General features: G+C 46.0%; 3 protein-coding genes across 3 annotated transcripts in view; all 3 read right to left on the bottom strand.

Annotated features, from left to right (window-relative positions):
* The window catches only part of LOC138752648 (uncharacterized), a 74,071-nt gene extending 67,402 nt beyond the window's left edge, over positions 1-6,669 (bottom strand). The window contains exon 1 of the mRNA XM_069915409.1: positions 6,391-6,669. Within this exon, the coding sequence (XP_069771510.1) occupies positions 6,391-6,669 (279 nt within the window). The remainder of the gene's footprint in view (positions 1-6,390) is intronic.
* Positions 6,670-12,512: 5,843 nt separating this feature from the next.
* Positions 12,513-40,787, bottom strand: LOC138752553 (mucin-6-like). Its single transcript, XM_069915369.1, has 8 exons — positions 40,649-40,787; positions 38,948-39,163; positions 36,798-36,978; positions 35,158-35,244; positions 25,015-25,067; positions 17,392-17,533; positions 12,763-12,873; positions 12,513-12,582 (listed from the first exon to the last, which is right to left on the bottom strand). The coding sequence occupies exons 1-8, from the start codon at positions 40,785-40,787 to the stop codon at positions 12,513-12,515; spliced, it is 999 nt and encodes a 332-aa protein (XP_069771470.1).
* A 14,163-nt stretch (positions 40,788-54,950) lies between these two features.
* The window catches only part of LOC138735769 (otogelin-like protein), a 190,645-nt gene continuing 173,506 nt past the window's right edge, over positions 54,951-72,089 (bottom strand). The window contains exons 15-17 of the mRNA XM_069884151.1: positions 64,414-64,546; positions 63,086-63,266; positions 54,951-57,211 (exon numbers count right to left, since the gene is read on the bottom strand). Of these exons, the coding sequence (XP_069740252.1) occupies positions 57,061-57,211; positions 63,086-63,266; positions 64,414-64,546 (465 nt within the window). The 3' untranslated portion in view covers positions 54,951-57,060. The remainder of the gene's footprint in view (positions 57,212-63,085; positions 63,267-64,413; positions 64,547-72,089) is intronic.

Here is a 72,089-nt window from a genome sequence, read left to right as displayed (position 1 = left end):
CAGAGGTGCACCAAAGAAAAGGTACAAGGACTGCCTAAAGAAATCTCTTGGTGCCTGCCACATTGACCACCGCCAGTGGGCTGATATTGCCTCAAACCGTGCATCTTGGCGCCTCACAGTTTGGCGGGCAGCAACCTCCTTTGAAGAAGACCGCAGAGCCCACCTCACTGACAAAAGGCAAATGAGGAAAAACCCAACACCCAACCCCAACCAACCAATTTTCCCCTGCAACCGCGTCTGCCTGTCCCGCATCGGACTTGTCAGCCACAAACGAGCCTGCAGCTGACGTGAACATTTACCCCCTCCATAAATCTTCGTCCGCGAAGCCAAGCCAAAGAAGAAGATATGTAGGCAGGCACTTGAATGGTGGGGAAAGGGGCATGGGGAGGAGCACAGACCCACTGACACAAGATCATAGGTGGTTATGGGAGGTAGGGTTCTTCTGGGAACCTCACTTGCCGCGGCCCGCCATGGACATTTCCTGCAACCTGGTCTATAATTCCCAGGATTCTCCCTGTACCTTTTCTTGGTCACCAGGACGAGAACCAGAGAACACGACAGCATGGAAAATGGCCCTTCTAATCTGTACCAAACCAATTTTTTTTTTGCCTCGCCCCACTGACCTCCACCCAGTCTATGCCCCTCCCATGCATGTAGCTGTCCAAATTCTTCTTAAATGTTAAAATTGAGCCCACATTCTCCACTTCAGCTGGCAGCTCGTTCCACACCCCCACCACTCTCTGTGTGAAGAAGTTCCCCCTAAAAGTTTCCAAGTCCTCTGGTTTGTATCTCACCTACCCTCAGTGGAAAAACCCTACCTACATTTACTCTGTCGATCCCCTTCATCATTTTAAATATCTTGATCAAATCTCCCCTCATTCTTCTGTGCTCCAGGGAATAAAGTCCTAACCTGTTTAGCCTTTCCCTGTAACTCAGTTCCATCCTCTATTTACCATCCTCCAATCCTCTGCCATCTCTTCTGTGGCCAGGAGGGATATAAAGATGATCGCCAATGCCTCAACAATCTCCCTGCTTCTTGGGGTATATCCCATCTGGTCCTGGAATCTTATCTGTCCTAATGTGTTTAGGCAGCTCCAATGGTCAGCACAAGATCATGGACCAAAGGTCCTGTCCTGTGCTGTAATGTGCTACCAGGTACAATAGGGACATTTAATTGACTTTTAGACGAGCTCCAACACTTCCTCTTTCTTAACTGAGAGGAAATAGGTTTACAGTGTGAACAGAAAGATTCAAAAGTAACCTGAGGGACAAATTCTTCACACACGGAGGATGGTTGGGGCATGGAATGGTTCATGGATTAAGCATTAAAGGTGGTAATGTTGAAGGGGAATGCTGGGGATGTGTGGAACAAGCTGCCAGCGGTAGTGGTGGAATGGGATTCGATTTCAACATTTGAAAGATAGGAGAAATACATGGATGTGAGGTGCACGTCATTGGGACCAGGCCCTGTTTCTGTTATGCAGTGCTCGGTAGATTTATGAATAAGGAAGATTTAGAGCAGGGGTCTCCAAAGTGGTCAATGGGACTATCCAAGGGGTCGTTAAATTCTGGGGGGGGGACTATCCAAGGGGTCGTTAAATTCTGGGGGGGGGGGAATATCAATGAACTTGCTGATACACATTTCTGATTTATATACAATTAGTTTTTATTGTTGATTTTGTATTCTGTTTTCTGAAACATAATGATAATAACATAGTTATAATATTTACTAGTCTAGAAGAATTTTGGAAAGATATTGTAGAAAAATCCCCAAATTAGTTGTAATGTCCTACTCACTGCTGCATGTACTGTGTGGAACTCCAGTCTATAGCACCATATTCCTAGACTGCTGAGTTGAAGTGAATTAATACCACCTTGTGTCACATGTTCCCTGCATCACCTGATCTCAGTTTCCTGCTGATCTGCGCTTTTTCAAATCCAACTGCCTGAGTCACCTGACTCCAATTGCCAGGGGCAGCCTTCAGACAAAATCCCTGTTGAAGTCGACGACAATGTTTTTCAAACATTATCAGTGATTCCTAAGTTCAAACTGGAACCTTGCCCTTTAATGGATCTATTCAGATCATTTCAAGATGATAACATTTTACTGACTCCAGCCCGAATTTTATCTTTTACTTCACTGACAACCAGATGTGCAATTTTGATTAAATGGAAAGACAATACTCCACCTACACATACACAATGGCGAAGGGATATTATGTCTTGTTTAACACTAGAAAAAATTAGATATGCGATCAAGGATTCAAATGTTAAGGTTCCAAAAGACATGGGGCCCATTTATACACCATTATCATAATGTTGAGATTTCGTGTTGTTCTGGCATCTTGGCGCAGTCCTGTCCTGCTCCAAGCTGGTGTCTTGGGATTCATATATGTCCACCTTCAACCTTGCTGAGAGGAAGGGATTCTGGAATTTTTATTTTCTTTCTCTTTCCTGTCTTTGGGGCAATTTTTGTTGTTAAATTTTACTTTGTGGTCACGAGTGTGCTCTGCATTTTCTTATCATGAGAATTATTTCTAATTTGAAAATAAATCTTGTATCATATTGTATTATTGGTTATACTGTAAAATATCAATACAAATATTTTATAGAGAAAAATATTTTACAAAATTAAAATAGTTGTAGTGTCTGCTATAACAGCACTGCGGAATCAAGAGACATCCACACGGTGCAAGGGTGAACTAGCAACTGACTTTGTTTTCTGAATTCCTTGTGCTGCATGCAGGGGACCACCCGCTTCTGGTGATGTGAGCGCTGGTTTCCAGAAGTGGCGTCAGTGCGTTGCGGCATCACTCCCTGACTAGCGGTGCGTCACCCGGAAGCCATTAGCCATGGGATTCTCCTCGGGAATGGAGGGGGACCTGCCCCACTTTGAGTTGGACGACTGGGGCAGTGATTCGGCCCATCTAACCGCCCAGTCACCTGGCCCGCTACACTGTTATAATAATTTATTATTAGTTGGAATCTCAAGAAAATGGGGCCTTGTCATGCCTGTTTCCACATGGATGAATTGCCTTGGATTTGCTTTATTCCTGGATCTGTCTTTGTTCATCATTAACCATGTGGACGTAACATTTTAAAACATTTTAGCTTAGCTTTATTTTCAAGTACATAACGAAAGTTTGGGTTGTGACAGCGCTAGTATCCTGGCCATCTCCCTTCCTGTGTAACAGCGCTTACTAGACCAGAGACAACCAGCGCATACTCAACACCCACAGCTATCGGAGCGGTGTCAGTGAACTGATCACTGTGTATCCACTTATTTTGGTAAGTTTGAACAATTCCAGTATTACAGTCAATATGTCGTACATTTTGCATGATTTCCACAGTAAACAATTTTTCCTTTATGTGTCTCTATATTTCATGAGAAACTATTCACGGTGGGGGGGGGGGAATGGACAGACCCGCAGAACAATGGGTCTCGCAGGACCTGGTATGCAGTCTCCCTCCCGAGTGCATATGGAAACTGCATGCCTACTTACTTATTTATTTGGAGTATGCCTGGGGGGTCCATGAGAAATCAAGAATTCCATGAAGTTGGGGGGGATCGAAGGTCTAAAAAGTTTGGGCACTCCTGGTTTAAAGGGATACAACCCATATGTGGGGAAATGGGATTAGTTTGGTCAGCATACACAAAGGGCTTAGGAACATGCATAGGAAGTAGGAAGAGGAGTCGGCCAAAAATGGCCTATCGAGCCTGCTCCACCATTCAATACGATCATGGCTGATTTAATTTATGACCTAACTCCACCTACCTGTCTTCTCCCCATATCCCCTAATTCCTCTATCATGTAAAAATTTATCTAACCAAATTTTAAATATGTTTAATGAGGCAGCCTCAACCACTTCCCTGGTTGGAGAATTCCAAACATTCACTACTCTCTGGGAAAAACGATTTTTCCTCATCTCTGTCCTAAATCTACTCCCCCGAATCTTGAGACTGTGTCCTCTCGTTTTAGTTTCCCCGGCCAGCTCAAAAAACCTTCCTACATCTATCCTATCCATACCCTTCATAATCCTATCTGTTTCTATAAGATCTCCTCTCATTCTTCTGAACTCGAGCGAATACAATCCTAGACGATTTAATCTTTCATCATAAGTCAACTCCTTCATCCCAGGGATCAACCTAGTAAACCTCCTCTGGACCGTCTCCAAAGCCAGTATATTTTACAAAATTAAAATAGTTCCACTTCCTCAAATATGGAGACCAGAACTGGACTCAGTACTCCAGGTGCGGTCTCACCAGTACCTTATACAGTTGCAACATGAACTCCCTACTCCTGAATTCAATTCCTCCAGAGATGAAGGCCAACATTCCATTTGCCTTCTTAATAACCTGCTGCACCTGCAACCTAACTTTCTGCGATTCATGCACAAGCCCTCCCAAGTCCCTCTGCACAACCGCATGTTGTAGTTTTTCACCCTTTAAATCATATTCAGCTCTTTTATTTTTCTTGCCAAAGTGGATCACCTCACACTGACTAACATTGTACTCCATCTGCCAGACCTTGGCCCACTCATCCAGCTTAACTAGATCCCTCTGCAGACTCTCCACATCCTCATTTCAATTTGCTCTTCCACTCAATTTGGTGTCATCCGCAAACTTGGCGACACCACATTTTGTCCCCTCCTCCAAGTCATCAATGTAAATGATGAACAGTTGTGGGCCTAACACTGACCCCTGCGGCACCCCACTTACCACTCTCTGCCAACCTGAAAAACTCCCATTTATCCTGACTCTCTGCCTCCTGTCAGACAACCAATTTTCAATCCAGGCCAATAGACTTCCCCAGACTCCACTTTCCTGTAACTTACTGAGAAGTCTCTTGTGCGGCACCTCATCAAACACTTTCTGGAAATCCAAATATATAACATCAACCTGTTCCCCTCTATCCACCATTATATCCTCAAAGAATCCTAACAAGTTTGTCAAACAAGATCTTCCTTTTCTAAAACCATGCTGCATCTGCCTGATTGAACCCTTACGTTCCAAAAGTTTCACTATTTCATCTTTAATGATGGCTTCAAGCATTTTACCAGACGTCAAGCTAATGGGCCGATAATTTCCAGTCTTCTGCCTACATCCCTTCTTAAAAAGTGGCGTGACATTTGCTGTCTTCCAGTCTGCCGGGACCTGCCCAGAATCCAAGGAATTTTGGTCTATGACCACCAATGCATCAACTATAACTTCTGCCATTTCCTTCAGAACCTGTTTCTGAAAGGCTGTTTCCTTTGTGTCAAACTTTGAATCTGTGAATTATCAGAGAGATCAAGAACATTACAGCACAGAAAAGGCCCTTCAGCCCTCAATGTTGTGCCGGCCTATATATTCCTACCCAAAATACTAACCCCTCCCTACCCCGTAACCCTCTATTTTCTACCATCCATGTGCTTGTCTAAGAGTCTCTTAAATGTCCCTAATGTTTCAGCCTCCACCATCATCACTGGCAAGGCATTCCAGGCCCCCACCACTTCCTGTGTAAAAAACTTACCCCTGATGTCTCCCCTAAACCTCCCTCCCTTCACTTTGTTCAAAATACTTTGTGCATCTCACAGGCCCCACACAAAGCCCCAGAACATCTGGACAGGAAGGTGTTGGATGGTCTTTATCGACTAAAGTTCAGTATTTAGCTTCAAATGTATCAGCAACTCCAAGATTTGGAACTCAACACCCTACTGTGAAACTCTGCCATCGGAGAGCAGCCGCCATCATCAAGGACCCTCACCACCCAGCACACGCTCTGTTCTTGCTGCTGTCACAAGACTCGCCCCACCAGGTTCAGGAACAGCTGCTCCCCATCCACTATCAGACCCCTCGACCACAAACTCAATCAGGGATTCTTACTTGTGCACTTTATGGATTTTCTTCTGTTCTCTCTGAATTGCACAGTTTGTTTAAATTTCTTTATTTGTTTACATGTGTATGTTGTGTAGAGTTTTTTTTGGACTGCCAGTAAGTGGTAATTCTGCCTGGCCTGAAGGACAAAGAATCTCAGGGCTGTATGTAATGTCAAGCATGTTCTCTGACATTAAATCTGAAATGACCTCTGTTGTTTGCTACTACCGTCCTAGAAAACAGGCACATCCACCATATATATACGTCTCAGAATCTTGTATTCCTCTATTAAATCTCCTTTCTTCCTTCTTCACTCCAAAGAGAAAAGTCCCAGCTCTGCTAACCTTGCCTCATAGTTTCAAATCCAGGGAAGGTCCTGGTAAATCTCCTCTGCCCCCTCTCCAACACTTCCACGTCCTTTCTGTCACAGACCAATGCTGGCCCAAGTTAACTCTGGCCTCTTGGTGTAACGCTCTGGGAAATTAACCAGTAAATATCGAAGAGAGTGTGGGAAGGCACCAGGAGATACTCACTTCAGCCAGCAGGATTTTGCAATCGTTGCTTTCGTACTCCAACCAAAGTTTATCAAACAGGATGTACTGGGACTGTCCATAGGCAACACAAGTCTTGCTGCAGTCCCCTTCCGTACAGCTCATTATCCCAGCCTGGCAAGTGCTGGAATTCAAGGAAGAGCGTGCATCAGTGGGAGAGGGGTGGCGATCATTCACATCATCACACTCAAGGACAAGTTTGAAGTGCTGACTTGCTCCTGGGCCAGTCAGTACATGTGGCCAACACGATGAACCCACCATTCAGGGTCAGTCACTCCAGCATTCCCACACTGCTGGGGGTTCACCAGTAAATGGGGAAGATCACATGGGTAGTCACATAGGTGGTTACACGGGGATTACTTGGTGGTCATTGGGATCACGTGGGATGATGTGGGGGGTCACATGGGGATTACATGGGAGGTTATGTGGGATCACATGGGGGACATGTCTAATGTTAAATGGCTGGTCAACTGAGTGGTCACATGAGGTCACGTGGGGTTATGTGACGTCATGTGTGAGGTTGCGTGGGCAGTCATGTGGGAGATCACAAGGGAGGGCATGTGGGTGGGCATGAAGGTGAGCATGTGAGTGGTCACACGGGAGGTCACTTGGGTGGACACGTATGAGGTTACATGCTGGTCACGTGGAGTTATGTGGTGTGACATAGTTGGTCATGTGGGTGGTAACATGGGCGGTCAAAGGGGATGTCCTATGGGAGGTCACATGAATGGCTCTCCTACCAACTGACCACAAAACCATACTGTGGGGTCCAGCTCGTTCTTCCCTCTCCAAGCTCTGTAGACCCTGCTACAAGATTCAAGATTCAATGTATTGTCATGTCATATGACACAAAACTGCCTTTTACCTGCTGTAAGGCAGACAGATTCACCATCGGCAGAAATTGCCTAAAGCGCCTCTTATAGTCAGAGAAAGTAAAGCAAAAGAGAGTTGTTCTCCCACCCCGAGTCACTGTGTCTGTGGATTCACCTTCGGTGCTCCCGCAGCCTTCACAGCCACACAGGGTCCTGTCCAAACCATCGGCAACCGAAGCTCCAAATCCGATCCTCCAGCACAGTCAGGAACCCTTCAGCGCTTTCGCCGCCCCATCTCATCCTGTATCTGATAACTGGTACCCCTTCAGCCAGTTTCAAGCCAGTCTCCAGCAGCCTGCAGCCCGGTGTGAGTGACCCCCCAACAGCAGTGTCCAGCAGCCCTCAGCCTCCGTGGGTCCCTCGCCTCGAGTCGCCAGCAGCCCTCCACATGCATGGGTCTTTCAGCCACAGAGTTACTGGTCCGCCGCCGTGGTCACCATCCTGTGGGTTGTCGCCTCAGCTTCTCCTTCTCAGACAGGGGATGGTCTCCACGTTTTTCTGGTGCTCTGTATTAGTCCTCTCCTTCCCCAGAATCTGCAACCCCTTGTGGCCGCTGCCAATCATAGACTCCGCCATCTTGGGTGCAGGTCCCACGGTCGCAGGATTCTAAATAAAATTACTCCATCTCTTTTCACCCATGACCTATAGTCCATGACCCTGAGACCACAACCTCTGGTCATGACCTCTGGCTGTTCATCCTCTCCCCTCGGAACATTCTGTAGTTGGTCCCTCACATCCTGGAAGCCACATTCTGTCCCAGTACCTTGCCCACAGCCTTGTAAATATCTGCCTTCCCCTCACTATTGAATCCTCACCCATGGATCTTCTTGCTGCCCTGCACTAGTCACTCATTATGCCACATTCTTGGCTATGAACTCACTCCACTAATGCATCATCATTCTCAGGATCTCCAAGGGAATCTGTGTCAGAGGACCTTTGCATGATTGGCGTGTACACCAGATACAAACCTCCCCTCATTCTTCTACGCTCCAGGGAATAAAGTCCTAACCTGTTGAACCTTTCCCTGTAACTCAGTTCCTGAAGTCCGGGCAACATCCTAGTAAATCTTCTCTGCCCTCTTTCTATCTTATCGATATTTTTCCTGTCGTTCGGTGACTAAAATTGCACACAATCCTCCAAATGTGGTCTCTCCAAATGTCTTGTACAACTTTGCCATAACACCCCAACTCCTGTACTCAATACTTTGATTTATGAAGGCCAATATGCCAAAAGCTCTCTTTACAACCCTATCCACCTGTGACACCACTTTCAGGGAATTATGTACTTGTATTTCCAGATCCCTCTGTTCTACCCCACTCCTCAGCGCCCGACCATTCACCGTGTACGTCCTTTCTTGTTTGTCCTTCCATAAATGCAACGCCTCACACTTTTCTGCATTAAATTCCATCGGCCATTTTCCAGCCCATTTTTCCAGCTGGTCCAGATCCCTCTGCAAACTTTGAAAATCTTCCTCACTGTCCACAACGTCTCCAAACTTGCTGATCCAATTTCTCGCATTATCATCCAGATCATTGATATAGATGACAAACAACAATGGTCCCAGCTCCGATCCCTGAGGCACCTCTAGTCATAGGCCTCCAGTCTGAGAAGCATTATCCACCACTACTCTCTGGCTTCTCCTGTCTAGCCACTGTTGAATCCAGTTCACTTCTTCACCATGAATACCTAGTGTCTGAACCTTCCTGACTAACCTTCCATGTAGGACCTTGTCAAAAGCCCATGTAGACAACATTCACAGCATTTCCTTCGTCAACTTTCTTGGTAACTTTCTTGAAAACTCGATAAGATTGGTTAAACATGACCTACCACACACAAAGCCACGTTGACTATCCCTAATCAGTTTCTGGTTATCCGATCTCTTATAACATCTTTCACTGACATCAGGCTCACTGGCCTGTAATTTCCAGGGTTACTTGTGGAGCCTTTTATAAACAATGGAACAATGTGAACTAATCTCCAATCCTCCAGCATCTCACTCATAGATAAGGGCATTTTAAATATTTCTGCCTGACACCCTGTAATTTCTACACTCATCTCCCTCAATGTCAGAGGAAATATCTTGTCAGGCCCTGGGGATTTATCCACCCTTATTTGCTTTAAGACAGCAAGTACTTCATCCTCTTTAATCTGCATGGGTTCCATGACCTCACTGCTTGTTTTCCTTACTTCCCATGACTCTGTCCTGTTTCCTGAGTGAATACTGATGGAAAATATACACTTAAGATCTTCCCCATCTCTTCTGGCTCCATACAAAGCCGACCACTCTGATCTTCAAGGGGACCCATTTTGTCCCTTACTATCCTTTTGCTCTTAATATACCTGTAGAAGCTCAAGATTTTCCTTCACGTCTTCATTTAATCGTCTTGATTTCTTTCTAGAGGTTTTAAAAACATTTTTAAATACTCCTCAAGTACCTCATTTGCTCCATGTTGCCTATACCTGTTATACATCTCTCTTCTCCAAGCCGTCCAGCCCTTTTTGAGGATGGGAGTCCCAGTCAATATGTGGAAAGTTCAAGTCCCTGACGGTCACACCCTTATGTTTCCTGCAACTGTCTGCTATCTCTCCACAGATTTGCTCCTCCAATTCTCGCTGATTATTGGACGGTCTATAATACAACCCCATGAGTGAGGTCATACCTTTCCCGTTCCTCAGCTCCACCCATGTAGCCTCAGTAGACGAGTCCTCTGGTCTATCCTGCCTGAGCACAACTGGGATACTTTCCCTGATGAGCAATGCTACTCCTCCCTCTTTCATTCCCCCCACTCTCCCATTCTATCATGTCTAAAGCAACAGAGCCTGGAACATTGAGCTGCCAGTTCCTGCAACCAAGTTTCACTAATGGCCACAATGTCATAATTCCTCGAGCCAATCCATGCTCTAAGTTCATCTTCCATTCCTACAATATTCCTTGCATTGAAATTGATACACCTGAGAATATTTTCACCACCCATTGAATTCTTACGGTGCATGCAATTTTCACATTAACTTTTCCCTCCTCCACTCCTCTATCTGCTATTTAAATTTAATTAAAAAAATTAAAATAACAGTTACAGCCATTTCTCCTGCCCCCTAGGTGTGATGGTGTCCCTGTAGCTCCTGTCTATCGCCCCCTCTGCCTCCCGAATGATCCAGAATTCATTCAACTCCACTCCGATTTCTAACTCAGTTTGTCAGGAGCTGCAGTTGGATGCATGTCTCTCAAATGAAGTTGTCAGGAATACTGCCAGCTTCCCTAATGACCCACATTTTGGAAGAGGAGCCTTCCCCTGCCTTGGCTGCCATTCCCACTGTTTACATCTAGAGCACACATGTCAAACTCTGGCCCGCGGGCCAAATTTGGCCCGTGATATAATTATATTTGGCCCTCAAGATCATTTAAAAAATGTATTAGAGGTGGCCCACTGGCCGTCGCGCCAGTATAGCGCATGCACAGTAATACAACAAATCCCAGAATGCATTGGCGTCAGCCTGCTAATCGCCCCCACCTCCTCTGTTTACGTTGCAAGGTCTCACCGTGGACTCTGGTTTTGGGGCCTGGCCGGTGTCAGGGGAAGCCAAGGCCGCTTCCCAGCACCCGGAACTGGAGGCCTCGGGCCTGACCTCGCCAGGACCGTTGCCCACTCCCCCTCCCTGCCGCAGGCCGACCCGCGACTCACGGTGACGGGGCCGCTGATCCGCCGAGATGCCGCCCTGCAGCGAGAGCCGATGCCCCCGCACTGTCGTTGTCCAACCAGATCGCCCGCGAACCCCGCCCTCCCGCACACAGGCCTATGAACTTTAATCTCAGGATAAAATGATCTTCCAATAGTTTCATGTCACAGTGATCAATATATTCCTGGTTAAAAATGGTCCTGCACCTGGATACAAGCTCATTAGGCATAAAACTTGAAAAGTGTGTAAGTCAAAGGATATCTGTACCAATGGAAAAAGGGCATGGCAAATAACCCTGCTAGAGTTCATGCCCACAATCAGTCACCCATTTGATTGTTTCAGGAATCATGTTATTCTCCCACATTCTTAATAGCCCTCAGATTTTACTATTCGACAGCACACTAGCAACATTTGACAAATCCTCTATAGAGAAATATTTTATCCAAAACTATTATTAAACATTTATTTTAATAAGAAAAAGTTTAACATTACATATGTTGAAAGAAGAGAAAACATGCAGATGTGTTGAAAATTTTCAATAAATATTTAGTTCGGCCCTCGACTTAGTCCAAGTTTTTAATTTTGGCCCTCCGTGAATTTGAGTTTGACACTCCTGATCAAGAGGAAGAAAATAGATGATGCCCTGACCTGGGCCTACCTGCTGAAACCATTTTGTTCCTTGAACAGGGTAGCCCTTTCTCATTTCAACCCCTTCTCTCTCTCGCCTCTTACCTGTTCTCGCTGAAGCCTGTTGAGCCGAAGCCTTACCACTCTGACTTAGTCCACTCCGATGATGACCTCTACCTCGATGTTACCTTCAATGCCCCCCCAGATACTATACCCAGCTACATATCAGGACCACTGCCCTCTAAGGTCCCTCTTTATTCCCATCCCTTAGCCCTCAAAACCTCCTTATTTCCCCCCATTTCCCCCTTTCTTCCCATCCCCCAAGCCCTCAGACCCCATCTTTCCCCAACTCCCCTCTGAGCCCTTCTTCCCATGCCCCAGCTCTTAATCCCCAACTTCTCCCCCACAACTCCTCTTTCTCTTTTTTCTTCCTACCCCATCCCTCAGACCCCTCATCTCTTCCCAACTCCCCTCTGAGCTCACTCTTTCTTCCCATGCTCCGAGACCTCACACCCCTCATCTCCCCCCACAACTCCTCTCTGACTCCTCTTCCCTTCATCTCCCCCGCCATCATGGCCTCCCATTAGGGTTAGAGTCAGTAGTAGCTGCTACCTCCACCCCACCCAACCTCCCCACCTCCCTCTCTGACTACCTCAACCCTCTATTTCCTCCCCAAAACCCCGATCCCCCCTCTTCCCTCTCCCCTTCCCTGATCACTTTTCAGCTGTTCTCTTGTGCCCTCCCACCCATGTCCACTTGCCTGTGATCCTGTGCTTCTCTCCCCACCCCTTCCCTCACACTCACCATTTTATTTAGGTGTCTGCCTGCTTTTTTTCATACCTTAATGGAAGGGCCTAGGCCTAAACATTGGTTATATATCTTTGTGACATAAAAAGTGCTGTGTGACCTGCTGAGTTTCTCTGGCGTTTTTCAGTCACGGTGTCTGCGGACTTGCGTGTTCAACTCACACGTCAGAAGCAATAACCTGTCGACCTGCAGGCTTTTAGGATGGATGAGGGACCCAGTGGAACCCCCACACAGTCGCAGGGAGAACATCCACGTGGACAGCCCTGGGCCTCTGAAAACAGCTTCTCTCCATTTACGCTTCAAAATCACTCACAATGTTTGCCCAGACCTTGTCCTATCACATCATTTTAAGCCCCGTTAAATTCGAACTCACCACACATCACAGCCGCGTAGAAATATCTCCCTCGGGAAGTATAGCTGACCACCATATTTACATGGGCACTCAGTCTTGTTGATGCACATTCCTTCTGGGCTACGAACCAAACTGAGCGAGAGAAAGGCCACACAATTCATAACAGTTAAAATCGCTGATATTCACGGATGGTCACTGAAATTACCATTTTTAAATTTAGAAGTACAACACAGTAACAGGCCCTTCTGGTCCATGCCACCCAATACAGCAATTAACTTACAACCCCCGGTATGTTTTGAACGGTGGGAGCTGTTATGGGTCCAGAGGCAGGCTCGATGGGCTGAATGGCCTATTTCTGCTCCTATGTCTTCTGGACAGAATTCTGTTGGTTTCAAGATAGTTGCAAAGGAAAGTGCGGGACCTTGAGTGAAATTGGGAGGCTAAAGTACAACAGCGGTGGAAATAGATTGAGCGATAGCTTGATGGCTACGACTGTCCATTCATCCCTTACAGCTAATACCCTCTGTTCCAGGCAACATCATGGTGAACCTCTTCTGCACTGCCTCCAAGGCTTCCACATCCTTCCTGTGGTGCGGTGACCAGGACTGTAGACAATGCTTCACATGTGGCCAAAATATAGTTGCAAAATAACTTCCTAACTTTCACTCCCTGACCAAAGCATGTCTTCTTTACCACCCGATCTACATGCTGCCACCTTCAGGGAAATTTGGCGCAGCCCGAATTCCCCAGTGCTCCAACAAATTACTGTATATATTCCTCTTACATCTGTCCTCTCATAGAACATGACATTACAGCACAGGCCCTTCGGCCCTCAATGTTGTGCCGACCCATATATTCCTTAAAAAATACTATATCCTCCCTACCCTCTAACCCTCTATTTTCCTTCCATCCATGTGTCTGTCTAAGAGACTCTTAAATGCCCCTAATGTTTCAGCCTCCACCATCACCCCTGGCACCCACAACTCTCTGTGTAAAACATCCTTCCTATAATGTGGTGACCAGAACTGAACACTATACTCCATGTGGTCGCCCCTAAACTTCCCTCCCTTCATTTTGTACTCATGTCCTCTGGTATTTGCTATTCCTGTCCCAAGAAACAGGCACTGGACGTCCACCCTATCTATGCCTCTCATAATCTATTAAGTCTCCTCTCATCCATCTTCGCTCCAAAGAGAAAAGTCCCAGTGTGGTAGGTAATATGAATATGTGACTGCCGAAGGGGAGCTGGCCCATCCCCCACTGCTGACTCGCTCCCTGGTAACTCCTCCCCTTGTGACCCTGGAATGAAGGTCGACCTCCCTCTCCCTGTCCTCAGTCAGGAATACCAAATTGTGGGGTAAGATCAAAAATGACAAAATCCTGAGGTGGAGAATCGAGATCTCCATCTACAACTATGACATCCTATATGGGCTGGGCAAGCTCAATAACTCCCCAGATGCCCTATCCCGGGGGACATGTGCCATCGTGCATCTCGGCCGCCTCAAATCCCTCCACGATGACCTTTGCCACCTCAGAGTTACGCGATTGTTCCAGTTCGTGTAAGCCCGAAACCTTCCCTACTCAATTGTGGATGTCAGCTCATTGACCAGACACTGTCGGGTCTGTGCGGAATGCAAATCACATTCTTCTGGCCCAACAAGAGTCACACCTCATAAAGGCCACATGCCTCTTTGAATGACTCAGCATCAATTTCAAGGGCCCCCTGCGCTCGTCCAACAGGAACGTATACTTCCTGAACATCATTGACGAGTACTCCAGGTTCCCTTTAGCCATCCCCTGACCTGACTTGACCTCAGCTACCATCATAAAGGGGCTTCGCAGCACCTTCACCCTCTTCGGGTACCCAAATTACATCCACAGTGATTGGGTCCTCTTTTATAAATGACGAACTGCAGCAGTACCTGTGGCTAGAGGCAATGCCACTAATAGGATGACCTGTTACAACCCCTGGGGGAATGGCCAGGTAGAGAGAGAAAATGCCTCAGTTTGGAAAGCTGTTCTCCTGTCCATTAAATCCAAAGGCCTGTTGGTGTCCCATTGGCAGGAAGTCCTGCCAGAGGCTCTCCATGCCATCCGATCCCTGCTATGCACAGCTACCAACGCAACCCCACCTGAACACATTTTCCTTCCCCAGGAAGTTGGCGACCAGAACCACACCTGCCTCCCTGGCGTTCGTCCCCGGGACCCCCCGTCCTGCTGAAACATGCGAGGGGTCACAAGTCAGACCTGTTGGTCGAAGAGGTGCAACTCCTGCACACCAACTCTCAGGATGCCTACATGGTGTACCCCGATGTCCATAAGGACACAGTCCTCATCCAGAACCTAGCACCAGAGACCCCTGCCCACTCCCCACTCCCTTCAACCCTGGTCCAACCTACATCCATACTGGCCACGTCAAGGACTTGGTCAGCGACCCACCCCTACCCACCATGCCATACACCCCGGATCCTGCTCCAGCTGCTCCGACCACCACAACTGCCCACACATACAACCAAGCCCCACCTTTTATGGAGCCAGCCATCTCCCCCCAGCTTCAAACTGGCAATGGAGCCGACTGTTGTACCACTAGCAGAACTGCGCCAGTTGCAGAGAAAAATGAGACCACCTCTAAGACTTTTAACCCAGCGGAGTTTTATTTTAAAAGAAGGGGTGAATGTAGTGATAAAAATATGTAACTCGATGGGGAGCTGGCCCGTCCCCCACTGGTGACTCGCTCCCTGGTAACACCTCCCCTTGTGACTCTGGAATAAAGGTTGACCTCCCTCTCCCTGACCTCAGTCAGGAATCGGGCCAACTAGTCTAAAGTATAAGAAAGCCTATCGTCACTCACTCCATGGCTTTGGAGTTATTGATAGAGCCTATCACCCAGCTCTGCTCACCTTGCCTCATTAGACTTATTTCCCAATCCAGGCAACATCCTGATGAATCTCCTCTGCAGCCTCTCCGTAGCTTCCACATCCTTCCTGTAATGAGGTGACCAGAACTGAACACAATTCTCCAAGTGTGGTCTCACCAGAGATTTGTAGAGTTGCAACATGAACTCTTGACTCCTGAACTCAATCCCCCTATTAATGAAGCCCAGCATCCCATAGGCCTTCTTAACTATCCTATCAACCTGTGCGGTGACCTTAAGGATGGATTTGGACCTCAAGGTCCCTCTGTTCATCCACACTCCTAAGTAACTGACCATTAACTATTCTGATTTGTCCTTCCAAAATGCATCATCTCACACTTATCTGGATTGAACTCCATTTGCCACTTTTCCACCCAACTCTGCAGCCTGTCTATTCTCGTCATCCTTCTGTTCTTCACATATGCATAGAACGCCTTGGGGGTTCTCCTTAATCCTACATGCCAAGGCCTTCTCATGCCCCCTTCCAGCTGTCCTACATCCTTTCTAAGCTCCTTCCTGGCTACCATACACTTCTCACGAGCCCTTCCTGTTTCCTATATCTAATGTACGTTTCCTTCGTCCACTTGATGAGTTGCCTCACCTGCTTCATCAGCCATGGTTCCCTTTTCCTCCCATCATTTCCCTGTCCCAGTGGGACAAACCCATCCTGAACCCAGCACAAGTGGCCCCTAAATTTCCTCCACGTTAATTCTGGGCTTTCACCCTTGAGCATTTGTTTCCAATTTACTGTCCTGCCTTATCCCCTCATAATGAGCCCTTCCCCAGTTAAACACTTTCCCATTTTGTCTACTCTTATCCTTTTCCATGGCTCTTCTAAAGCTCAGAGAGTTGTGGGCACTTTACATTTGCCCAGATTATATCCCTTTTCTCTGTCCACACAGGAAACATAGAGAAGGGAGATAGATCAGCTGGTTGATCTGTGTCACCACAACAATCTTTCACTTAACGTTAGCAAAACTAAGGAGCAGACTGTGGACTCCAGGACAGGGAAATCAGGAGAACACGAGCCAACTCTCATTAAGGGCAGTAAGCGGTGAAAAGGGTTAAGAGCTTCAAGTTCCCAGGTGTCAACATCTCTGAGAATCTATCCTGGGGCTTTCATGTTGAAGCAATCATGAAGAAGGTCCGCCAGCTGAGTTGGAGGAGATTTGGTACATCACCAAAGACTCTTGCAAGTTTCTCCAGATGTACCATGGAGAGCATTCTGGTTGGTCGCAACAGGAGCCGAAGACGAACACCCAGCAGCATGAAAACAGCTTCTTCCCCTCCGCCATCAGATCTCTGAATGGACGATGAACCAGACGCTCCCTCACTTCCTCTTCTTTTTGCGCTTATTCCCACTCAAAGGAATTCCCAAGAACATTTACCCCACTGGAATTTGAATTTTATCCCCATCCAAATGGTCGTCTCCCCTTTTACTCCTTCGACCAAGGTGCATGACCGTCCACTTTCCAGCACTGGATTTCATTTGTCACCTCTTTGCCCGTTCTCCAAATCCATCTTTGGGCTCCCTGCAGCCTCTCCGTCCCCTCCTCACTCCCTGCCCCTCCACCTGTCTCTGTATCATCTGCAAACTCGGCCACAAAACCATTTAATCCTCAATCCAAATTTTTAACATGCAACATGAAAGGGAGTGTCACAAAGTACTTTCTGCCAAAGGTAATATTAAAAATAATCATCTCCTTGTTGGTCTGGCCCCGATCATGTCCACGTACCCTGGTTTGCACATGCAGCCTTCCTGGCAGGTGAACGGACAGGGGCGGTGCCTAGAGTTCAGGTGTTCACAGCTCAGCTCACACCTCTTCCTGACGTCACTCTTCATGCAGTTTATGTACACTTCGTTCTTCGTGCACTTTTCTAGAATGTACAAAAATTCACAAGTCAGAAGCATATCACTGCATATTCTGTCAGCCCAATTGCAACTCAGCTAGTGAGGACCTTAGCACATAATTCATGTGGATAGGCGGTAAAGAAGGCCTTTGGTCTGGTGGCCTTTATAAATCAAAGCATAGAATATAGGAGCTGGGAGGTGATGTTGAGACTGTTCAAGGCATTGGTGAGGCCAAGTTTGGAATATTGTGTGCAGTTCTGGTCCACAAATTATAGGAAGGATGTCAATAAGGTAGAGAGGGTGCAGAGAAGATTTACTAAAATGTTGCCGGGATTGCAGTATCTAGAATAGAAAGAAAGATTGAGTAGACTGGATCTTTATTCATTGGAGCGTAGAAGGTGAAGGGGGGGATTTGATAGAGGTATTTAAAATTATGAGGGGGATAGACCGAGTAGATGTGAATAGGCTCTTCCCCTTGAGGGTAGGAGAGATTGGAACAAGGGGTCATAAGTTAAGGGTTCGGGGGCAAAAGTTTAGAAGTAACATAAGAGGAAGCTTCACTCAGAGAGTGGTGGCTGAGTGGAATGACCTTCCGGAAGAGGTGGTTGCAGCAGGGTCAATTTTGTCATTTAAGAGGACGTTGGATGAGTGCATGGATGTGAGGGGGGTTGGAGGGTTATGGGCAGGGAGCGGGTAGGTGGGGAGAGTGGAGTTTCACTTAAATCGGTGCGGACTAGAGGGGCTGAGATGGCCTGTTTTCATACTGTAATTGTTGTATGGTTATATGGTTATAATTGTCTTCTCTCTTCTGACTGTCCATCCTGTAGGACGATGATGGTTCCTTTCATTCAGTTTGTGGGGTTTGATATGAGGAGTCCCCACTCCTCAGAAAGGAACAATGTGTGTGTGAATGGGTTTAGGTGAGTAAGGAGTTGTATAGGTCCGGACCCACCCTCTCGACACCCCCCTCTCGGATCCAGCAGCATGGTGAGGTTCAAGAAGGCTGGGGGAAGTTCTGTTGCAGTGAGTGGCCAGAAAGTTTCAATGCAAGAGATGCCCTTTTCGTGCCTTAAGGCACGCGTCTGCTTAATGGCCGTTGACCCTCTGAGAGGGTTCGTTCACCCTTTGGCAGGTCTTGTTTTTCATCCTGCAGGGTGTCTATCCCCCTCCACCCCAGGCAAGTCTGGTGGGGGAGCCGGTTGAGTCACTGACCACCTAACCATGCAACAGGTAGTACTGGTTACATGGTACCACTAGCCCTCAGATGAGTGACCTGACCCATAATTGTATGCCTCTGGTTGCATTGAAGTGAGTTTTGGGTCTGACATCATGCCAAGCTCTCCTTCCGCCAACATATCCTCCGGCGAGGAATTGTCACTACTTGCCCCTTCCCAATGATGACTCCCCTCCAGGGCTCCAGAACTCCTTTCCCCTGGACACACTCTTCCAGCCTCTCACCCTCTCAATCAGTTCCAAATGCCGACATGACATCAATATGTGGTGATATGTAATTACAGCACTAGGTCACCAGGGGTCATCCCGGTGACCTTGTATATAAAGCAGTCCAGAGCTACAGTCTAGCCTTCCAGGTTGTTCTTGCAGAGAGACAAGACCTCTTAGTGTACATATTAGTTTATTAAATTGTACTGACAATAACTAGACCAGCAGTGTGAGTACAAGACAACTTTAATAAACTAATATGTACACTAAGAGGTCTTGTCTCTCTGCAAGACCAACCTGGAAGGCTTGACTGTAGCTCTGGACTGCTTTATATACAAGATCACCGCGATGACCCCTGGTGGCCTAGAGCTGTAATTACATATCACCACACAATGAACAACTGGCTGATAGAGAAAGTATCTTCCCTCGATTAGTTTGACACATGTTACAGTCAACGTGCAGGAAACAGGGAAGGAACTCTGTTCAGGATCACACAGTGCTGGGATGCTCACAGGCAACATTACACTGCATACAAATGCTTTTTAACCATAACCATATAACCACTTACAGCACAGAACAGGCCAGTTCGGCCCTACTAGTCCATGCCATAGCAAATCCCCGCCCTCCTAGTCCCACTGACCAGCACCCGGTCCATACCCCTCTAGTCCCCTCCTATCCATGTAACGATTCAGTCTTTCCTTAAATGTAACCAATGATCCCGCCTCGACCACGTCTGCCGGAAGCTCATTCCACATCCCCACCACCCTCTGCGTAAAGAAATTTCCCCTCATGTTCCCCTTATAATTTTCCCCCTTCAATCTTAAACCATGCCCTCTAGTTTGAATCTCCCCCTTTCTTAATTGAAAAAGCCTATCCACATTTACTCTGTCTGTCCCTTTTAAAATCTTAAACACCTCTATCAAGTCCCCCCTCAATCTTCTACACTCCAGAGAAAAAAGCCCCAGTCTGCACAACCTTTCCCTGTAACTCAGACCCTGAAATCCTGTCAACATTCTCGTGAACCTTCTCTGCACTCTCTCTATTTTGTTTATATCCTTCCTATAATTCGGTGACTAAAACTGCACACAGTACTCCAAATTTGGCCTCGCCAATGCTTTGTACAATTTCATCATAACATTCCAACTCTTGAATTCAATACTCCGATTTATGAAGGCCAACATTCCAAATGCCTTCTTCACCACACCATCTACCTGAGTATCAGCCTTGAGGGTACTATTTACCACAACTCCTAAATCCCTTTGTTGCTCTGCACTCCCCAATTGTCTACCATTCAATGTATATGACCTATTTAAATTTGCCTTTCCAAAATGCAGCACCTCACATTTATCTGTATTAAATTCCATCAGCCATTTCTCAGCCCACACCTCCAGCCTTCCTAAATCACCTTTTAATCTACGGTAATCTACCTCACTGTCCACAACACCACCAATCTTTGTGTCATCCGCAAACTTGCTTATCCAATTCTCCACCCCTACATCCAGATCGTTAATATATATAACAAATAATAGTGGACCGAGGACCGAACCCTGAGGAACTCCAATTGGATAAACAATTTTCTACCACTACTCTCTGATACCTTCCATCCAACCACTGCTGAATCCATTTCACTACCTCCTTATTTATACCTAATGCCTCCACCTTTTTTCCTAACCTCCTGTGGGGAACTTTGTCAAAAGCTTTACTAAAGTCTAAATAGTCAACATCCACAGCTTTCCCTTCATCATCCTTTTTTGTAACCCCCTCGAAGAACTCAATCAGGTTTGTCAAGCATGATCTACCCCTGACAAAACCATGCTGATTACTCCCTATCAATCCTTGTACCTCCAAAAATTTGTAAATAGCATCCCTCAGAACATTTTCCATCAACTTGCCCACCACAGACGTCAGACTTACAGGCCTATAATTCACAGGTTTGCATTTGGACCCTTTCTTAAACAGAGGAACTACATGCGCACCCTCCAATCCTTTGGTACCACCCCCGTGGCCAATGACATCCTAAATATCTCTGTTAATGGCCCCACTAACTGTCCACTAGCCTCCCTGAGTGTCCTAGGGAATATTTTGTCCGGTCCAGGAGATTTATCCACCTTTATCTTTTTTAACACAGCCATCACTACCTCCTCGGTTATCCTTATATGCTTCATGACCTCCCCACTATTTTTCTTTACTTCAACTGGTTCAACATTTTCTTCCCTAGTGAATACCGAGGCAAAGAAATCATTCAAAATTTCCCCCATTTCCTCAGACCTCTCACTCAGCCTACCCTTGCTATCTACAAGGGGTCCAATTTTATCCCTCACTAATCTTTTACTTTTAATGTACTTATAGAAACCCTTTGGATTTATTTTTACTCTGTCTGCCAAAGCCTCTTCATGCCTTTTTTTGGCCTTTCTAATTTCTTTCTTAAGATTCCTTCTACACTCCTTGTAGTCCTCCTTCAACTTCTCAGCTCCCTGCTCTTTATACCTCTTGTACACCTCCCTTTTTCTCCTAACCAAATTTCCAATATTCCTCGAAAACCAAGCCTCCCTATGACTTCCAGCCTTTCCTTTGATCCAGACTGGGACATATCTACTCTGTACCCTCAAAATTTCTTTTTTGAATATCCTCCATTTTTCATTAACATCCTTACCTGAAAATATCCTGTCCCACTCAATACTCCCCAAATCCCTTCTTATTCCTTCGAAATTTGCTCTTTTCCAATCCAGAACCTCAACTTTAGGCCCCTCCTTGCTCTTCCCTAAAACTACCCCAAAACTAACAGAATTATGGTCACTAGACCCAATTGGTTCTCCAACATTAATGTCCGCTAACTGACCTAGCTCGTTCCCTAACAGGAGATCCAGTATTACACCATCCCGAGTCGGTTCTTCTACTAACTGATTCAGAAAACAATCCTGAACACATTTAACGAACTCCAGCCCATCCAGCCCTCTAACCGTATGGGTATCCCAATCAATGTGTGGGAAGTTAAAATCTCCCATGATCACTACCCTATGATTTTCACACATATACGTTATCTCCCTACAAATTTGTTCCTCTAATTCCCTTGGCCCATTTGGTGGTCTGTAATATACCCCTATTAGCACCCTCTTGCCTTCTCCACCCCTCAATTCCACCCAAACAGCTCACTGGTCGATCCCTCCATACCATCCTGCCACCTCACGGCAGTAATGTCCTCCCTAACAAGCAGAGCAACTCCTCTTTTTTTACCCCCTGATCTATCACATCTAAAACAAATGTATCCCGGAACATTAAGTTGCCAGTCCTGCCCCTCCTGTAGCCAGGTCTCACTAATTGCCACAATATCGTCACCCCAAGTATCTGTCCGTGCTCTCAGCTCATCTACCTTGTTCACTATGCTTCTTGCATTAAAATATATGCATCTCAGAGAATGACCCTCACATATATTCTCCTTTTTACCTTCTACCCTAATCTCCATCCTACCTTTGTTATCTTTTTTATTACTAGCTAGGTGGCCATACTTCCTGGGCACTGCTCTCACCCTCTGTTCCCCACCCCCCTGCCAAACTAGTTTAAACCTTCCCCCACAGCTCTAGCAAATCTACTTGCCAGCACATTGGTCCCCCTCCAGTTCAAGTGGAGTCCATCCCTCTTGTACAGGTCCGACCTTCCCCAGAAGAGATCCCAATGATCCAGAAATCTTATCCCTTGCCCCCTGCACCATCTCTTTAGCCACACATTCATCCTCCACATCCTCCTATTTCTACCCTCACGAGCTCGTGGCACGGGCAGCAATCCAGAGATTACTACCTTGGAGGTCCTGTTTTTTAACCTCCTACCTAATTGTACATAATCCTGTTTCAGGACCTCATCCCCACTTCTAACTAAGTCATTGGTCCCCACATGGACCATGACTTCTGGCTGTTCTCCTTCCCCTTGCATAATGCTATGTACTCAATCAGAGATATCCCTGACCCTGGCACCAGGGAGGCAACAGACCAACCTGGATCCCCTATCTCTTCCCACAAACCTTCTATCTGTCCCTCTGACTAATGAGTCCCCAACTACAAGTATCCGGTTCTTATCCCTCCTTCCCTTCTGAACCTCAGGGGCAGCCCCTGTGCCAGATACCTGACCCCCATGACTCGTCCCTGATAGGCTGTTCCCCCCAACAGTATCCAAAGCCGAATACATGTTGCTGAGGGACACTTCCACAGGGGTACTCTGCACTGGCGTTCTCCCTCCTTTCCTCACAGTCAACCAATTCCCTGACTCCTGCCTTCTAAGGGTGACTGTCTCCCTGTAACTCCTCTCTATCACTGCCCCTGCTTCCCTTATGATCCTCAGTTCATCCAATTGCAGCTCAAGCTCCCTAACACGTTCACTCATTATATGCAATTGGATGCACCTTTTGCAGGTGTAGTCATCAGGAACAGCTGTGCAGTCTCTGATTTCCCACATCCCACAATTGGAGCACTTAACTACCCCAACTGACTCCATTTCCTCCTTTCTTACTATAATACCCTTTACTAATAAGCTCCTTCTTAGCCCCTGCTCACTGAAGTCCCTCGAGCCAAAGTCCCCACTCCTTCACTGGGCCACTCGAGCCAAAGTCCCCACTCCTTCACTGGGCCACTTGAGCCAAAGTCCCCACTCCTTCACTGCGCCGCTCCTCGCTGGCCGCTCCCTCCTTTTCTACTCCTTTTATTTGTCCCTTATCAATTAACCCCAATTAACTCCTGGCTCCTCCTCCTCCTCTCACCCAACACCAGGCACTGACTCACTGTCTCCTCCGACCCCGAGTCTGACCTGACTGAGCCCAAGTCCTCTGAGGTTGGGTAGGATACGGACCAGAGGACATGGGTTAAGGTTGAAAGGTGAAATGTTTAAAAGAAACTTTCGAGGGAACTTCTTCACAGAGAGAGAGGTGGGGGTGTTTAATGAGCTGCCAGCTGAAGTGGTAAATGCGGGCTCAATTGTTACATTTAAGAAATCTTTGGAGAAAGACATAAACGGGAAGGATATGCTGGGATATGGTTTGAGTACAGATCAGTGGGACTGAGTGAAAAATATAGTTTAGCACAGGCTAGAAGGGCTGAAGGGTTTGTTTCTGTGCTGTGGTGAGAGCTGGTCATTCAGTGGACAGTGAATGTTTGGTATTCTCTGCCTGAGGGCACTGTGGAGCCCCAGTCAGTGAGTTCATTCGAAGCACAGGTTGGTTTCCTTTAATCCCTTCTGAACATTAATGGGAGCAGGTTATGGAGATAACAGAGAATGGTGCAAGGTGGACAATCCCAGTGAGTGGTGGGGCAGGTTTGAAGGGCTGGATAAACTGCTCCAGCTTCATTTTATTTTGTTCTTCTGTTTTCACCCCCGTTAGAGTCACCTTTAACCTTTTTGCTCAGCCAGTGTTTTCACCAGTCAACCCCTCCATGCTCTGATGCCGTCAGTTTATCTCTCCGCAGGTCTGATCCTCGAGAGCTGTCTGCTGCTCGCACATCAGATTTCAGCATCTGCAGTATTTTGCTTTCAGACAATTCTTGGCTGATCGAGCAGGAAAAGACAGAACCAACCTCTTCATCCCAGAACCTGGGCCAACCACCAGGCGCACATTTCCACTGATCTCATGTCCATCTTGTTTCTATTCCCCCCTACATTCTGACCAACCCCCCCTCCCCTCCCACCCCGCCCTCCCCCCAGATCCCACCGCTCACCCGCACATGAGGTGCAATCTTCCGTGATGAACTAAACCCACCGGACCCTACACACCTTTGGGACGTGGGAGGAAGCCGGAGCACCTGGGGAAAACCCACACGGCCATGGGGAGAGCGTGAAAACTCTGCACAGAAAGCAGCAGGAGGCTGGGATTGAACCAGGGTCTCTGTGCTGAGAGCAGGTCCTCCACTGGCAACATGATTCAGATAAACCACAGTGAAGTGAGCAATTGTGAAAACTCATCTCAGACCTTCAACATTAGGAAAATATTTGTATGACTTAATATATATGTTTTGGAACATTTTCATTTTGCTTTTTGTAATGTGCAGAAAAATCCATTAATATTAATTTCTCTGCATTTTCTTACCTTTCCAGTAATCTAAAAGCTGCGTACACCTGACTTCACCGGCATTGCAGACGCTGCATTGAACAATACAGAGCAATTAATTAACCTTTACACATTCATTTAAGACCATAAAACATAGGAGCAGAAATAGGCCATTTGGCCCATCAAGACTGCCCTGCCATTAAATTCATGAGCTGATCTATTACCCCACTCAGCCCCACTGCCCAGCCTTCTCCCCATAACCTCTGAAGCCCTGGCTAATCCAGAACCTATCGATCTCTGCCTTAAATACACCCAATGACCCGGCCTCCACAACCACCTGTGGCAACAAATTCCACAGATTCACCGCCCTCTGAAGAGATACCTCCACATCTCGGTTCTAAGTGGACATCCTTCAATCCTGAAGTTGTGCCCTCTTTTTCTAGACTCTCCCGCCGTGGGAAACAACCTTTCAACATCTACTTTGTTCACGCCTTTCAACATTTGAAATGTTTCAGTGAGATCCCCTCTTATTCTCCTAAATTACAGTATGTATAGTTTCAGTTGACTCAGTCTCCCGTCATATGTCTAGTTTCAACCTGGTGAACCTGCCCTGCACCAATATCAATTGCTTTTCGTGCTCCCGCTTGCACCCATGATGAATTCAACAACTTCCAGTTGACTGAACTCCATCGCCTCATGTTTACTATGGACACCCAATTCAAAGCCATTTATTTTTGGACAATAGTCCCAACCAGTCCCCCTCCACCACCACCCTCCTCTGGCTGGCAGAACTTGTCCTCACCCTCAATAATTTCTCCTTTGACTCATCGCACTTTCTCCAGGCTTTTGTTGGCTGCATGGAGCAATCCATGCTACAAGCCTCCACAGGCAAGACCCCTCAACTCTTCCCCCGCTACATCGAAGACTACTTTTCTGCAGCCTCATGTACCCATGATGAACTTGTTGGCTTCATCCACTTTGCTGCCAACTTCCACACCGACCCTAAATTCACTTGGTCCATCTCTAACACCCTCCCTTCCCTTGATCTCTCTGTCTATATCTCAGGAGACAAACTCTCAACAGATATCTTCAATAAACCCACCAACTCCCACAGTCCCCTCGACTACACCTGTCCCCTGTATGGATTCCGTTCCCTTCTCTCAACTCCTCTGTCTCCAGGATGAGGACGTCCATGACAGATCATCAGAGATGTCCTCTTTTTTCCAACAACGTGGCTTTCCCTCCACCATCATCAACTCAACCCTCACCTGCATATCCTCCATTACCCATACATCTGCCCTGAACCCTACACCCCCACACACAACAAGGACAGGATTCCTCTTGTCCTCACCTACCACCCCACCAACCTCCACATCCAACACTTTCTCCTCCACCATTTCTGCCACCTACTGCATGATCCAACCACTAAACACAGATACCCCTCTCCACCTTCTTCAGGGACCACTGCCTCCATGACTCCCTTGTCCACTCCTTCTTTCCCATCCATCATCCCCTTGGGACCTAGCCCTGTGAATGCAGGAGATGCTCCACAAGCACCCACAACTCCCCCCTCACCACCATTCAGGGCCCCAAACAGTCCTTCCAAGTGAAACAACATTTCCCTTGTGAGGGGTTATCTACTGCATTCTGTGCTCTTGCTGTGGCCTCCTCTACATCAGAGAGACTGGACGCAGACTGGGAGATGGCTTTGTTGAGCACCTCGGCTCTGACAACTGCAGTAGCGTGGATCTCCCAGTGGCCGCCCATTTCAATTCCTCATCCCATTCCCTTGCTGACATGTCTGTCCATAGTCTCATGCACGGCCAGACCTGAGATCATCCTCAGACTGGAGGACCAACACCTCATCTTCCGACTGGGCGCACTCCAATGGAATGGCATTAACATCGACCTCTGGCTTTATTTAAACCCCACCCCCCCCACCCCATCACTTTCCCTTTCTGTCGCCTTCCCCCAACTCGGTATATTTTTTCCCTGTCTCCTTTAGCCCAGACATGATACATTCTCACCTCTCCCCTTATCATATCCAATTAACACCATTTGTTGGTCTGGACACCTCTCCCGGCCAGCACTGAGATGTCCTGCTTCTGGCTCATCCTGCTTCTTTCTTAAAGAAGGGCTCAGGCCCGAAACGTTGGTGACATATCTTTGTCTCCTACGGATGCTGAAAAGACTGGCCGAGTTCCTTCAGCATTTCGGTGCCTATTTTACTACAATCACAGTGTCTGCAGACTTTTGTGTTTCACCCAATATCCTGGAATATTTGCCGGCACCTTCCATCTGTCCTCTGGGTATGCAAGGACTGTCCACATGTCCATTCCCTCCCAGGCTGGAGATTTTGAAACGCATTTACAAAGAGCAAACAGCCTCCTTTTTGTAGCTTTCTCCCCAATGGAGAGTTTGGGCACAGACTGGGAGATGGTTTCATGGAGCACCTTTGCTCTGTCCACAGCGACGGGGTGGTCAACCATTTTCAGTTCTATTCCCCACTCCTGCCCCGACATGTCTGTCCATCGGCTTGTTCACTGCCAAACCAAGACCACCCGTAAACTGGAAGAGCATCACCTGATATTCCACCCAGGCACTCTCCAACCAGATGGCATCAAGGCTGATCTCTCCGATTTCCGTTAGACCACTCCCCCTCCTCCCCATCCCTCTGACTCCTTCCCTCCAGCTCTCCATCTCCTTCCCCCTCCACTCAGAGAGCTATCCCCTCCCCATATCACCTCTGCTTTTTTTCTCCAGTGCCCTCCCACCCTTACCCACCTACTACCATCTTCCTGTGGGCCTGTGCTCCTACACCTGCCCCTCCACCCACCATTTCGTTCAGGTGGGCTGCCTGCTGATTGCTCCTACCTTGATGAAGGTCTCAGCTCCAAAACATTGGTTATTTCGATATATTGATCTTTGCTACATAAAGAATGTTGCGTGACCTGCTGAGTTTCTCCGGCAATTTTGTGTAAACTACATGCAGAGCTTCTGCAGATTTTCGTGTTTAACAACCTCCTTTCTCAACCCAAGCCATAGAAATATCAGATTCCAAAACTATAAAGTGTTGCTCTGTAGCCAGAACCATAAAAGCTGCTGCAAAGTGCCCCAACTAATTATTTAAAAGATTATTCACAAATCGAACACGCTTCTTAAATGTTAAATTATCAAAAACAAATAGAAGCACAACTTTCAGATCACATTTGCTTAAATATTCACGGTTTGAGCGTCCTCCTCATGGAGACACTTGACCCATTTCAATTCACCTATAGAAGAAACTGTTCCACAGATGATGCTATAACCTTGTCCCTTCACTGACCTGGCTCACCTGGAGAAGGACACCTTATGGACCAGGCTGTAGTTCATCAACTTCAGCTCAGAATTTAATATAATCAATCTCCAAAGGCTGGTGGAGAAGTTGTCCTTGCTGGGACCCAACACTCCTCTGTAACTGGATCCTGGACTTCCTCACGGAAAGACCACAGTCTGTCTGGGTTGGTAGCAGAACATCAAGCACTGGCACAGATCAGGGCTGTGCACTCAGCCCACTCCTGTTCATGCTACTGACTCATGCCTACATCACCAGATCCAGCTCCAACAGTGTCATAGAGTTTGCAGATGACACAACAGTCTTTGGCCTCATCAGCATCAACGATGAGTCACACTACAGAGAAGAGGTGGAAAATCTCATGATGTGATGCAAAGGTAACAACCTGAGTCTCACCTTGGACAAGATGAGAGAGATGATCATGGACTTCAGGAGGACAAGGAACGACCACCCTCCACTACACATCAACAACATTGTAGAAGAGAGACTGGAGAGCACAGGTTCCATGGAATCTGCAGTGATAGAGTGACACTCCTGACCACTAGAGAAAATCAGAGACTAGTTTGTGACAGCTCGGGGGATTCAAGGTGGATGCCTCCACAAGCTCATGAGTTTTTTTAGCTAATAAAGTATAGTGGTTTTAAAAGAATCCATTTCACTATTACAATAAAAGAAACATCACATAGTACCAGCAGTGAGGATCAGTTGATATTAGCAGAAAATGTGGAAAGTGTGAAGATTCCTGACGCTGTCAATTGGACTGGAAATGTTGACCACGAGTGGAGGTTGTTCTCACAAAGATTCATGCTATACCTGCAAGCCATTGGATTTGATAGCAAACCTGATGCATGGAAGATTGCACTGCTACTTACCATGGCAGGACCTCAAGCACGATATATTTATTTTTTGCAGAGGCCAAAGACCAGGGCAAGTTCGACAAGGTTATGGAGATGTTTGATGAACACTGTTTGCCCAAGAAAAATGAAACATTCAAGAGGTACGTGTTTCACTCACACATACAGCTGCAGGGAGAGAGCTTTGATACTTTTTTAATGGACTTGAAATTAAAAGCAAGAACATGAAATTTTGAATCATGGCAAATTGTGTTCTGGATTATTGATAAGAAAGTGAGAGAGAGGATGCTGTGAGAGATGGAGCTTACCTTAGCTGGAGCTGTGAAGATGTGTCATGCCAGTGAACTAAGCTCTGCAGCTCACCAAAAGTTCGGTGATAGTGTAAAAACTGGTGAAAACGAAGGCATAGTCAGAACCACAGTGCGTGTCCACCCACACAAACAAGAAACGAGATTATAGGAAACAACAAAAAGGAGAGATATTCAATTGTAAACGATGTGGCCCTCAACATGCACCAAAACAATTCCCCGCCTATGGAAATGTCTGTAATAAGTGGACACTGTATACATTATAGAAGATACTGCTCTCAGTGAGACATTTTCCATGGGCAATAGTAGTGCAGGAAGATTGTAAACCAATAGACACTGAACAGCCAAGTATGAACAGAGTTGAGCCGGATAAGGGGACGGTGTCATTACATACAAATGGAACAAATATTCCTTTCAAGCTGGACACAGGGGCAAAGGTCATTTTGATCTGTGAGTGCGACATCAGGGCAATGAAGATAAAGCCATACATCCATGCAAATCCTGTTCAGCTTAAAGCTGATAATGAACAGAGTATCGACACAAAAGGTACTCATAAACTCAAGGTGTAAGTTAAAGAGCACCATCTCAGGTTCACAGTAGTCCCAGATGGACATGAATCACTGCTGGGTGACTAAGCATGTGAAAATTTAAGCCTAGTCAAGAGGGTGTACACACCAGGGAAACCTATTGAGTTAGCTGATATGTTATCCAGGGCAATGACACAGAGTGAAGCACGCAATGAGAGTTCCACAGAGACAGAGGTGAACCTGATCACTGAATCGCTTCCCGTATCTGACATGAAATCCAAGCAGATCACAGCTGAAACAGAAAAGGACACAATTCTACAGAAGGTCATCAAGAATATGAATGTAGGATGGCCTAGAGGTGAATGTCAGCCACACTACAGCATCAGAGCTGTGCAAAGTGTTGTCAATGGGTTTCTACTCAGACAGAGCAGAATTAGCAATCCTCAATCACTGCGGCAAGAGCCTGAAATGCAAGCGACGCTCCAGGAACAGACAAATGCAGAAGATCCAGCCCGCACAGCAACAGAGGAAACACCAGCTGGATAGTCGTGGAGCAGCCGAGCCGACGCAAGCACCTGTGTTCAGAAGATCCACATGTTAGCAAAGCACCCGATGGACTGAATCTCCAAAGAAAAGAAATGCACATTTAAAAAGTATGTGCTGCTAATGTTTGTGTTTACGTCTGTGTTGAACTTTAAATTGAAATTAATTATGTATTAGTGTGTCTTGTTGCTGGATTAAACATCCCAAGGAAAGGGGATGTAGTATTGACGGAGTCAGAGATTAGTTTGTTGCAGCTCAGAGATTCAAGATGGATACCTCCACACAGTCATCAGTTCTATAGTTAATAAAATGTAGTTGTTTTAAAAGAACCCAAGTTTCTTGATTACAATAAACAAAACATCACAGAGTCGACTTAATAAGTGACCTATAGTGGGCACCTCAATATCTCCTCACTTGTCAGGAAGGTGCAAAAATGACTGCACATCCTGAGAAGACTGAATTGGGCCAGGCTACCGGCCACCATCATGTTAACCTTCTTCAGGACCTCTATCGAGAACATCCTGGCTGGCTACATCACAGTGCGGTACAGTCTCTGCAGAGGAATGGACCATAAGAGGATTACTGGAGACTCCCTCCCCTCCCAACAACATGATCTATCTTGATCACTGTCTGAAGAGGGTGCACAAAATAATTTAGGAATCCTTCCACCCCCGCACACGGCATCTTTCAGCTGCTCCCGTCGGGGAAGAGATCCAGGAGGATCAGAGCCAGCGCCACCAGGCTGAGGAACATCTTCTTCCCACGTGCAGTGAGAGTGCAGAATGACCAAAGGAACTGGTCACACTCACCATCCAAGGTTCTATTTATTAAACAATATTTTTTATTTGAATATATGTATATTTGTCTTGCATGTGTATTATTTGTCTGTCTGTGTGTTATGTCTGGTTGTGCATCTGTGTGTTTTGCACTGAGGACTGGAGAATGCTGTTTTGTCAGGTTGTACTTGTACAATCAAATGATAAATAAACTGAACTTGAAGTTTCCAATATAATTGTAAGTTTTGAAGTTCCAGGGCAAAATGGATGTCTTTCTTAGCAGAAAATATTAATTCTCGAACTTTCCCATCTTCTGAGGAGTGGCATCATGTGTTTCATTATGGTAAGTGTTCAGTCATCGCCTTTGGAAGACTACACAAAAGAGTCTGGAAAAACAACCAACTGAAAAACCTCACAAAGATAAGCGTATACAGAGCCGTTGTCATACCCACACTCCTGTTCGGCTCCGAATCATGGGTCCTCTACCGGCACCACCTACGGCTCCTAGAACGCTTCCACCAGCGTTGTCTCCGCTCCATCCTCAACATCCATTGGAGCGCTTACACCCCTAACGTCGAAGTACTCGAGATGGCAGAGGTCGACAGCATCGAGTCCACGCTGCTGAAGATCCAGCTGCGCTGGATGGGTCACGTCTCCAGAATGGAGGACCATCGCCTTCCCAAGATCGTGTTATATGGCGAGCTCTCCACTGGCTACCGTGACAGAGGTGCACCAAAGAAAAGGTACAAGGACTGCCTAAAGAAATCTCTTGGTGCCTGCCACATTGACCACTGCCAGTGGGCTGATAATGCCTCAAACCGTGCATCTTGGCGCCTCACAGTTTGGCGGGCAGCAACCTCCTTTGAAGAAGACCGCAGAGCCCACCTCACTGACAAAAGGCAAAGGAGGAAAAACCCAACAACCAACCCCAACCAACCAATTTTCCCTTGCAACCGCTGCAATCGTGTCTGCCTGTCCCGCATCGGACTTGTCAGCCACAAACGAGCCTGCAGCTGACGTGGACTTTTTACCCCCTCCATAAATCTTCGTCCGCGAAGCCAAGCCAAAGAAATACTCTGGAGTAAAACACAAAAGTCTGCAGACACCGTGACTGAAGTAAAAACACAATGTGATGGAATTGTGTTATTATTAATATTTAGGAAAGTTTTATATATATATATTTCTTAGAAAAGGCTTTGTTGGTGGACAGGGACACACAGACACCACAAACCCTTACACGCAGAAACCATTTTGAATGTTGAAAAGTCTGTTAAACCATTGTTGGTCAAAGCTGTGTAAAGCTTCATTGAAATGTGGAAGACAATGCCATTTACTCAGAGAAACACCTGTATAATCTGTTCAAACAAACAGGCTTTTGCTTCAATGACCCATGTAGACAGATCGGAAGCAATGGCTCGTAAATGCTTTTGGAAAAGATGAGCTTCAATCAAAATCTGCATTGAGGTCAAGAAATGTGATTAAAAGCATTTGCACCAAGAAACAACTAAGGTCAGAAATGCAGTAGCTTCTGGTTAGAGAGCTACTGTTCTTGTTGTATTCTCTTACCATGGGAGATACACAAAATTAGTGATAAGGAAGAGCGACTTCAGCTGTCTCTTTGAAAAAAGGACTGTTTTACCGTATCCATTTTTACGTGGTCACTTCGTGTAACCCTTGCCTGGGTTTGTGAGATCATCATTCAGACATCACAAGTACATGCAAGATCATTTGCATGAAGAAAATATTCTCTGAAAACAACTCTACAAGAATTTTGTGAGTTTTGAGAAGTCTAATGCCTCAAACCTACTCCATAAATATGACTGAGCAACAATTTTAAAAATCTGTGTTTCAACACAAAACTGACTGAACTTTAAAAATTGATTCTTTTTACCATTGTGCCTAAACTGTAACAGTTTTGAGACCCACACACACACACACACACACACCACACACACACACACACACACACACACACACACACACACACACACACACACACACACACACACACACACACACACACACACACACACACACACACACACATTTGCGCTGTTACAGGCCCAGAGGATTGCAAAGCCCAGCAGCAATATAAATTCACAAAGACAAATGGATACTTAAACAAAAGTTACTTTTAATTCTAAACATAAAAACAGGATCAAACTTTAACTTACTACTATTAACTTATATTAACCTAACTTAACCCCCTTCTAATAATAAGTGCACGTGTATGTAATGTGTGTTTAAGTTCAGAAAAGTTCTTTGAGTCACAGTCCAATCTCACTTCTCACTCCTCCAAGTTCACCAGTATCAGGCAATTCTTATATTGTGCACAGAATTTAACATTTACAAAGTTCACCAGGCTTTGGTACTTGAAAGGTAAATGGTTACTGCTCAGGAAGGTTCTTGTCAGTTTTCAGAGAGAGATTTGTTGCTCATTGGACACACACAAACTGATTCCTTCCGATCAGAGTCTTGCCGAAGAAACTTGCCCCATCAGGGTTTTCCAGATGATGACCTCTTTTTTTCAGGTCATCACAGAGAATGGTGAAACATTATACAGGAAGCCATCTCCTCTTGTATGGGCCACAAGGACTTTGAACAGGCTGAACTCAGAACTCACAACCTGTCTTCAAAATGAAGCTTCCAAAAGCCACTGCAAAAAACCAGCAGTCTCTGTCTGTCTGTCTGTCTCTCTCTCTGCTTGTAAAACCACATGATTACTAAAACAGCACATGCCACCAAAAAAGCTTGCTAACCCCCAAAATCAATTCATGAGAGATCTTATCAGTTTCCTGAGATGGGCCCTTCCGTTTGCACCTGGTTGTGAAAATCTCCAGTACAGGAGTCTATATTGTCTTTGCAGACGTGTAGGTACCACCTTATGCATAACTCTTGCATTTTAAAATGAGATCTGTTTTGAATTGTTTGTCTCTGTTTGTGACCTACACTAAAACCCCTCAATCTATCTTCCAAAAACATATCTATACATAATACAAAATATAACATAATCTGTCACAGTGCATAGTGGGGTTAAGTAAGAAGGATTATGCTATTTTAATAGGTATTTATAATAAAAATGATTCTTTGAAGATACCATTGTCTTGGTGAATTTCTATTGCTGTTGGTCTGGTATGTAACACAAGGAGAAACTCAGCAGGTCAAACCATGTGCTTTTATTATTACCATTAACATTGACTTCTCTGGTTTCTGCTAGCCTACTCCCTGTTCTCCCTCTCTTCCCCGTCCCTCCCTCTCCTTTCCTCCAGCTCTCCACCCCCTTCCCTCTCCCTTCCACAGAACCACCCCCCCTTGCCCCTATTTGCTGGTGTTCTCTCGTCGCAGTCATAGGTTGGGAGTAGAGCCAGTCGCTGCTGGTGACGTATCTGGGGCAACGCGTGAGAGAAGTAACATGCCTGTGTGGGTCAGAACGGGAAAGCTCGGACGGAGCGATGGATCGCGTGCATGTAGAGTGTCATTGGAGGAAGGGATTAGGAGCATTGCAGTCACTTGCGTGGCAGAGAGGCAATGAAGAGGGCTGGGGGGGGGGGCTTTGGTGAGAGGTATTTTATTGGAAGAAGGTGGTGTTTTGGATAAGAATGAAGAAGATCAAACCCATTTTTGTGCTGAAGAAAGAGTGAGTGTGTTCTTTTAATTGTGTGTATATTGTATAACGTCCAGTCCCTACATCCTCCATCCCTTGAACCTCCTGCCTCTGGGACTGTAGTCCTCCCCCACCCCCACCCAACCCAACCCACCTTTTTGTTCCGATGCCCGGCTTTGCTCGTACTTTGATGAAGGGGCTCAAGCCTGAAACGTTGTATGATCATGTTTACTCACCAGTCTTGGTATTTCATTGGCGCTGGAGAAGGTATCCTGTCACCTGGGTTATATGCCAACCCATTCAAGTAGCATGGACACCCCATTCTTCCAAAAGAAAACAAGATCAAAGGTTAAAATCCGGGCCATGAATGAGATGTGGAAGTCAGAAAACCTGACTGGGCAAATGACCTTTTCAAACCTCTGCCTCTCATACCCCTTAAACCCTCACGGTGCTGCTTTGTTTTGGAGAACGCATCTTCCGAGGCAAGGTGAGCAGAGGGAATAAGGATGACCGGTGATTTAGGATCATAGAACATTAGATCACAGAAACAGGACCCTTTGGCCCTTCTAGTCTGTGCTGAATCATTTATTTTTTTATCTAGTCCCACTGATCTGCCACAAGTCCATACCCTGTACCTGTCCCAATTCTTCTTAAAAGTTAAAAACTGAGCCCATATTCACCACCTCAGCTGGCAGCTCGTTCCACACTCCCACCTTCTTCTTTTCTGGCTGTCCATCCCGTAGGACGATGATGGTTCCTTTCAGTTAGTTTGTGGGGTTGGATATGTGCGCCCTGGAGGGGCTGGACAGGCCAATCCTTGTCGGGCCCTGCTTAGCCACATACTGGGCAGATGAGCCTGGAGGGGCAGCAGGGGGCAGAAGCTCCATTGTGATGCTTCCTGGGCCTGTCCTCTGTTGCCTCTTTGGGCTTGTTCCCAACAGCGGCCACACCTTTTCTGATGGCGACCCACCCACTGCAAACGACCTTGACCCAAATCCTCCCGTGTTGATGAGATGGTGTCGGCTTTCGTGAGACTCCTTGTACTGTAGTCACTGGCCTCCTCGTTTTCGGGTCCCACTGGACTGTTGGCCATACAAGATGTCCTTGGGCAGTCTTCCATCAGGCATCCTGACAACATGTCCTGCCCAGCGCAGTTGGGCCAACATCACCAAGGTTGAAACTGCTGGCATTCGGGCTCAAGAAAGGACCTTGATATTGGAGACCTTGTCTCACCAGGTGATCTTCATCAGAGAACGTTGGTGACGCTGCTGCAGTTGGTCAAGCTGACGCAAGTGACTCTGACATGGGCACCACGTCTCACATCCATAGAGCAAGGCTGATATGACAACGGCCCTGTCCACCTTGCACTTGGTGGCCAACCTGACGTCCTGTGACTCAATCCGATCTTTCCGCTGATCAAAGGCAAAGCAGGCCTTTCTGATTCTTGACCCAATCTCTACATCTACAGAAGGTGAGAAGGTTATTGTGCTACCCAGGGAGCAAAACCTGTTGGCTGCATTGAGACGAGTGTCATCAATGAGGACAGTTGGTTCTTCGTAACTTGACCCAGGAGCCGGTTGGTACAAAACTTCCATCTTTTTCAGGCTGATTGTCAATCTGCGGCTCTTGGCAGCCCTGGCAAAGTGACTGGTGATCTCCTGCAAATCTTTGAGAGAATGGGCAACCAGTGCACAACTCTCTCTGTGAAGAGGTTCCCCCTCACGTTCCCACCAAAACGTTCCCCTTTTCAACCTTAACCCATGTCCTCTAGTTTGTATCTCACCCACCCTCAGTGGAAAAAGCCAACCTACATTTACTCTGTCTGTCCCCCTCATAATTTTTAATACCCAAAGTTTTATAAATACATTTTGCTCACATAGTGGCAGAACACGTGTGAGAGAGTGGGTTGTAGAACATGTTCTCAGGACACCGGCATCCTTCGATGTAGCTCGATGATGGGAGAAAGTGACAGCTTCTTCTCGTCATCAGGTGGTAACAACTCCCTGCACAGGTGTAGTTGGCCACAGCGTATATCATGTCCCCAGTGCAATTCAGAGCTGTGTGACAGATTTAAAAAACATTAGAACTAATAAAGAGATTGATCATTCCATAGAATAGTACAGCCCCTTTGGCCCACAATGTTGTTGCGACCTATATAAACCTACTCAACAATCGAACCCTTCCCTCCCTCCCACTCATAATCCTCTATTTTTCTTGCATCCATGTGCCTGGCCAAGAATCCCTATAAGTCCAGCCTCCACTATCATCCCTGACATTCCAATTGCTCACTACACTCTGTAAAAAAAAATACCCCTGACATCTTCCCCCAACTTTTTTCCCTCCACTATGTACACCCATCCTCTGGTGTTTGCTATTCCTACTCCAGGAAAAAGGTTCCCCTCATAATCTTGTAGACCTCTATTAAGTCTTCTCACTCTTCTTTGGTCCAAAGAGAAAAGTCCCAGCTCTGCAAACCTTGCCTCATAAGACACATTTCCCAATCCAGACAACTTCCTTATGAATCTCCTCTGCCCCCTCTCCACAACTTCCACATCCTTCCTGTAATGACCAGAATTGAACACAATACTCCAAGCGTGGCCTAACCAGAATTTTATAGAGCTGCTCTTGAAATCAATCCTGACTAATGAAGGCCAGCAAGCCGTTAGTCATCTGAGCTACCCTATCAATCCTGTGTGGTAACCTTGACAATCTATGGTTTTGTTCCTCAAAGTTCCTCTGTTCTTGGAGGTCTGTAATGGGGTCTGCACTCTGAGCCAACCTTGCACTCTACGTTCAATAACAACCTTCCAAAATACATCACCTCACACTTATCCACATTGAACTCCATCTGCCCCTTCTCTGCCCAACTCTGCATCCTGACTGTATCTTGCTGTAACCCACAGCAAGCTTACACCTCCATCTGCATTCTTCTAGGTCTAGTTCACACATATTGAACCAACAATGTTAGTCAGGCAATATTTACCAGGACAGACAGTTTTCCCTTTGTGATATAATCTCCTTCAATGTGGAGAGATGATAATTTATTGGACCCTCCCTCTGAATGCACGGGGGCATTCTTCATGGGCACGCCATATCGTGAGGGTGAAACAATGGGCAATTTACTGGCATCCCTTCCTGTCCCATTTATTTATGTGGAAAACCATCTGGAGTTTCCCTGCAATATAGTTATCTTAAAGATGACACTGATCTGATCTTTTATTATTCAGTCAACAGGGCAGTTCTAAATCATAGTTGTACAGTACAAAAAAAAGATTGTCCTCATTCAGTACCTCATGAAGACAGTCCCATCTGGGACAGGGTCACATCCGGGAAACAGTCACCTCTGGGAAACGGTCCCATCTGGGACAGGGTCGCATCTGGGACAGAGTCACACCTAGGACAGGGTCACATCTTGTACAGGGTTGCATCTGGGACAGGGCCGCATTCGAGACTGGATCGCGTCTGATACTGGGGTGCATCAGGGACAGGGCCACATCTGGGACAGGGCCACATCTGGGACAGGGCCACATCTGGGAAACAGTCACCTCTGGGAAACGGTCCCATCTGGGACAGGGCCACATCTGGGAAACAGTCACCTCTGGGAAACGGTCCCATCTGGGACAGGGTCGCATCTGGGACAGAGTCACACCTAGGACAGGGCCACATCTGGGACAGGGCCACATCTGGGACAGGGCCACATCTGGGACAGGGCCACATCTGGGACAGGGCCACATCTGGTAAACATAAACATGTCATCACTCGTGAGCCAGCAGATACCATGCTTGGGTGCCCAGATAAGCCTGCACAAGCCCAGCCAATTGAGAAGAACTTCAAGGTCAGGTGCAAGGTGTAAACCATGGCCGACACAGGATTGGATTAGTTAACGCTGGCCCTAATAAACTAAGGACACAACGTGATTTGCTCAGCTTAACATTGTTTGTTCTGGTACAGGATTCAGTAACCCCTACAGTTCTAGAGTCCTAAGCATCATGAACAACATTATGTCCTGACAGCGAAGGTACTTACAGCACTCGTGAACCGTGGTTCGGAAGTCAATGTAAACACCATAGAGAAGGCAAATGTGGGCATAGTTAGCGAGAGCTGAACACAGGCACGATTTCAGGTCTGAACAGCTGCAAACCTCCTGTCGGCACTGGTCATAGAATTGTTCAGGGCTGATGAAATGACAACTTTTAAACACGTGACTTTTGATGATGTTGCACTTCTCTTCTGCATAGGCCTCTGGAGGAACAACACACAAGGGCAGTTCAGTGATCATGGCTGGATCATTGGACCACTACACTAGAAGACACTGGAGCAGAAATTTAAAAACCGCTACACCAACCGTGTTGTCCCTTCAATGTTGAAATTCAACCCACATCCATCACCCTCACCGCTCTCTTCATTAAAAGTTCGCCCAAACGTTCCCCTTAAACCTTTCACCCATCACCCTGAACCTATGTCCTCACCCAACCTCAGTGCAAAAAGTCTGGTTATATTTCACATCTGAACACCTCATAATTTTGTGGATCTCTATTAAGGGCAGCATGGTTAGCGAAGCGGTCAGGACAATGCCTTTACAGCTCCAGCAATCGGGACCAGGGTTCGAATCCCACACTGTTTGTATGGAGTTTGTACATTTTCCCTGTGTCTGTGTGGGTTTTCCCCATGGGCTCCAATTTCCTCCCACCATTTGTCGTTAATTGGAATGTAATTGGGCAGCACAGATTCTTGGGTAAAAATGGCCTGTTACCATGCTGTATGTCTAAATTTAATTTAAAATGTATATTTAAAAAAAAAACACCACTCATTCTCTGACACTCCAGAAAGTTTCTAGTAAATCCCCTCTGCACTCTTTCAATCTTCGATGACCAAACCTGCACACATCTGACCTCACCAATGTCTTATACAACTTTACCATAAATCCCAGCTCCTGGACTCAATACTTTGATCTATAAAGGCCAAAATGCCAAAAGCTCTCTTTCCAACCCTGTCCACCTGTGATGCCACTTTCAGGGAATTATGTATCTGTATTCCCAGATCCCTCTGTTCTATTACAGTGGCCTTGACCCAGGTTCAAATCTGTCCCACATCTGGGACAGGGCCACATCCGGGACAGGGCCACATCTGGGACAGGGTCACATCCCGTAAGGAGTTTGTACGTTCTCCCAGTGTCTGTGTAGATTTCCTCTGGGTGCTCCGGTTTCCAAACACCCTTCAAAGCATACACAGTTTGTTAATTAATTAGGGTATTTGGGCGGCATGGCCTTGTGTGCCAGAAAGGCCTGTTACCATGCAGTATGTCTAAATATTAAAATCTAATTATTGCACTTTGCTTTTTCCGACCATTTACCATGTACGTCCTTTTTTGGTTTGTATTCCCAAAACGCAGCATCCCACACTTGTCTGCATTAAATTCCATCTGCCATTTTCCAGCCCATTTTTCCAGCTGGTCCAGATCCCTCTGCAAACTTTGAAAACCTTCTTCACTGTCCACCACACCTCTAATCTTAGTGTCATCTGCAAACTTGCTGATCCAATTTCCCACATTATCATCCAGATCATTGATATAGATGACAAGTAATGGTCCCAGCACCGATCCCTGAGGTACCACTAGTCACAGGCCTCTAGTCTGAGAAGCATCATCTGTTACCCCAGATTTTCCTCATTCAGTACCTCATGAAGACAGTCCCATCTGGGACAGGGTCACATCCGGGAAACAGTCACCTCTGGGAAATGGTTCCCATCTGGGACAGGGTCGCATCTGGGACAGAGTCACACCTAGGACAGGGTCACATCTGGTACAGGGTTGCATCTGGAACAGGGCCGCGTTCGAGACTGGATTGCGTCTGATACTGGGGTGCATCCGGGACAGGGTCGCATCAGGGACAGGGTCACATCTCCTACTCTCTGGCTTCTCCCATCCAGCCCTTGTTGAATCCAGTTCACTATTTAACCATGAATACCTAGTGTCTCAATCTTTCTGACTAACCTCCCGTGTGGGACCTTGTCAAAGGCCTTACTAAAGCCCATGTAGACAACATTCACAGCCTTTTCTTCATCTAATTTCCTGGTAACCTCCTGGAAAGAATCTACAAGATTGGTTAAACATGACGTACCATGCACAAAGCCATGCTGACAGTCCTTAAACAGTCCCTGACTATCCAAAAACCTTCCAACAATCTACCTACTACTGACATCAGGCTCACTGGCCTATAAATTCATAAGTTACTTTTGGAGCCATTTTTAAACAACGGAACAAGGTGAGTTACTCTCCAATTCTCTGTCACCAGACCCGTGGTAAGGACCTTTTAAATACATCTCCTTGGGTCCATGCAATTAAGTACTAGCCTCCCTCAGGGCCCATGAGTAGAGTTTATATCAACATTCCCTGGATTGAACTTGAGCCCAACTGTACTGTAGGTCAAACGAACTTAAACCAAATTGATTATCCTATCAGGTTTCATTGGTAGCAGGAAGTTCTTGGCAGCTTCAGCCTTATAGATGAACTTGGAAAACAGATACTCTAAAGCAGCCATTCTCAACCTTTTATTGGCTATGGCCTGCTTAGGATTCTAGTCAAAGTTTATGGGCCCCCTTCCCTGTGAAGCCATTGTTCAGTTTTCTTCTATACTTCTCGCCTACCTACTACATAAAACAACAAAAATTATTTACGTTACTTGAGGTGAAAATAAGGCAATTTCTAATCGAATTGACTGCCTCATCATGGCTACTGACCAACCAAACCTTCTTTGGAAACATAAATTATTATGCATTGAAGTATTTAGAACCCATAAGAACATTACAGCATAGAAACAGGCCCTTCGGCCCTTCTAGTCTGTGCTGAATCATTTTCTTCTGCCGCTCCATTGACCTACACCCAGTCTATCGCCCTCCATACCTCTTCCATCCATGTACCTGCCCAAATTCTTCTTAAATGTTAAAATTGAGTCCGCATTCACCGCCTCCGCTCAGTTCCACACTCCCACCACTCTCTGTGTGAAGAGGTTTCTCATCATGCTCCACTAAACTTTTCCCTTTTCACCCTTGACCCACGTCCTCTGGTTTGTATTGTACCTACTCTCAGTGGAAAAAGCTGACCTACATCAGCTGTCCCCCTCATAATTTTAAATACCTCCATCAAATCTCCCCTCATTCTTCTATGCTCCAGGGAATAAAGTCCTAACCTGTTTAACCTTTCCCTGTAACTCAGTTCCTGAAATCTGGGCAACATCCTAGTAAATCTTCTCTGCCCTCTTTCTATCTTACTGATATCTTTCCTGTAGTTTGGTGACCAAAACTCCACACAATCCTCTAAATTTGGCCTCACCAATGTCTTGTATAACTTTACCATAACATCCCAACACCTGTATTCAATAGGTTGATATATGAAGGCCAATATACAAAAGGTCTCTTTACAACCCTGTCCATGTATACTGCCACTTTCAGGGAATTATGTATCTGTATTCCCAGATCCCTCTGTTCTACCGCACTCCTCAGTGCCATTCACCGTGTATGTTCTTTCTTGGTTTGTCCTTGTTTGTTTGGAAATATTGGGAACAAACATGAGTTAGAGCAGACCTAACAATGCCAAACCACTGGAGGAACACATGGGTCAGGCCCCTGTTGGGCCAGTGGATGGTTGATGTTCAGGTTGGGACCCTGTGTCAGGACAGAGGGCAGGGAGACAGTGTCAGTGTAAAGAGGTGATGAGAGATGGCAGGTGAAAGGAGGAACCGGAAGAGTAGGGCATGATGGACTGAGGGACCCAGGTGGAGGGAGGGTTGGGTGGAGGTAGAGAGAGCTGAATGGTGATCAGTGGAGCTGCAAGAGACTGTTCAAAACTGATAAGGCTGCAAGTGGAACCAGATAGAGCCAGGAAGGGGAAGGGGATAGAAGTCAGCAAGTTGATAGTCAGGGAGGGGAATGGAATGGAATGGAATAACAGGGGCTGGTGTTTTGAGAAAGAATCTGGGGTAACAGATGAAACAGAAGGGCACGATTAGCATAGCGGTTAGTGCAACACTGTTACAGGGCCAGCGACTCAGTTTCGAATCTCACCCTGTCTGTAAGGGGTTTGTACAATCTCCATGTGGAGTTTCCCCAGGAGCTCCAGTTTCCTCCACTGTTCAAAATATACAGGGGTTGTTGGTCAATCGGGTGTATTTGGGCTGCACAGGCTCGTGGGCCGGAAGGGCCTATTACCATAAAGGTCTACATTTTAACTTTAAATTTTGAATACAAGGGTGTGGGTTCCCTGAAACTGGAAACGTTAATGTTAATTTCACTGGTTGGTAGATTCCCTGGGCAGAACAGTGCTGATGGTCTTTCCCTAGCTGTCCGAGCCCCTATACAGGCTCCCTGTTTGCTCAATGCTACCTCTCTCTCCAGCTCTCTTCGTATCATCCGCAAACTTGGCCACAAAACCATAACTCTGCCGTCTAAATCATTTACCTGCAGTGTGTAAAGTAGTGGTCCTGATGCTGACCCATGAGGAACCCCACAGGTGTCTGCCAGCCAGCCAGAGAAGACCCCCTTTATTGCCATCTTCTGTCAGTCAGCCAACCTTCTATCCACGCTGGTACATTTCCTGTAACATTGAGGTTCCCATCTTGTTTAGCAGCCTCATTCTCCTAATCTCAGAATAGGCGCATACTGCTATTACATCCCATGTAACCATATATATAACCATATAACCACTTACAGCACAGAACAGGCCAGTTCGGCCCTACTAGTCCATGGCGTAGCAAACCCACACCCTCCTAGTCCCACTGACCAGTACCCGGTCCATACCCCTCTAGTCCCCTCCTATCCATGTAACGATCCAGTCTTTCCTTATATGTAAGCAATGATCCCGCCTCGACCACGTCTGCCGGAAGCTCATTCCACATCCCCACCACCCTCTGCGTAAAGAAATTTCCCCTCATGTTCCCCTTATAATTTTCCCCCTTCAATCTTAAACCATGTCCTCTAGTTTGAATCTCCCCCTTTCTTAATTGAAAAAGCCTATCCACGTTTACTCTGTCTGTCCCTTTTAAAATCTTAAACACCTCGATCAAGTCCCCTCTCAATCTTCTACGCTCCAGAGAAAAAAGCCCCAGTCTGCACAACCTTTCCCTGGAACTCAGACTCTGAAATCCTGTCAACGTTCTCGTGAACCATACCCGCCCACCACTGCCGGGATCAATCTGCGGATCTCCTCTGTTGCAAGTGAGACAGAGTATTTAGAGGTGGTTTGGGAAGAATTATTAGAGCAGGTGGCACTCAAACATTTTAAAACAGAATATTTGCAGGACTTTTACAGAATGCTTTTTGCAAAAAGAGCAACAAAGTTGCAGCATACAGCTTGCCTGGGAGAGCATGTGATCTTTGCAGGCAGACAGAAGAGTTTTGCTCTTAGAGAAGGAGAGTGTGAAACAGAGAGAGAGGAGACAGAAATCAGTTCCAGAAGGACAAAGCTGGCAAATATTTGGAAGACTGCCTGGTCAAAGGAGAAGGCTGTCTGTCTGAAAGGTGACCTGAAAGAAACAGGATCATCTGGAGAACCCTGAAGGGGGCAAGTTTCGTCAGCAAGACTGATTGAGAAGGAATCAGTTGCGGATGTCCTGGAATAAAAAGGAATCTCTCACTGAAAACCAGCAAGAACCCTCCTGAGTGGTGACCATTTGCCTGTTAAGCACCAAGGACTGGTGAACTTTGTTAATGCTAACTTCTGTGCACAGAACAAGAATTGCCTGAAACCAGTGAGATTGGACTGTGATCCAAAGAACTTTTCTAATCTTGAATATACATTACACACATCTGTGCTTAGTATTAGAGGGGAGATTAAGTAGGTAGTAAGTAGGTTTAGAAGTTGATAGTAATAAGTTAAAGTTTAATTCTGTTTTCTTGTTCAATTATAATTAAAACTACGTTTGTTGAAGTAACCCTGTGTTGTGGTGAATATCTATTGCTGCTGGATTTGGGGGTCCTCTGGACTCTGTAATACAATTGAATTCTCCTCTGTAAATCTCCCTGTAATGAAGGTTAATCGGCCATCTGCCTTTCTTATAATCTATTGAACCCAGGGGTTAATCCTTAGCGATTTAAGAACATCCATGCCAGTCAGAACACCAAACCATCCTCTCCTATCTTCCCCTATCCTCCCACCTCTTTCTTTGGGTGCCTGCCTGCCTATGCTTACATCGAACGAAGGGCCCAGTCCCAAAACGCTTGTTCAAAAAGATGAAGGTCTCGACCTCGTGACCTTGGTTCTGTATCTTCATCTTTGCCATGTCAAATATGAGTTTGACCCATTGAGTTTCTCCAGCATCATGTTTTTACCTCAATCGTGGTGTCTGCAGACTTGTGCGCTTTACACCCAAAATGTTGGTTTTCCTTAACTTCCCACGGATAGTCCGCAACCTGCTGAGTTTCTCCAGCACGTTTGTATATTGCAGTGGGGCTTCCTCATCTTTCATGTCTATTTCCCATGTCCCTATTCATTGGGCATGTTCTGGACATCTCTCTTGTCAGGAAGGCACAGCAGTGACTGCCCTTCCTGAGAAGACTGAAGTGGGCAAGGCTACCGGCCTCCATCACATCCACCTTCTACAGGAACGGGTTCATAAGTGTAGACCAGAGGTTCCCAAATTTTTCGGGCTGCCATTCCATTGGCTCCGAGTCCACATTCCTAGTGCCACCCACCCCCCCTTCCCCACACACATACAACGGACACACACCTCTTTCTTGGTATTAGGTCAACCACCAATTTCAAATGACAACTAATCTAACACTACACATAAGCATATGTATTTCACAGATAAAACTTCTCGTAAACCAATTTATTTAGCAGTATGAAAGGGAAATTTACATCTTAACTCTAACTATATTGTTTTTGGGCTGTCAGGAGCTCCATGGGTGGGAGGTCGGAGCGAGGAGCCATGATCGGGCTGTTGGGAGCTCAATGGGCAGGGGGGGTTGGGGCGAGGATCAGCCGTCAGGAGCTCGATGGGTGGGCGGTTGGGGTGAGGATCAGCCATTGGGAGCTCAATGGGCGGGCGTTTGGGGTGAGGTTCAGCCGTCGGGAGCTCAATGGGCATGCGGTCAGAGCTAAAAATGGGGGGGGTGGTGTAATGGAAGATTCTAACCTGTTTTTTTAAACTTGCAGGTCTGGGTTCTGCAAGGCTGAGAACCTGCTTGTGTTTTAGAATCAGCAGACATAAGCTAAATTCCACCAAGGGGCCAGAGATGCTGTTATCTGACGAAAGGACATCTGTGTACCAAGAACATTTAATCTTCCTGCTTGTTTTGGTCACAGACTGTCAGAGGCCTTGCCTTGATGCAAAATAACCATTGTATTCAAAGTGATAAGCTGAAAATTATGTTATTCGTTAGAAGCCTAGCATGTTAGCTTGCTTGCTTATCTTTCTTGCTGTGCTGGGAATAGGTGCTTGGGTAAGCAGTTTTTGGGTAATATAAGTCATGGTCCCGCTGCTGAAGTTTGAGACTCTCCGAGAGGTGGCAACATCTCTCAGCAAGAAGAACTTCTGGAGTCCAGCCAACGTCCCGGTCAGGGGAGGTGGAGCAGTTGCTACCGGCGCCCTGACAACCAACTACAAGTGTGCAGTCGTTGCCTCGCTTCGGCAGTTGGGACCAGTCCAAGCGTTGATAAGTATAGTTGGGAAGGGCTTGCATATTGTAGTGTGAAATCAACTTTTGAATTTGTAATAAACATTTGTATAAACTGAACTGCTCTCGGTGTGTGTGTCTATTTTCTTTCGGTAGCTCAAACACTGTGACCAATCTAAAACGAACAAAATGAGAGGTATAAGTTTACCCAAGACAGGGGGTCAGTGTATTTATACATAATTTAAACATACCTTACACCCTGAAGATAATATGAAATCCTTACAAACCCGGAGCCTTGGCCCTTACAGTCATGAATGCGGTGTGTGTCCTGTCCAGAGCACGCCAACGATAAATAAACAAACATTCTCCACCCCCTTTCTCATCACCACCCCCTTTGATCTTTCCACCGCCCCCTAAGGGGGCAGCAGCTCCCACTTTGGGAATCACTAGTCTAGACAGAGATGGGAATTGGACTTAAATCAGACTTGATGAGCAAAACTGGTTTGATTTATGCAAGGACATTTCGACAAATACAATCTATGTGGGGATTTGGTTAGTACAATGAGTTAACATAACATAACAATTTACAGCACGGAAACAGGCCATTAGGCCCTTCTAGTCCACACCGAACCAAACACCCCTCTCTAGTCCCACCTCCCTGCACAATGCCCATAACCCTCCATCTTCTTCTCATCCATATACCTGTCCAACCTTTTCTTAAATAATACAATTGACTCCGCCGCCACTATTTCTCCCGGAAGATCATTCCACACGGCTACCACTCTCTGAGTAAAGAAGTTCCCCCTCATGTTACCTCTAAACCTCTGCCCCTTAATTCTTAACTCATGTCCTCTTGTTTTAATCTTTCCTCCTCTTAACGGAAATAGTCTATCCACATCCACTCTGTCTATCCCTTTCATAATCTTAAATACTTCTATCAAATCACCTCTCAACCTTCTACGCTCCAAAGAATAAAGACCTAATCTGTCCAATCTCTCCCTATACTCTAGATGCTTAAACCCAGGTAACATTCTGGTCAACCTTCTCTGCACTCTCTCCACTCTGTTTATATCCTTCCTATAATTAGGCGACCAGAACTGCACACAGAGCTCCAAATTAGGCCACACCAACGTCTTATACAGTCTCAACATCACCTCCCAACTCCTATATTCCATGCAATGATTGATAAAGGCCAGCATACTAAAAGCCTTCTTCACCACCCTATTCACGTGAGTTTCTACCTTCAGGGAACGATGTACCGTTACTCCTAAATCTTTCTGCTCTTCTGTATTCATCAATGCTCTCCCATTTACCACGTATGTCCTGTTCTGATTCTTCTTACCAAAATGAAGCACCTCATACTTATCAGCATTAAATTCCATTTGCCATTTTTCAGCCCACTTTTCTAAGCAGCTCAAATCCCTCTGCAATCCTTGAAAACCTTCTTCATTATCCACTATTCCACCTATCTTAGTATCGTCTGCATATTTACTAATCCAATTTACCACCCCATCATCTAGATCATTAATGTATATAACGAACAACAATTTGCCCAATACAGATCCTTGAGGCACACCACTGGTCACCGGCCTCCAACCTGACAGACAATTATCCACTACCACTCTCTGGCCTCTCCCTTTCAGCCAATGTTCAATCCATTTGACTATCTCAAAATTTATACCTAAAGACTGCACCTTCCTAACTAACCTTCCATGTGGTACCTTATCGAAGGCCTTACTGAAGTCCATATAGACAACATCCACCGTGCTACCCTCATCCACATTCCTAGTCACCTCTTCAAAAAATTCCATCAGATTGGTCAAACATGACCTTCCTTCCACAAATCCATGTTGAGTGCTCCTGATCAGACCCTGTCTATCCAGATGTTTATAAGTACTATCTCTAAGAATTTTCTCCATTAATTTACCTACCACAGACGTCAAACTTACAGGCCGATAGTTGCCAGGTTTCCTCCTTGAACCCTTTTTAAATAACGGAACCACATGCGCAATGCGCCAATCCTCCGGCACTATCCCCATATCTAATGACATTTGGAAAATTACTGCCAGAGCCTCTGCTATTTCCTCCTTCACTTCTCTCAATGTCCTGGGGAAGATCCCGTCTGGTCCCGGAGACTTATCCACCTTTATATTCTTCAAAAGCCCTAAAACTACATCTTTTGTAATCTCTATATTCCCCATATTTACCCAATTTGCTTTTTTTTATCTCACATCTCCCAATATCCTTCTCCTTAGTGAATACCGAAGAAAAGAAACTGTTCAATATCTCCCCCATTTCTCTAGGCTCCACACACAGTTTTCCGCTCTGATTCTCTAAGGGACCAATTTTGTCTCTAGCTTTCCTTTTACCATTAACATATTTGTAGAACTCTTTTGGATTAGTTTTCACCCTGCTTGCCATAGTTTCCTCATACCTTCTTTTAGCTTTCCTAATTCCTCTCTTAAGATTCCTCTTACATTCAATGTATCTTTCAAACATCCCCTTAACTCCATGCTTCTTATATCTAATGTATGCCTCCCTTTTTCTTCGAACCAAGTTTCCAATATTCCTTGAAAACCACGGCTCTAAGTTAAAGTCAAACTTAGATCAGATCCATGTTTTAGATGTGGTGAGGAGGTGGGAACTTTCTTACATGTGATTTATCATGTTCCAAGTGAATAGACTTGGGTGGATTTATGAAATTCTTTTAGAATGGATGATTGGAATTCCAGTTCCACAAAACCCAGAATTATTTTTACTGTGACGTACAATGGGGATAAGACCCAAATTGAAATGATCTAAATATCAAGATGAATTGCATTGGCCATGGCCAGTAAGTGTCTTGGAAAAAGTCTGCCTCCCATCAAGGTAGGGCTCACTGCAACGCAGAACTGCAGAGCTGTGTCCCCCTGGAGAAAATTACTTACAACCTGAGAACTAATTATGACGTATTTCTGCAAATACAGGGACCTGATTTATAGATCTCAGGTGTAAATCTTCAGGTGATTTTCTCCCCATGTTAACCTTCTCCAAAGAGTTGAAATCCGTGGAGTGATCGGCGCATTCCAGCAACCTTTCTTATTCCTCCCACTCTATCTTCTTTTACTCTTCTCACACACATTGTTCCGGGCTCTTTTGGGAGGGTGGGGGTTGGAGGGTTCGGGCTACAACCATCGTGCAGTATAAATTTGTCTACTTGTGTATTCATACTGGTTAATTTTGTATTTGACCACATATTTTAAAATCAAATATTCAAACAAAAATGTTCATTTTACAGGAGCCCAAGCGAGAGCGTCCTGGTCGGCTGCATCACAGGGTGGTCTGGTTGCTGCAGAGAAATGGATCGGAGATCAATCCACTGGAGTCTCCCCCACCCCACCCCCCAACATCGACATTATCTACTGAGCTCACTGCTTAAAGAGGATTTGCAAAATATGAGAGGAACCTACCACCCGCCCCCAACACAGCGTCTTCCAGCTGCTCCCATTGGGGAAGAGATCCAGGAGGATCAGAGCCAGCGCCACCAGGCGGAGGAACAGCTTCTTCTCACGGGCAGTGAGAACGCTGAACGACCGATGAACTGCTAAAACAGCTCCTTGTGATTAATGATATTAATTTAAATAAATGTACTGAGCATAGGATCTGTGCCCATGTGCTGTTTATCTGTATGTGTGTGATGCCTGGCTATGTGGTTTGCACTGAGGGCCGGAGAACGTTGTCTCGCCAGGTTGTACCGACACAGTTGGATGATCATAGGCTTGAATTTGATTTTCAATTTCTCTGGAACTTTGTTGCATCTTTCTAATAGCCAGAGTTGCTGTAATGGCAGCAATGCCACTGGTGAAGATCTGGGAGAACGAAGAGCGAAGACACACCACTGCTCCGGGGGCTTCAACGGCCCGGTCTTAATGCCAGCAGCTCTGTGCAGATGTTAAATGAACTGTTAAAGGGGCCAGTAGTGTATTCAAGCTAACGGTACTTTGATGGCGGCGCCTGTGCTCGGCAGTGGCAACGAGGGGTTGCAGACTCTGGGGGACCGGCGCAGAGGCACCAGAAATAGGGAGAACACCCCCTCCCCCATTGAGAAGGAGATGGTCCTGCGGCAGTGGACCAGTGAGGGGCTCAGAGGCTAAGCGACCCACACCAGGCTGCGGGCAGCTTGCGGTCGAGGGATCCACACGGGTTGCTGGAGACCGGCTCATGGGAACCGGATATGGGAGTTAGGATTCAAGAGGGTGTTGAGGGCAAGAAGGGGCCTCAGGCGTTGAAGGGCTTCCTGATCGTGTTGAATGGACCGATCTGGAGCTCGGATTGAACAGGAGTCTGTGCGGCTGTGGGAGGCGCTGGAGGTGAATCCACAGATACTCAGTGACTCTGAAGGTACTCTCTTTTGCTTCTCTTTCTCTCGTACTGTAGGGGGCGCTGGTCAACACTAATGGGGACTCTGTCTGACTTACAGCAGGGAGAAGGCAATTTCATGTTATATTACATGTTCTGTACTATTACACGTGTTACAGAGTATATAGAAATGTTTTTGAGAGATAAATTGGGAAAGGTTTGTTAGAGTAGGTCACATACAAACACTTTAAAAAAGATCTTATTTGAAATACTGGAGCTCTGCCCATACTAGACATATTGGCCCCACAGCTTTTGCAAGAGCTTTGAAGACTGCTTAAGAGACTTCACTGATGGATTGCTGTTTACAAAAGGCAACAGATGAAAGATCTTGATGAAAGATGGAGCCGCCTTCTGTCTGGAATAGGACTTGCTGTTCTAAGAGGGAAATGTGGTTTTGCAAGCAGAGAGAATCAAACAGGCTCTGTGTGTGTGTGTGAGTGAGTGAGTGAGTGAGTGAGAGAGAGAGAGAGATAGAGAGAGAGAGATATCACTTCTATTGTGCTACAGCCAGCTGGCAAGCTTGTGGAAAGCCCCATTTGGAAGATGGCCTGTTTAAAGCCCTTGTTCATGCAAGAGGAGAGGACTGGCTGTCTAATGTTCCACTTGGAAGAAGTGAAACAAAAAGGAACTCTGTGGTGACATGAAAGAAAGAGGTTATCATCTGGAGAACCCTGGCAGGGCAAGTTTTGACAGCAAGACACTGATATGGCTGATTAAAAAGGAATCAGTTGTGGGTGTCCTGGAAACACAAATCTCTCTCTGAAAACTGAGCGTTAACCATTTACCTTTCAGGAACCAAAGCCTTGTGAACTTTATACATGTTAAATTCTGTGCACAGTATAAGTGTGGTGAATGTCTGCCAAGCTGCCTGTCTCCCCTCTGGCGAGCCTTGCTGTACTAACATTATAACCATATAACCATATACAGCACAGAACAGGCCACTTTGGCCCTACTAGTCCATGCCGGAACAAATCCCCACCCTCCTAGTCCCACTGACCAGCACCTGGTCTATACCCCTCCAAACCTCTCCCCTCCATGTAATTATCCAGTCTTTCCTTAAATGTAAATAATGTCCTTGCTTCAACCACCTCTGCCGGAAGCTTATTCCACATCATTTCCCCTCATGTTCCCCTTATAATTTTCCCCCTGCAATCTCAAACCATGTCCTCTGGTTTGAATATCCCCCAATCTTAATTGAAAAAAGCCTATCCACGTTGACTCTCTCTGTCCCTTTTAAAATCAAGATTTTGACTCCATCCAATCCCCCCTCGATCTTCTAAGCTCCAGAGAAAAAAAACCCCAGGCTGCTCAACCTTTCTCTGTAACTCAAACCCTGACATCCTGTCAACATTCTCGTGAATCTTCTCTGCACTCTCTCCACTGTTAAGGACACTGTTATCTACACTGTTAAGGACACTCCCCTTGGATATAACTGTGTCTGCACCTATTGTCTTTCATTATTGTACCATGAGTTTCTGCTCATAAAAGCCATGATTACTGTTTGACCACATCGTCTTTGTCTACTTCAATTTTATGAGCAGAAATGGATGTAGCCCTTAAGCCAGAGCAGCTGATAATCGACCAGTCTGCCCCGAGGGCCAGAGAAATTTTCAACCACTGGATTGTTTGTTTCGATTACTACATGGCTCAAAACAACATGGTCGATGAGGCGATACAGTGGGGCCACCTGAACTCTCTGCTGGGTGAGGTCCCTTTCGCCGTAACGCAAGGATCTACCCCTCTGGCCATAGCCCGGGAATGACTGACTGTTTACTATGCAGTGCCACGGAATGTGGTGTTTGCTCGACACCAGTTGCTGACTAGATGCCAGAACCGCGGGGAAAGTGATGCTGCCTATGTACTGGCCCTCGACTCGCTGGCAAATGAATGTGATGTCAGGACAGTCAATGTGCAACAACACTGCAATGCCTTGAAGTTGGATGCTTTTGTCAACGGGATTGAGTCCAGTTACATCCGACAGAGGCTGCTGGAGATGGAGCCCTTAACCTATGACCGGGCAGTCACTCTAGCCAAAACACTGAGAAGTGCCATGCGGTCCAGTGAAATGCTAGAAACCGAAAAGGAAACATCCAGAAGTGCTAGAACCTTGAAGGAAAGAAAAAGGCAAACTCCTGAAAAATGCTACTGATAAGAGCTGGAACCCCAGACAGAAGGGCCCGGCTCGATTTGCTACCTGCAGCTATTGTGGGAAACTCGGCCACTTTGCTAAAGCGTGTAAGGCATAAAGTACTCCCACTGATAAGAAGAAGAAGAGAAGCACCAAGAAAATGCAGCCTGGAGCTGCAGGAATCGAAGACAACTGTGAAAAGGGGGAATCTTCATTCGAGCAGGCTGAATCGACTTTAAATGATGGCGAGGTGTGATCCCCTGTGATAGCTCAATTGACTGTAAAGCTTGGGGGATGTTACAGATTGGAACGGTCGACTATGAAGGGGGAGGTGAATGGTGAGACTCTTGATTGTCTAATAGACTCGGGGAGTGCTGACAGCTACATCCAGGAGAAAGTTGCCAGAGCCTTAAATTTGCGGAGATATCCAGCGAACCGAAAGATATCAATGGCTTGTAGTGAACTTTCAAAAACTGTATGGGACAAGTGTAAAGTAAGTTTAAATTTGCAGGGGCATTTGCCTTGCTGATGTTTGGCTATTTATTGCAACCCCATGTTACTGGGGTTAGATATTCAATCTCAGATGAACAGTAGTGTTAAATTTCGGTGGGCCACTACCCACACTTACCATACCCCACGCTAGTTACTGCGGTCTGTCTGCATTAAAGATCAAAGCTCCTTCCGTTTTCAGTGATTTATCCCCTGAATGTCAGCCGATTGCCACTAACAACCGTTCTTACAGCAAAGAGGATCGTGACTTTATCAAAGCTGAGACCCAGAGATTGCTTAAAGAGGGAGTAATTGAACTCAGTAAGAGTCCGTGGCGGGCCCAAGTGGTAGTTGTGAAAAATCACACTAAGAAACGACTGGCTATTGACTACAGCCAGATAATCAATCGTTACACTAACCTGGATGCCGACCCCCTGCCACGCATCAATGAAATGATTAATCAGATAGCGCAATACAAAGTGTACTCCACTATCTACCTAAAAACAGCTTATCACCAAATCCCCATTAAGAAAAGGGAACGACCCTATACAGCCTTTAAGACTAATGGGGGGTTATACCAGTTTCAAAGGGTACCTTTTGGAGTCACTAATGGTGTGTCCGTGTTTCAGAGGGAAATGGTTTTGTTAGGACGTTTTAAAACAAAATGTTTGTTTTGTTTTAAAGATTGTTAGGACGTATAAATTACAGGGTATGTTTCCCTATCTGGATAATGTCACTATCTGTGGGAAAACACAGGCCGAGCATGACAACTTAAAGAAATTTTTAGCAACAGATAAAGAACTCAACCTTACATTTAACGAGGGCAAATGTGTGTTCAACGCGACAGAGCTACCCATATGGGCTACACTGCCCGCAAGGGCGAAATCCTCCCCAACCCGGAAAGAATGGCCCCCCTTAAGAAGTTACCAACCCCAAACTCAGCAAAAGCCCTTAAAAGGTTATGGGATTCTTTTCCTACTACTGCAAATGGGTTCGGGACTACGCCACGAAGGGACGCCCTGTGTTTGACACTAAATCTTTTCCTCTCTCTCCAATGGCCTTGAAGGCTTTTGTGAGAATTAAAGCTGAAATTGCCAAAGCTGCACTCTCGTCCATTGACGAGGACGTCCCATTCCAAGTGGAAACTGGTGCCTCAGATTGTGCCTTGGCAGGAACCCTTAATCAAAAGGGCAGACCTGTGGCATTCTTCTCCCACACGTTACGCGGACCTGAACTTAAACATCCTGCCATTAAAAAAGAAGCCCAGGCTATTATTGAAGCTGTTCACTACTGGAGACAGTTTCTAGCTGGCAGAAAATTTACTCTTGTCACTGATCAGAAATCTGTAGCCTACATGTTCAGTACTAAATACAAAAGTAAAATCAAGAACAATAAGATGGCACGCTGGCGAATAGAACCCTCAACTTATAATTATCAGATCCAGTACAGACCGGGCAGGTTAAATGATCCCTCTGACCCATTGTCACGATCTGCTGCTGGTTCTCAGCTGGAGGGGCTTAAAGAGATCCATGGCAGACTGTGCCACCCAGGAGTCACGAGATTCTTCCACTACATAAGGGCTAACAACCTTCCCTACTCTCTGGAAGAAGTCAGGAAACTGACTAAAAGCTGTTCTGTTTGCACAGAATGCAAACTGCAATACTTCAAAGCTCCAGCGGCCACTCTCATCAAGGCAACACGACCTTTTGAGAGGATTAGCTTAGATTTTAAAGGACTGTTACCTTCCAACAACAAAAATGTATATTCCTTACTGTAATTGACGAATATTCCAGGTTTCCCTTTGCGATGCCCTGCCCTGACGTCTCGTCAGCGTCTGTCATTAAGTCACTTGACAGAATTTTCAGCATTTTTGGTTTTCCCAATTACATTCATACCGATAGAGGCTCAGCATTCATGAGCGCTGAACTGCGGTGAGCCCTGCTACGGAAGGGAATTGCCACCAGCCGTACCACAAGCTACAACCTGCAGGGCAATGGGCAGGTCGAAAGGGCTAATGCTACACTCTGGAAGACTGTTAATCTTGCTTTAAAAAAACATGGTTACCCTGTTACCCGGTGGCAGGAGGTGCTGCCTGAGGCACTACGTTCTATTCGGTCTTTATTGTGTACTGCAACAAATCAAACACCTCATGAATACATTTTTGCCTTTCCTAGGAAATCAGGAACTCTGATGGATTGGCCAGCCTGTTTATCTGAGCCTGGAACCGTGCTGCTGAAGAGCCACGCTCGGGCGCGTAAAACAGACCCCCTAGTCCAACCAGTTCAGCTACTGCATACTAACCCCAACTACACTCATGTTAAATTCCCAGATGGGAGTGTTGACACTGTACCCCTAAGAGAACTGGCCTCGCCTGGTTCGCCCCCTTCCACGCACCCCTTCTCAGAGGGAGCCTGAGAGGTTGGACTCACCCCCCCAGCCTGTGACCCCTAGTCAGCTTTCAAATGGCCATGCTGAGGCTCCACTGCCTCACGCTGGCGATTCTGGAGCGGGTCCAGAAGCCAGTCCTTCCTACACTCCAGACCCAGGACCTGTATCAGTTCCCAAGGTTGCAAAGGAGCCACCTGTTTTGAGACGAAGCACCAGAATTCGTAAACAGCCTGATAGGCCGACATATTCATAAAACATCTCATTATATTTCGATTGCTTGCTAGATACTGGCTTATTTTGGCTGTTAGAGTATCTCAAGGCCAAACATGGTATCCATGTATCGCTTGCTTCAGTCTTTCCGAGCAGCTGTCCTTTTGATTTTAATCCTTCTTCTGCTGGGGGGAGACTGTGGTGAATGTCTGCCAAGCTGCCTGTCTCCCCTCTGGCGAGCCTTGCTGTACTAACATTGGCTGTACATTATCTCTACTGTTAAGGACACTCCCCTTGGGTCTAACTATGTCTGCACCTATTGTCTTTCATTATTGTACCATGAGTTTCTGCGAATAAAAGCCATGATTATTGTTTGACCACATCGTCTTTGTCTACTTCATCAACTGGCGCTTCAATAAGAATTACCTGTAACCAGTGAATTTGGAAGAATGAGAAGTGAGATTGAACAGTGAATCAAAGAACTTTTCTGAACTTATACACACATCACATACATGTGTGCTTAGAATTAGAAGGGGGTTAAGTTAGGTTAATAGAGATAAGTTAAAATATGATTCTGTTTTCATGTTTAAAGATAATTAAAAGCAACTTTTGTTTAAGTAATCATTTGTCTTGATGAATATCAATTGCTGCTGGGTTTTGGGATCCTCTGGGCTCATAACACATGTCAATAAAGGAATCTTGAATTTCTGGGATAAAACAAGTGTGAACAAATTGATCATCCAACCTCGACAAAGGGCTCAGACCCAAAACATTGGTTCCCCTTTACCTCTTCTGGGTGCTGCATGACCTTATCAATCTGACGATTGCCGTTCCACAAATATTGACTGACATACGCAGAGTGGTAGCTGTCCTCAGAGTCTCCCAACGGAGGTAATGACACTCTACTCAATACTGCTCATGTCAAATTTACAAAGTCTTCACCTTTCTGAGGGTGAGCCTGACACGGCTCAAAGACCGGCAATAAAGGGATGTCAACACACTGTGGACTTGCTTTCCAGGAGTTCACAAAGGCCCTTGGGACAGAATCAATTAAGTAATTTAACGACCTGTTGAATAAATAATAACACATTGAATGAGTTGGATTTAAATTTAGTTAAACAGCACAGTATCAGGCCCTTCCGGCCCACGAGCCCGTGCCACCCAATTTACACCCCGTTAACCGACAACCCTCGGAATGTTTCAAACGGTGGGTGGAAACCGGATCCCCCTGCGGAAAACTCACGCAGACAGGGGGAGAACGTTCAAACTCCTTACAGACAGCCCAGTCCAGTCCTGACTGCTTGCGCTGTAAAGGCGTTGTGGAAACTGCGACACCAAACGTGTCATCCTCTTTCACTCTGACATTAGTGTCCTGGATACGGTCGACACTTTAAGGTCGCACCATTGATCCTGGGACTTAATTCTCGTCCTGCATGTGTATTGTTTATATGTATGTTATTTCTGGTTGTGTGTCTATATGTTTTGCACTGTGGACCGGAGAACGGTATTTCGATGGGTTGTACAATCAGATGATAAATAAATTTAACTTCCGTAAAAGTTTGAATCCTTCCATGAAGTTATAAAATGTAAATTCAATGAATTAAATACATTAATATAATCAAACACGTTTCAGTGCTGGTATCACCATTGGGCAGCATGGTTGGTGAAGCACAATACTACTACAGCACCAGCGACTTGGGTTTGAATCCGCGCTGTCTATAAGGAGTTTGCATGTGCCCTCCATGTCGGTGTGGGGTTTCCTCCGGGTGCTCCAGTTTCCTCTCACCCTCCAAAAACCTTCTTGGATTGTAGGTTAATTGGGTGTAAATTAGGCAGCAGGTTTTCATGGGCTGGAAAGGGCTTGTTGCAAACAAATCAATTTATGACTCTTAGGATAGCAGTGGGAATGGAAGGTTCGAGCAGGTGATGAGGTTGGGGGGAGAGGCTTTGACAATCATGGAGGATCAGTCAGGAGGTGAGGAAGAGACCGAGGTTGGGCTGTTACTGACGATCATTATGACAGGGGAAAAGATTACCTGCGAGACAAGAGATCCATAGAGCACCACAGCACAGAAACAGGCCTCTTCAGCCTTTCTAGTCTGTGCCAAACCATTTTGTTTTGCCTAGTCCCACTGACCTGCACCCAGTCCATAGCCCTCCATCCCCCTCCCGTCCATCTACCTGTCAGAATTCCTCTTCAATGTTAAAATGGAGCCCGCATTCACCCCATCAGCTGGCAGCTCGTTCCACACTCTCTGTGTGGAGAAGATCCCCCTCATGTTCCCCCAAACATTTCCTATTTGTATTGATTTGGTAGAGAGAAGGGTTGTCATAGCTGAAGGGTGGTGGTGGAAAGAGCTCCCACTGCTGCACAACTGCTCTTCATGACGTGCATCTCAAACAGCCTCTGACAACCAAGTCCAGCTCCTAGCCTTCGTGCGTTGCCTAGTGCTTACGTCTGGCGGCGCTGTTCTCACGGACAGGAGAAGGGGCAAAGACAAGAACTGGCGCCTTGAAAGCAGTGGTTTTGGGCAGATGGGGCACATTAACCACGGATGGTAACTCATCCAGGAGAGGGGAAAACTCCGATTTCAAACCTCCGCTGCCTTGTGGCTGCACTCACTCATGGGAAAGGCTTTGGGAGTAAACCTGAGGAAAAATCCGGAGTCAGAGTCCCAAAGGCGGCTGAATGCCGTACCCAGCTCCGGCACTGCAACTCCTGTGATACTGCTGGTACCAAACTGTACCAACCCTCATCATTCCTTTGGACCTGACATTAGCATGGAGGGGAGGTTCTCCCACTGCACGGGCAACATATCAGCTCTGCTTGGCTTGCACCCTGGAGAGGTCACCCCACAGTGACTACCAGAGGTGCAGTGCCCATGGTCGACCACGACCGACAGAGGCCAAAGAAGAATATATTGTCTACATATTAGTTATATAATGTTTATATAATGCAAAACAGAATATGGATCAGAAGCGATTTATATATTGTCGTGTACACAATGCTCGAATAAAATGAAAACCACCTCAGATTCTAATATTACGACAAATTCATTGTTGGTCTAATTGGACAAAACTCCTCTACTTAGAATGGAAAATAGAATAAAAGAGAAAGGACCTGCCCCACACAGTTATAATCCTACCCCTTCCACTGAACATGATCATCAATATGTAAAGAATCAAGTCTCGGCTCCTGGACATCAGATAGGAAATGCCCAGAGTGCGCTCACCTCTGTATTCAAATGGTGGTCATAGTCCATAAATGGGCCTCATATCTTGTCAAATTCAACCATGATCTGGTTAATGCTCTATCGTAGCGGTATGCTTGGAGGGAGTGAGCAGACCCAGTGCTAACAGCTCCCATCTTGTGACAGATGGACATAACCGCCTCCTATCTACTACAGCCATGAGGCATAGTGATTCTGCAGAACCCACCGCTCTACAGAGAAGCCCTGGCCTACTTAACGTCACTATGTCATGAGGCCGTTAGCACTTCAGATGTCATGACGCCAGGTCAAATGTTGTGTGTCTATATTCAGCCTGATAACACTGTAATAAATGCTTCTCTCTTCACTGGCTGACAACTTCGGGTGTGGTCTCATTATTCCTAACATGATAGTACAAATATCAACCACCACAATATCTCAATTTCTTCAAACTCCAGCAAGATGTAATGTCCCGTACTCATTGCATATGAGTTGGTGCTCTGCCATCTTTCCATTGCTTCACAATTGCACGTCTGGCTATCAATGAAGTTTTTGGAATTAAGTTCAAGGAGATATTCTCCTCTGGAGAATAATCGAACGAAGCAATGAAGGGACACAGTTCCAATTTAGTCCCAAGACTGTCTGATAAAGTTTGGAAAAATTGTTCCCTGAATTCTTTTAGTTTTGGACGTTCCCCAAACATATGAAACAGAAAGGCCTCAAAGATGTTACATGGAAGGTTCAATCTCTAGGAATTAATGTTGAGATAGTCAGATGGGTTCAACAATGGCTGGAAGATAGGCACCAGAGAGTAATGGTGGACAACTGTCTGTCAGGATGGAGCCCAGTGATGAGTGGTGTGCCTCAGGGATTGGTGTTGTTCGTCATTTATATTAATGATTTGGATGACGGGGTGGTAAATTAGGTGAGTAAATATGCAGATGATACAAAAATAGGGGGAGTTGTGGAGAGTGAGGAGGGTTTTTGGGGACTGCAGAAGGATTTCGACTGTTTGGAAAGGTGGCAGATGGTGTTTAATGTAGATAATTGTGAGGTGCTTCATCTTGGAAAGAATAGTCAAAACAGGGCATATGCAGTGAATTGAGGAATGCGGAAGAACAGAGGGATCTTGGAATAACGGTTCATCATTCTTTAAAAGTGGATTCTCATGTAGATAGGGTGGTGAAGAAGGATTTTGGTATGTTGGCCTTTATAAATCATAGCATAGAATATAAGAGCTGGGAGGTGATGTTGAGACTGTTCAAGGCATTGGTGAGGCTAAGTTTGGAATATTGTGAGCAGTTCTGGTCTCCAAATTATAGGAAGGATATCAATAAGGTTGAGAGGGTGCAGAGAAGATTTACTAAAATGTTGCCTGCATTGCAGTATCTAGAATATGGAGAAAGACTGAGTAGACTGGGTCTTTATTCATTGGAGCGTAGAAGGTTGAGAGGGGATTTGATAGAGGTATTTAAAATTATGAGGGGGATAGACTGAGTAGATGTGAATACACTCTTCCCCTTGAGGGTGAGATTGGAATGAGGGGTCATAAGTTAAGGGTTAGGGGACAAAAGTTTAGAGGTAACATGAGAGGGGGCTTCTTCACTCAGAGAGTGGTGGCTGAGTGGAATGACCTTCTGGAAGAGGTGGTTGCAGCTGGGTCAATTTTGTCATTTAAGAGGAGGTTGGATGTATACATGGATATGAGGGGGTTGGAGGGTTATGTGCAGGGAGAGGGTAGATGGAACCAGTGGAGTTCACTTAAATCGGTGCAGACTAGAGGGGCTGATATGGCCAGTTTCCGTACTGTAATTGTTATATGGTTATATGGTTATCACATATAGTGGATCAATGTCAGGATGAAAATGAGATATGAAACAAAGGGCAACGGTGGCAACGCCGGGCAGTTGGAGGCTAGGGCTGTGGTGATGTCAATCCTGTCGTCAGAGGCAGGAAGTGAATATAAACTGAGCTGGCAGAGCAATAAACCAGTTTCGACCTCAACTTGACTGTGTGTATCATTCTTACTCCACACGTCACTAGAGCACAAACTACCAAGTATTAGTAATCAGATAAAGCGAGGTATCCCGGTCTGTGTCTGGAATTGATGTGTTCAAACCTCATTTCCGTTCATTCTTGATTCCCTTCCCTGAACAATTCTTTCATTTAAGAGGAGCCAGGGTATATACATGGATAAGAAGGAGTTAGAGGGTTATGGGCGGAGAATAGGTTGGGGAGCTAGGGGAGTTGTTTGAGTGAACCGGCATGGACTTGTAGGGCCGAGATGGCCTGTTTCCATGCCATAAATGGTTATATGGTTATATGTTATATTCTTAGATCCATCAGGTTATTAGAAATAATTGCTGCCAATCCACCATGAGAAAACTTTAAATCAAAATATAAATCAAGGATATTGGTTTTGGGAATTCGAGGGAAATTAGAAAGTTTGGATTGAGTAAAATGGTATCTAAAAAACTGTCTGTTAGGATGATTGAATTTAACAAATGAAGCAAAATTACCTCGAATATACAGATCCCCATAACTTTTTATACTCCCTGAAAATGGAATCCAAGATAGAGGCCTAAACATTTCCCCTTTCACTCTTAACTGATCTCCTCTGGTCTGTATCTCACTCACCCTCAGCTCAGAGCAAATGCAACATCCAGATTTCCCTGGGAACCCCTGGACACATGGCTCAGAGAAGGGGCACTGGCAACAGAACTTGCGTTGGGAGCACAAAGGAAGCTCAGGTTAGTAAAGTGCACTCAGGCCACCTGGTTTTTCATCAGTGAAGAGCAGGGGGTTCAGGACTAGATCCAAATGGTTTGACAATCCGATTCCATCAGAGGTTTGGATCTGGGAGCTCAGATTTGCCCATGGATCAGACAGGTCGTATTGGAGCACAGGTATCGAATTGCTTCTCTTTCTCTTATTGATGGGAGCTCCAGGCAACACAAGTGATGCCTCTTTGTATGATTTTTAAGGCAGGCAAAATTTGACAAATTTTGCCTATTAGTGGCCTGGATTGGAGAACGTGTCTGATGAGGCAAGGTTAGCAGAGCTGGGATTTTTCTCTTTGGAGCAAAGAAGGATGAGAGGAGACTTGATTGAGGTCTTCAAGATTATTAAAAGCATAGATTGGGTGGACGGCCAGCACACTTTTTCCCAGGGTGAGGATAGCAAACACCGGAGGACATCTGTACAAAGTGAGGGGAGGAAAGTTTAGGGGAGACATGAGGGTAGATTTGATCGAGGTATTTAAAATGAGGGGGACAGACAGAGTAAATGTAGGTCGGCTTTTTCCACTGGGGGTAGATACAAACCAGAGGACATGGGTTAAGGGTAAAAGTTTAGGGGGAACATGAGGAGGAATTTCATACAGAGAGTGATGGGGTGTGGAACGAGCTGCCAGCTGAAGCGATGAATGTGGGCTCAATTTTAACATTTAAGAAGAATTTGGACAGGTCCATGGATGGGAGGGGTATGGAAGGCTATGAACTGGGTGGAGGTCAATGGGACTAGGCAAACAAAATTGGTTCAGCACAGGCTAGAAGGGCCAAAGGGGCCTGTTTCATGCTGTAATGGTCTTTGGTTCTATATAGAATGTACAGGATTTGAACCATGCATAAAAAATATACAGGGTTCTGGGTGTTGAGTAGGTTTATTTACAGCCAGCACAACATTGTGGGCTGAAGGGCCTATACTATGTTCTATGCAATGTTATTCACTTACTTGAAATCATACAGGTGGCTCCTGTTGTACATCCCACAAAGTCCAAGAGTTTCTTTAACTATTGAAGGTTGGATCATGACGTAGACTCTGCTTCCCTTGAAATCATACTGGACGTGCACCCCAGTTGAACTCAGTACCTCCAAGAACATAGAGGAAGCCAGTCGAACACTCAAGGAAGGGGCTGCACAAATAAAGTACAGAAGTAAGGAAGAAAATGTGGAATTTCTGCATCTAAACAATGTCAAAGTAGAGAATCTGAACACCCCTTGACGGTGAGATTACTGACACTCTAAAGGTTTTCCGATTCCATTTTCTTTCCCAAAAATAATGCGACTCAGGTTTGAATCTGGCCCTGGCTGCAAGGAGTTTGTACTCAAAACACAGACATACTGGAGGTGCCTCAGCCCATCTCGCAATGTCCGCAGGAGGAAATATTTGCTGAAAAATGGCCTATGGAATTTACTGCAGACAAGTGTGAGGTGTTGCATTTTGGAAGGACAAACCAAGAAAGGACGTACATGGTAAATGGTCAGGCACTGAGGAGTGGGGTAGAATAGAGGGATCTGGGAATACAGATACATATTTCCCTGAAAGTGGCATCACAGGTAGATAGGGTTGTAAAGAGAGCTTTTGGCATATTGGCTTCATAAATCAAAGAATTGAGTCCAGGAGTTGGGATGTTTGTGGTGAAGTTGTATAAGACATTGGTGAGGCCATATTTGGAGGATTGTGTGCAATTTTGGTCACTGAACTACAGGAAAGATATCAATAAGATAGAGAGAGTGCAGAGAAGATTTACTGGGATGTTGCCCGGATTTCAGGAACTGAGTTACAGGGAAAGGTTAAACAGGTTAGGACTTTATTCCCTGGAGGGTAGAAGAATTAGGGGAGATTTGATCGAGGTATTTAAAATGATGAGGGGGGACAGACAGAGTAAAGAGGTCGACTTTTTCCACTGAGGGCAGGTGAGATACAAACCAGAGGACATGGGTTAAGGGTGAAAGGGGAAAAGTTTAGGGGGAACTTCACCCAGAGTGTGGTGGGGGTGTGGAATGAGGTGCCAGCAGAAGTGGTGAATGTGGGCTCAATTGTAACATTTAAAATAATTTGGACAGGTACGTGGGTGGGAGGGGCATGGAGGCTACGGACTGAGTGCAGATTAGTGGGACTAGGCAGAAAAATGATTCAGCACAGATGAGAAGAGCCAAAGGGGCCTGTTTCTGTGCTGTAGTGTTCTATATTTCTAGGATTGTAATAGGGAGGGTTAGTAGATTCACAAGGAAAGCCCCCACATCATACACTGTGAGCTTCAGAGCAGTGGGATTTACCTTCTTCGTAGACATAGGGAAGCCCAATTTCTTCCTGTCCAAGAAAGACCTGGCCGGTTTTGGTCAGATTCACTGACGTTCCAAAATCCTTGGTGGTCAGAGTGACATATTCAATACATTTACCGTTGTCAGTCTGAGGAAATCAAAAATCTAGATGAGTGTAGTTTAACTTGTGGAGTCTGAATTAATTGGTTCTTCGGCCTACATCATTCATGCTGACCAAGTTCCCCACCAGGGCTAGATCCATTTCAGATTTATTGTCAGAGAACATACATGACATCACTTACAACCCTGAGATTCGTTTTCCTGTGGTGCTGGCAGAATTACCACTAATTGGTAGTGCATTTGCCTGCAATTTGGCCCATATTCCTCTGACCCTTTCCTATCTACATACAAATTCCTTACAGACAGCACGGGATTTGAACCTTGATCCTGATCGTTGGCGCTGTAACAGAATGAGCGAAACGCTACGTTAACTGTGCCATCCATACAGATAAGTAATACATATGCAGAACAAGTATTCATCTATACTGATACACCTCGGCCAGCAGCACTTGAGAGACACATAAACAGATGGGTAAGTGTAACACAAACTTTATTAACAAATTAACAATAGAATTACCTCAATAAACTTAACCCCCAAATGTAAGCCTTTTTGGTAACTCTACATCAGTGGTTCTCAACCTTTTTCTTTCCACCCACATCCCACCTTAAGCAATCCCTTACTAATCACAGAGCACCCATGGCATAGGGATGTAGCCAACTGTTACAAAGAATCACACTCATTTGCAGTGTGGGAGGTTAAGCTCTGAGATTTATTGAGGCTGAAAAGGCTCCTTTTATACAGTTGAAGTTCCCGCCATTTGTTTGATGGGCTGATATTAGCTGCATGAATAACAATAGCGGGCGGGAACATTCTTGCATGTGAATACCCTTTTTCTCCAGCCTGCTATGGATCCGTTAGCTGGGCAGCTTGGCCAGTGTCATTTTAGGGCAGCTTTCAACTGCGCCGGTTCACTGTGTTAAGGGGCGTGCTACAGTGTGTCAAGGTGCTGTTTACTACCGCGCGGGCCGTGCAATGTGCCGCTTCGACCTCCATGATGGTGAGCCGCCACATGTAATACTTAAAGTGGTGTGCAAGTGGAAAGAAAAAGGTTGAGAACCACTGGTTTACATTTTAACAACAGATATTTACAAGGTGTTTGTGGGAAAAAACCCAGACCATTACAGTCCAAGCTCAAAATAGCCCAAGTGAAAACTCCCGAAACAAAACCTGAGTGGAGTTGTTCAAGTGAACCGGTGCGGACTCGAAGGTCCGATATGAGCTGTTTCTGCGCTGTAAACGGTTATATGGTTATATGTTAAGTCCGTTAGCCAAAAAGGAACAGCTCATAGAGTCTGGTCTCCAGGCTTGGGATTCTTAGTTTGGCTGCACACTGGACTGCTTGTTGGATGTGGAGACAGATGGCCATGATCAGTGTCAACTTACGACTTTCTTGAATTTTGAATGTGGCAACAACCACCTTTAATTTCTTGAGATGGAAATTTTCACCCAGTGACCTCCTAGTTACTACACGAAGCCCACTTTAGGGTAACAAGTGACCTTCTGTCACACAAGTCTTCCCCTCTAAACACCCTGTCTTGGGTCATCAAGCAATTCTTGTCACACAAAGTCCTCCTCTTGGAAGGAGACTGGGGAAGCCCAGGTCGGTCACACACACACTCTGGGTATCAGAGTGGCGCAAACTGCTGTCAGGACAACAGTGCTGGCCCCCGTGAGCAAAGTAGTGCAGTCTTCTTTCTCCCACTGAAACTACTGGGTAAGCCCAGTGATAGACAGTTATGGACGGCAGTCCTAACACCCATGAACGAAGGAACTCAGCCTCTTGTTTGCTGAAGCTGCTGGGTAATCACACAGACACAGACCGACCGTCTGACTGACTGCCCTCCGTCCGGCCTGTTCAAAACTCAGTGCTCTGGGATCTTCAACAGCCCCGGTGCACGCCTTCAGCTCTCCCGATTGGTGGAGAGAGGTTGACTACAGCGGGCACACTCTCCACGAGCCCTCCGGCTCCCAGTGTGCGGCTCTCGTGCTTCAGACAGATGTCATTTCCTAGCGCGGTTTCAGGGGCTTCCCACGCAGCTGTCAGTTTTCCCAGCACTTCACAGCAGTGCACGATCATCTCTCTCCTGCCGTAGGTTCAGTCCTGACCCTGGTTTGAAGATAAAATCGTCCAGGGGCCATGACAATACAAATAAATAAATATTGTTTCATGAATGTAGGTCTCAGATGATTAGCATGAGCAGTTCAGCATGAGCATTTCAGGGTCCTAATGCCCGGTTCTGATGTCAATGGCTCCATATAAGCTTTAAAAGGCTGTTAGAAGAACCAATGGTGTTTTTTAACGTCCTGCAACCATGGAGGTCTATGCCCAAGATGGTGGCGCCTGTACTGGGCAGTGCACCATGAGACTTTGGTGGAGCTACGGACTGGCACAGGGCATCAGATATTGGAAGAACATCCCTCGTTGAGGAGGAGAAGCACAAGACACTACCCTACAGGACAGTGACCACAGCAGTCGACCGGTGAGAGGCTGAAGGACCCACACAGGTTGTGGGCTGCTGGCAACTTGTGGTTGAAGGACTCACACCAGTCTTTGCAGCCTCATGGGGAACCAGGGAGTGGAGACAGTGCTGAGGGCAAGAAGGGCTCCCGTTGGAGCCTCGCGGGTGGAAGGCTTCATGATTGTGTGGGAGGTTCAGGTCTGGAGCTCGGGCGGCCGATGGATCGAACAGGAGTTTGTGCAGCTGGAGTGAATCCACGGACACTCGGCGACTCCGAAGGGACCCTCTGTTGCTTCTCTTTCTCTTATCTTTGGGGTGCCGGGTAATGCTAATGAAGACTCTTTGTTTACCTTTACGACAGGTAAAAATGGAAGTATATCAAGTATATTACATTTTGTGACAAGGGAACCTTGTAATTCTACCTACAGCTTCCTCTGAAGTTCTTCAACAATCCACCACCCTCCTTGGGAAAAATAAGCCCCTCAGATTCCATTTAAATATTTAAAAGCCCCGAAAGGTCACCATTTATAACTCACACCCTGCCCTGTATCTCTTTCACTTTCCAAACTTTGAATGTTGTTTCTTCAAACATTTCCTAACCTTTTTCTGTTCAACTTTTGCAACCTGTTAACCTTTGGGATAGGTTCATGTTAAAGAATCATATGGGGCTACATCTGTTCAAGATTCAAAATTTTAGTGGCATATTGCACAAAATTGCCTTTTTCCTGCTGTAAACCATTGGCAGAAATGACCTGAGGTGCCTCTTATAGTCAGAGAAAGAGAAGCAATAGAGAGTCGTTTCCCCCCACCCCCCCGAGGATTTGTCTCCTGTTCACTCGCAGTTGCCATAGAGTCCATTCCTAACCAATCTAAACTTCAGATCCCAACCTCCGATACAATTAGGAAGCCTTCAATGCCCTCAACATCCTCTTGCATCCCAATTCCAATACCTGGTGCCTCTTCAGTCAGTTTCAAGCCCGCAGACCGGCGTGAGTTCCTCGACCGTAGTCTCCAGCAGCCCGCAGCCCGGCGTGAGTTCCTCGACTGCAGTCTCGGGCAGTACTCAGCCCGGTGTGAGTTCCTCGACCACAGTCTCCTGCAGCCCGCAGCTCAGTGTGAGTTCCTCGACTGCAGTCTTCAGCACCCCGCAGTCTGCGCAGGGTCCTCGCCTCGAGTCGCTGCCCGTGTGGGTTCCAACAGCTGCAGGGCCCCTCACTGGTCCGACGTCGTGGACACCATCCCGTGGGTCATCTCCTCTGCTTCTCCTTTTCAGACAGGGGCGGGGAGGTCTTTCCCCGGAGTCTGCAACCCCCCTCGTGGCTGCTGCCGATCAGAGATGCCGCCATCTTGGGCGCAGACCCCACGGTCGGAAGCTAGGGTGCCTCGTGTCTAGCCTCATTTGCACCCTGCACGGTTCTAACAGAGAGCTTCCCCATTTCTCAACAAGACCTTTCCAAGACGCCGTTTTCCTTCCGAAACCACTTGCTGCACCTCTCTGCTACTTTTGTTTCGGATTAATGAACAGGAATGTCTGCATCCCTCTGTACTCCACATCTGAAATCTCCCTCCATTTGGATAAGAGCACAAGAAATAGAAGCAGGGGTCCCTCGACCCTCCGTTCCACCATCCAATGGCTGAACTATACAGGCTTCAACCCCTCTTCTGTGCTAATCCTTCAATACCCTGTCATTCCTCAATCTATCACTCTCCATTCCAATGATGGAGTTCCCACCGTCCATGGGGCAGAGGGAATATTAAACCTTCAGGGTCATAGACCACAGTCAAAGCAGCACAAACAACCCAAGTTTCAGTCCTGTGCAGTCTGGGAGGAGTTTGCATGTTCTCCCCGTGTCGGCGGGGGTTTCCTCCGGGTGCTCTGGCTTCCTCCCAGCCTCCAAAAATGTACGGAGGTTGTAGGTTGTAGGTTGGGGCAGAGGGAATATTAAACCTTCAGGGTCATAGATCACAGTCAAAGCAGCACAAACAACCCGAGTTTCAGTCCTGTGCAGTCTGGGAGGAGTTTGCATGTTCTCCCCGTGTCGTCAGGGGTTTCCTCCGGGTGCTCTGGCTTCCTCCCAGCCTCCAAAAATGTACGGAGGTTGTAGGTTGTAGGTTGGGGCAGAGGGAATATTCAACCTTCAGGGTCATAGACCACAGTCAAAGCAGCACAAACAACCCGAGTTTCAGTCCTGTGCAGTCTGGGAGGAGTTTGCATGTTCTCCCCGTGTCGGCGGGGATTTCCTCGGGTGCTCCGGCTTCCTCCCAGCCTCCAAAAATGTACGGAGGTTGTTGGTTGATTGGGGCATTTTGATGCCCCGGGCTCATGGGCCAGAGGGGCCTGTTACTGTGCTATATGTCAAAATTAAAATTGAACAAGGTGAATGATCGTAGACTTTCACCATGAGCAGAAGATTCGAAAAGCAGAGGGCAGAGATTTAAGGTGCGAGGGGGAAATATTTAAAGTATCCTGAAGGGCAATTTTTACACATGTAATGAGCTGCCAGAGGAACCTCGAGGGACAGGTATAACCATATAATCATATAGCCCTTTACGGCGCGGAAACAGGCCATGTTGGCCTTTCGAGGCCGCACCGGTTCACTAGAACAATTCCACTAGCTCAACCCTCCTTCTCTTCACCAATAACCCTCCAACCCCCTCACCTCCATGTACTCATTCAACCTTCTCTTAAATGACAGAAGGGATCCTGCCGCAACTATCTCATTCGGAAGATCATTCCATTCTGCCACCACTCGCTGAGTGAAAAAGCCACCTCTAATATTTCTCCTAAAGTTTTGCCCCCTTACTCAAGGCCTCTTGTTCCAACCTCCCTCAGGGGAAAGAGTCTGTTAATGTCTAGTCTATCTATTCCTTTCATAATTTTAAATACCTCTATCAAGTCCCCTCTAAGCATTTCAAGTCCAAGTTCGGTTCATTATCATCTGACTGTACATCTACAACCAGATGAAACAGCGTTTCATCGGACTATTGGTGCACACACAATACACATAGAACCAGAGTACATTACAGTACAGAAACAGGCCCCTTCAGCCCTTCTAGTCTGTGCTAAACCATTTTTTATTCCCTGGTCCCACTGATCTGACCCACTCCATACCCCTCCCATCCATGTACCCGTCCAAACATGATGATCACAAATGGTGGTGTGGTTAGCACAACGCTGTTACAGCACCAGCGACTGGGACCAGGGTTCGAATCCTGCACTGTCTGCAAGGAGTTTGTATGCTCTCCCCGTGTCTGCGTGTGTTTCCTGGGGTTGTAAGTCAATTGGGCGGCACGGGCTCGTAGGCCGAAAGGGCCCGTTACCGTGCTGTAGGTCTAAATTTTAAAAATATATACATGAAGATATAATTTTAAATAAACATCTATAAGACCCCAGGGCCCGATGTGATATCCCCGAGGTTGCTGTGGGAAGTGAGGGAAGAGATTCCTGGAGCAGTAGCTGTGATCTCTGAATCCTCTTTGGCTGCGGGAGAGGTGCCTGGAGAACGACAAATGTGGTCCCCTTGTGAGTATGAGCTGATGGATTTTGGAAAGACTAACCAGAAGGCTGAGTGCAGGATTAATGGTCAGCTACTTAAGAGTGTGGATGAACAGAGGTACCTTGGGGTCCAAATCCTTACATCCCTCAAGGTCGCTGCACAGGTGAATAGGATAGTTAAGAAGGTCTATGGGATGCTGGGCTTCATTAATAGGGGGATTGAGTTTTGGTTATAATAGTTTATCTCTTGTTCATCCCATTACAGATACCCATCGTTTTCAGCCGTCTGTGTTAGACGCAGGTTTTAAGGGGTGGTACAGACCAGATATCAAAAGTTATAAAGATCTTCTTATTCGAGATAACTTTTGCCTCTGTTGAGCAGTTCTCAGTTAAATTTAATCTTCCTAATAGATATTGTTTTATATATTAACAAGGCAATTAAAGGGCATTTTGTTCTGGCCAAGCTTTCCGATTTCCCTCGAATCTCAAATTCAAATATTCTTGATTTATTTTTTAACTTACAGTTCATTCACGGTGGATTAATATAATTATAATGACATATTGGATTTAAGATCAGCCCCAGTGGCTGGGATTAAGAATGATTGGGAGCGGGATCTGAATATTCTCAGGTGAAGATTGGATCTCCACTCTTAGTTTGATAAACGATTCCTCATTTTGTGCAAGGTGTGGTTTATTACAATTGAAGGTGGGACATAGAACACATATGTCCAAACTCAAATTCTCTTGTTTTTGCGATCCACTATGTGAGAAGTGTAAAATTTTTGAAGCTTCACTGATTCATATGGCTTTGGGACTGTCTCAATTTAGGAAAATTTGGGGAAAACATTTATCAATGTATCAATGATTTTTAAGATCAAAATAGAACCATGCCCTTTAGTTGCCCTGTTTGGTTGGTCTCATGAACCAGGTCTACTTCTGACCGCAACCCAAGAGAAAGTTTTAGCTGGTTTTCTGTTGATCGCCAGACGAGCAGTTTTAATGGAATGAAAGGATGACTTTCCACCTACTCATGAACAGCAGTTACATGATGTCATGTCCTGTTTATGTTTGGAGAAAATCAAATACAACATTATAGATAGAAAGTTCTAATTTGAAAAGTGGTGGGGGCCGTTCATAAATTACTGCCATGATTGGAAGATTGACGAAGTCCGGTGATTCTCTGTCAAGTTTCTGAAGGGCACTATTTGATCCATATCTTTACATCCTTTTCTGCAAGGTCACCTCATTCAGAGGGAGGGGATAGAATACAATAGACAATAGGAGCTGGAGTAGGCCCTTCGGCCCGTCGAGTCAGCACCGCCATTTTACAGATCATGGCTGATCACTACTATCAGTACCCCTTTCCAGCCTTATCCCCATAACCCTTAACTCCTTTGCCCACTAGAGTCTTATCTAACTCTCTTTTGAACATAATCAGCGAATGTGCCTCTACCACCCTCTGTGGCAGAGCATTCCACAGATTCACACTTCTCTGGGTAAAAAAATGTTTTCTCATCTCTGTCCTAAAGGGCCTACCCTGTATTCTTAAACTATGCCCTCTAGTCCTCGTCTCAGACTTCACCCTGTCTATCCCCTTGATAATTTTGTATACCTC

Source organism: Narcine bancroftii, chromosome 1 (assembly GCF_036971445.1).
Source record: "Narcine bancroftii isolate sNarBan1 chromosome 1, sNarBan1.hap1, whole genome shotgun sequence".
NCBI classification, from domain to species: domain Eukaryota; kingdom Metazoa; phylum Chordata; class Chondrichthyes; order Torpediniformes; family Narcinidae; genus Narcine; species Narcine bancroftii.
This window is presented reverse-complemented; position numbering and strand designations above follow the sequence as displayed.

Bases quoted from the DNA above. Each gene is read 5' to 3' on its own strand.
- LOC138752553 (XM_069915369.1), bottom strand. From the start codon at position 40,787: ATGCACCCCAGTATCAGACGCAATCCAGTCTCGAACGCGGCCCTGTTC. The intron at 35,245-36,797 runs GTGAGCAAAATG...TTCTTTTGGAAG, and splicing joins CACACGTGTTCTGCCACTAT to AATGGGGTGTCCATGCTACT. The intron at 12,583-12,762 runs GTGAGTTCGAAT...CCATCCTAAAAG, and splicing joins CTACGCGGCTGTGATGTGTG to CCTGCAGGTCGACAGGTTAT.